The 65,000-nt window shown below is 27.3% G+C and overlaps 4 protein-coding genes and 2 long non-coding RNA genes across 8 annotated transcripts in view; all 6 read right to left on the bottom strand.

Annotated features, from left to right (window-relative positions):
* Positions 1-4,502, bottom strand: part of LOC136081855 (procathepsin L-like) — a 9,222-nt gene extending 4,720 nt beyond the window's left edge. Inside the window, exons 1-3 of the mRNA XM_065800144.1 lie at positions 4,052-4,502; positions 3,741-3,932; positions 3,334-3,605 (exon numbers count right to left, since the gene is read on the bottom strand). Of these exons, the coding sequence (XP_065656216.1) occupies positions 3,334-3,605; positions 3,741-3,932; positions 4,052-4,465 (878 nt within the window). The 5' untranslated portion in view covers positions 4,466-4,502. The remainder of the gene's footprint in view (positions 1-3,333; positions 3,606-3,740; positions 3,933-4,051) is intronic.
* Positions 4,503-24,893: 20,391 nt separating this feature from the next.
* On the bottom strand, positions 24,894-28,358 carry LOC136081854 (uncharacterized). 3 transcript variants are annotated; one of them, XR_010639192.1, is made up of 6 exons: positions 28,162-28,358; positions 27,370-27,427; positions 26,458-27,284; positions 25,662-25,806; positions 25,306-25,359; positions 24,894-25,220 (listed from the first exon to the last, which is right to left on the bottom strand). It is a non-coding gene; the product is annotated as an uncharacterized LOC136081854 (long non-coding RNA). The 3 variants fall into 3 exon arrangements; XR_010639191.1 differs by lacking the exon at positions 28,162-28,358 and having other exon boundaries at positions 26,458-26,556; positions 27,155-27,284; positions 27,370-28,138; XR_010639190.1 differs by lacking the exon at positions 28,162-28,358 and having other exon boundaries at positions 27,370-28,145.
* Positions 28,359-31,603: 3,245 nt separating this feature from the next.
* LOC100211381 (beta-1,3-galactosyltransferase 5) lies at positions 31,604-33,302 on the bottom strand. The gene is made up of 2 exons (XM_065800143.1): positions 32,318-33,302; positions 31,604-32,153 (listed from the first exon to the last, which is right to left on the bottom strand). The coding sequence occupies exons 1-2, from the start codon at positions 33,223-33,225 to the stop codon at positions 31,826-31,828; spliced, it is 1,236 nt and encodes a 411-aa protein (XP_065656215.1). The 5' UTR covers positions 33,226-33,302; the 3' UTR covers positions 31,604-31,825.
* Positions 33,303-35,119: 1,817 nt separating this feature from the next.
* LOC100214962 (myotubularin-related protein 10-B) lies at positions 35,120-53,633 on the bottom strand. Its single transcript, XM_065800142.1, has 3 exons — positions 52,789-53,633; positions 41,711-41,959; positions 35,120-36,110 (listed from the first exon to the last, which is right to left on the bottom strand). Exons 1-3 carry the CDS (start codon positions 53,583-53,585, stop codon positions 35,216-35,218), a joined length of 1,941 nt encoding a protein of 646 aa, XP_065656214.1. The 5' UTR covers positions 53,586-53,633; the 3' UTR covers positions 35,120-35,215.
* Positions 53,634-62,407: 8,774 nt separating this feature from the next.
* Positions 62,408-65,000, bottom strand: part of LOC136081853 (uncharacterized) — a 5,600-nt gene continuing 3,007 nt past the window's right edge. Inside the window, exon 2 of the long non-coding RNA XR_010639188.1 lies at positions 62,408-62,603. This is a non-coding gene — a long non-coding RNA (uncharacterized LOC136081853). The remainder of the gene's footprint in view (positions 62,604-65,000) is intronic.
* LOC100206997 (uncharacterized) lies at positions 63,676-64,742 on the bottom strand. Its single transcript, XM_065800141.1, has 2 exons — positions 64,138-64,742; positions 63,676-64,067 (listed from the first exon to the last, which is right to left on the bottom strand). The coding sequence occupies exons 1-2, from the start codon at positions 64,740-64,742 to the stop codon at positions 63,932-63,934; spliced, it is 741 nt and encodes a 246-aa protein (XP_065656213.1). The 3' UTR covers positions 63,676-63,931.

The raw sequence follows: 65,000 nt of genomic DNA, 5'->3' as shown, positions 1-65,000 counted from the left end.
AAATTTTTTGTGATTTTTATTAGCCCACAACACAACAATTATTTTGATAATAACTTGCATGCATATCAGTTGACAATACATAGAAAAAAATTAAGATAAAGAGAAAAAAATTGATGCGTCTAAACGAATATGCCTCAGTGTATATATATATGTGTATATATATATATATATATATATATATATATATATATATATATATATATATATATATATATATATATATATATATATATATATATATATATATATATATATATATATATATGTATATATGTATATATATATACACTGCAGGCCAAAAGTTTCCGGACACTTGGATTTTGTTTAATTTTTTAATTAAAACTCCCATAATTATTTCAAAAAAATTCAAATATCATATTTATTTTATAAAAGATACATATAGTTACTATTTAAGAAAAAAAAGGAAAGAAAAAAAAATGATATTAAAAAAATACTAACAACACTATTATTATTAAACTCTCGTTTTGTCATAAAATAACCCACAAGTTTTTATCCATTTTTTTGCGATCCGTGGCATCCTATTTATTAATTTATTTATTATTTCGGGTGTAATTGATAACCAGGATTCTTCTAATATCTGCCACAGGTGCTCCTGGGATGTTGGGCATTTTTGTCTGACCTTTCTGACCAATTCTTCCCACAGTAACTCTATTGGGTTCAAATCTGGTGATTGGGCCGGCCAGGTCATGTTTTTAAGGAGATCTTGTTCTTTTATATAATTCTTACATAATTTTGAGGTGTGTTTAGGGTCATTGTCCTGCATAAAAACAAAACCACGACCAATAGTTCTTAGGCCAGAAGGTATAGCATTGTTTTCTAGAATTGTTTTATGTTGTTCTATTGTTTACACCAGCTGAAGAAAAACATCCCCATACCATAACTGACCCACCACCACGCTTGATTGTAGGCACTAAACACTCTGGGATCATTTTTCTTTAGTTAATATAAATTCTACGTCTTTGCCCAAACAGTTCAAATTTGGACTCGTCGGTCCATAGTACTTTTCCCCAGTCTTCTTCTGTCCAATTTCCGTGGTCTATAACCCATTGTAACCTTTTCTTTTTATTTCCGATCCATAGCAACGGTTTCCTGACCGCTATACGACCAGAAAGTCTGCTTGAAAAGCTGCTTGTCTAAGACTTCATTTCGTAGTGTTTAATGAAATAGATTTTGAATGACTCTTATTATAGGAGTCATTCAAAATCTATTTCATAGAATTTGGGTCCATAAGTCTTTGATTTCTTTTACTCATCAATATTATACTATTATCTTCTGCTTTGTTGTCTTCCGTGGTCTACCAGATCTTTTTTTGTCTTCAAAAGTGCCTGTTTCGTTCCATCATTTGATGGTATCTTGTACAGTACTTCTGGCAACTTTTAGTTTTTTGCAAATTTTACGAACTGAATAACTTTCTTTATGTAATGTAATTATTTCAGAACATTTTGCAACCGTTAAAGAAGGTTTTTTACCCATATTTTTAATTAAATAGTCGAATTATAGAATTTTAAAATTTTTTTAAGATTTTTTAATGCAACCATTATTAATACCAAATGAAAACTAAACAAAATTAAATATTCTTAATCATTTTAGTCGGCTATCATTAAATTATAAATATTTACTTCATGTTTCAACAAATAAATAACTTAAACAAGATTTATCAAGTTAAAATAAACAATTAAAAAAACAAACTTATTTATGTAAGTTTATGTAAGAGATCAGTAATACCCAATTACTGACCTCAAACTTACATAAACACTTAAAATTAGTAAGTTAAAATTAGTAAGTATAAAATTAGTTAAAATTAGTAAGTATTATAATTAAACTTAGTAATTTAAAATTAGTTATTTTTAAAATTAGTACTTAAAATTAGTAAGTATTATAAATTAATATTATTGATTAATTTAATAATACAGGGTAGATTTTAGCTTTTTATATAAAAATATCAAGTGTCCCGAAACGTTTGACCTGCAGTGTATATACATATATAAATTTAAAAGAGCAGAAAAAACTTTTTAAAAGTTTTTTTATTTAATCAATAGATTGTCTGCCCAAACCAAAAACCTCACTTAATGTAGCACCACTTCTCACATGTTAACCTATTTATTTATCAAAAATATGCATTTTTACAAAAAAAACTAAAAAAATTAAAAAAATTTTTGCAAAAATAATCATCATTTTATAAAAAAATTATTATTTTAAATTTCATATTTGTTATTTTTACTCTAAAATAACAAATATGCGGAAAAAAAAAAAAAAAAAGCCTTTTGGCCTCATATAGATATTTGCTTGACAGTTAAAGAAAAATTCAAAATGATGGTAAATAAGTTGCCTTATTTTTCTGCTCAACAGAAAAATAAGGCAACTAATTCAAAGACATTTTAATGATAAGAGTTTTACTGCTACACCACTTAAGTTGAAGCAATAATTGAGAAGTAGATTTGCAAAACCAGATAATTCACTTTTTTTTCATTCTGAGATAATGGCAAAAACTATTTTCCAGTAAATCGAATAGCTTAAAATTAAAAAAAGTAAAAGCTAAACAATAGATATAATTAAAAGAATGTTTAAGAGAAAATTTGAAAATCGTGATCTTTTGACTTTAATTTTATCACAAAATAAAAAAACGTTTTATCTGGTTTTGCATGCCAATTATTTTTTTTATCTGGTTTTGATCAGAAATTTATTTCTAAATGGTTTTCAAAAAAGCTTTATGAAGTCAACTTGACTAGTGACGATTTTAAAAATCAAAATAATTGTGAACAATGCCTCTCTGCCTTATAAAAAAGTAATTTTAATGTTTGATACTTTTATAGAATTCATGAAGTTAAAATTCAATTGTAACTGTTTAAATATGGCTTTTGTGATTTAGTGAATTTTTTTGGATATGATTTTTTTCATAAATAACATTTTTATAAAACGTTTTAAAAACAGAATGTTGATTAGATAAAATTTTTGTATTATTTTTCATCTTAATTTGTTTTTCATTTTAATTTGTTTTTGCACTGACAGAAAAATTTAAGACAGGTAAAATGTTTTTAAAATTTTGCTTTTAAATTTATTTTTTATTTGTAAAGATGTAGAAATATTAGTACTACAAAAAAAATTTGCCAAGTCTTTTTAAAAAAAAACTGAATTATCTGGTTTTGCCCACCCCTCACTTGTAATTACAATTGAATCTGCAACTTATTTCAATATACCAGTAGATCAAAAGAGTAATGATTTGAGTGCCATCAATATTTTATATAAGTCTCATTCCCTTTATTTGTTCTCAACGATAAAAAACTATATTATCAAAATATAATGATAAAATACCTATTTTTTACAAGCCAGTAGTCTTTACCATTATCAGTACCATAACCAACAACCAAAACACCATGGTCTAGAGCAGAAGGACTGCATTGAGGTTCGTCATAAACTCCGCTGTGATAGAATTGAAAAGACACGTGGCTTGCATCAATTGCAACTGAAACAGGACCCACAGTGGCAACGGCTTGCTTTAGTGCATCTTCATCTCCTTCTGGGATGTCAACAAAACCAGTATCATCAGCTCCAACAGATGCTTTTGAGAATCTACAAGCCCCATCCTAATTTGTAAAAACAATGTTAACATTATTAACTTCTTTTAGTGATTTTAATGCTTAGTATATAATAATAATAATAAGTAAACGTATAAATTACTAAAATTCAACAAACATTACCAAATCTTTTTTTCATATTACCTGTCCTTCATATGGGTAACCAGTCTCAGTATCTATACCACCATTAGCTTTAATGTAACTGAAAGCATTATCCATTAATCCTCCATTGCAACCATTATTTCCATAATCACTAGAGCAATCTACAAGATTTTGCTCACTCAGGCTGACTAATCTACCAGTTTTTTTAAAGTGCTGTCCTTCTAGTGCTCCAGTCTAAAAAGTTAAATTCATAAAAATTAATTGTAAAACAAGTTTTAGCTTTAGCTTTTTTTTTAGTTTTATTGTACAAAATGTTTCCCTGTTTTAAACTTAATATTCATTATTATACATACAGAACTAAAAGCCCAGCATGAACCACATTGACCTTGATTCTTAACTGGAGTAACATAACCTTCAGATCTCCAGTCAACTGCATCTGGAGCTGAAGTATGACTAGGTACTAAGAATGTTGAGCCATTTTGGTGTTTGTGGAGAAGTAGACCATTCATTATTGCTCGGAACTCTGTGTTTGTCATATCACCAAAATGATTCATTCTTAAAATAACATTTTTACTTTTTGAGTTATATTCAGTAATACGATTCATATTATCTTTCCAAATTGCGTATCGAACATTTTCTTCACTCTCATGACTGTAAGCTTTATTATGAGCCATTTTCCATACATACCAAGATGATTCTCTAATTGGTTTGTCAATTATGTAACCAAAGCACAATGTTACAAGTGATACAAAAATTAAAGCCTTCATTTTATTTTATTTCCTGAAAATGTTAAACAAAGAATATACTGCAATATTCTTTAACATATATTTTATCTATGAATATGAATATTTTAAATAATATAAACAAAACAATCATTTAAACATAGCAAATAAATAATAACATAACAATATAACAAAATCGGCATTAAAACTTTCGTAGGACATTTATTATATACCTATAATAATAGTCGTTTATAAAGATGGTTTGTTTTATTTCTAAAGCTAAAAGCTATAGCAAAATCCTCACCCGAAATTTAAAATGCAATCGGAAAGTAATCGACGAATATATACGCGGCAAGAAGTCATAAGAAAATCATGTGATGAACGTTATATGAATAGAAAAGATTAATTATGCTTTTGTTTTTTTAATTTACGAAATTTAACGTAACATCATTCTATATATGTTACTATACTATTTATAAAGTCCTTGTTCCGCCGTTTCATTTCAGAAACAATTTCTTCCTGTGGTAGAACTTTTTCAGCAATCATGTTATCTCTCGCAAGGACAAGATGAGAAAATTCGTCTTTTAGTTGATGATAATCTCCTTGATCACCAAATCTAAGATTGATGGAGTTGACATTAAAAGCACTGAAGATGGTCGAGAATGAGTACGCTCATATCAATAGGAACCTCCTGCCATTCATGTACACGACGCATGACTCTATTAAAACCTTCCGACATGTTTTGTGTTATACCCAAGTTGCTGTCATACTCATTTAGCCTTTCCAATACAGCGCGACTAATCTTAGTACTTACATGCTTATGGATTGTATTGTTATAATATATTCGAAATGGTTGACTCCAGAGCGTCATTATCTTATCTCTTCTTGGATAATGCACTAAAAACAGTACAATTTTATAATACAGACTCTCTAAAGAATTATTTTAACTAACAACTTCCCTTTACATAATATGTAAAAGGAAGTATTTATTAAAATTAATTCTAAAAACCAAAAATTTACAGATTTTTAAATATTATTTGAGATTTTGTCAATCTTTAATCAATAAAAAGGTAAACAAATGTATTTGTAAAAAAAAAACATTTTGCAAACTTTTGCAAACTTTTGCACACAAAAAAAACATTTAGTAAAATAAAGAAAATCCGGCTTTAAGTTTGGGCCGGGTTTTAGACATAACCAAAAAAATCGTTTTTATAAATAAAAACTTGGAAAACTTGACGAACGCGATAATCTTTTTTTCCAAATAAAAAATACGTTTTTTCGATAAAATAAAACTTCAGATAGTCGTTTGATCTCAATTTAAGATTTTTTTCACGCTGTAGTGCTTTAAAGTTTTAATTTTTTAGCGACTTTTTTGTTTTTGTATAGATTTTACATTAATTAAATTTAATTTTAAGATTCAAATAAAAAGAAAGTATTAATTAAAAATCTTTAAAGAAAGACAAGGTACAGGTTAGGTTACAGTATAGTGTACAAGGTACAAGTTAAAGGTTAGACAAGGTGCCTTGGTGAACTTGACTTAACGGTAATAAGCTTATTTTGTGCAAATTTCAATGTAACGGAGAGTTCACTTGACGATAACTCTATGAAATTATGAAGACTTCAAACACGTCCACCACTAACGTTTCGAATTTTAGTCTTTCTTTTTAGAATTTAAAAAGGAAATTTAAATCGAAGTTTTACTACGTTTACATTTTTATACAGAATACTATAAAAAATAACTGACATAAAAAGTACTATAAAAAATAACTGTTAAAAAAGTAACGCACTTTTTTAACATATGTTGTTAGTAACTTTTACTCTGAGTAATTTTTTCCTTTAGAAAAAAAGTTGGGGGGCACAATCCCACCCACCCACCCCCCTCCTTCCACGGTGTTGTCGGCCCTGCATTTTAAACATTATTTACTACTATTATTTTCTATTTACTTTATTATTTTTTTAAATTACAGATTTTTGTCAATTACTTTTAAAAAATGATTAATTAATTTCCATTAATTAAGAAATAATTAAAGTTAAAAAACTGAAAAAAAAAATTTTTGAAAAACTTACAGCATGGATAAGTTTATCATTCGAACTAAGAAGAATGATTCTCACAATACCAATGTGCCCATATCATCTGTCGTACAAGTATCATCGTTTTCCGATGATAAGTTACAGTTACAAACATACAGTTCAGATCTTGTTAATGATAATAGTGGGGATCAACAAAAAAGGTACAAGCCAACCTCCTTAATAATTCATAAAAAATTTTTAATAGCAACCTATAATAAGAGATTTTTCTTTACAGAATTCCCTATTCATCGTCATCCAAATCTATTTCAACAAATTGTTCAAATGGAAAAAAGTCGGAAAAAAACATTCGTCAATATCTGTCCAGCTGGGAAGACGAGTACAAGTTTATTAAGTATAACGCTGTTAAAGAAAAAGCCTTTTGTTCCTAGTGTGACAAAACTACTGATATGAACCTTCTGCTGCCTACTAAATCAAGAGAAAGAAAATCCGCTCGAAGATTTGTTATTAGGAAAAAAAAGGACAAATATCCTAATTCTCAAAGACTGCAACTTTACCGGAACCTTTTCATTGACGAAGCTAAGATTAAAAAAGTTCAATTAGAAGATTTTCATTCAGCTCTAGATTTCATCCGCGTTAATGAACAAACTGGATTGATAAGCATTGCCTCGGAAAATTTCCGTTTTTATTAAAAAAATTATGGTTCAGTCAGTGTCACTGGACAGTAGACATACATTGTTCAAAAAAATCAAACCTTCAACTTTTTGCCCCCCTTGAAAATTTGAGTAATCTACGCCCAAGTATATATATATATATATATTTTATATATATATATATATATATATATATAAATTTTTTTCGAGTTTTTGGGAACCTAAAAACAGGTATTAGAGGTCTCCGACTCACTAGCCACACCACTGTGTGTGTATATATACATATATATATATATATATATATATACATATATATATATATATATATATATATATATATATATATATATATATATATATATATATATATATATATATATATGTAAGACTTTTCTTGAGTAATAAGTTTTCAATTGTTTTTCTGAATATTAATGAACTTTTTCTTGTTGTTATTATTGTTGGAGTACGTTACTATTAGTAGACATTTCAGTTAGGGGAACATGGGGTAAGATAACGAATGGGGCAAGATGACGACCTACAGTTATCTCTTAAGCAAAACTATATATAAAAGTTGACTTTAGCTGAAAGGGAAGTAGATTAATTTTACTAGATTTATCAATGGTTTCTTTTTAAATATTGTTTTTGTGACGAAAGTTAAGTTTTAAAAAAGTTTTTCCGACATTGAGAAAAAAACAATTTATCCTCGTTTTACTTGATTTATTACGTCGCTACATCACCAGCTAAATGTAAGCGAGAAATTTTTATTTAATTTGATTAAACTGGAAGCCATACAAAAAGTATTAGGCTATGATAATTTGATTATGTACTGATTCTGATTCATTTTAAAGATTGTATTAGCCTGGGGCAAGATGACCGTAATCTATATTAAACGGAAGTTTACTTGTACTGTTTGCTATTCTTGTATTGTTTAGTCATTATTTTATTACGAAATACAATATTTGTTTGACCATAGTTTTATTTTGTTGCGTTGGAGTTTGCTACAAACTGGTTACTAGGTTGTTACTCTTTTTTTTTTGCATTGACCGATATAAATGTATAATTTATTAGTTTTAAAAGTTACACCTTTATTTGTATTACTTTTTTAATAAAAAAGAATTTGTGATGATGGTTTTTGAGGCGTTTATAGCTTCGTAGAGTTTTCTTTTCTTAAAGTTTTAAACTTTGTTAACTCAAATCGTCATCTTGCCCCGTATGCGGGCCAAAATGACGATTTGAGTTAACATCGTTTAATGAGTTTTTCCTTAGCTATTTTCTACTTTTAGAGTGATTTTTTGATACATCAGTGACGCGGAATGATTTTTTATCACTTTTAAATCAAGTTTTAATTTTTGGGACAGATATTGACTAAGATACAGACGTTTTTTGAAACGTTCGTCATCTTGCTCCATGTTCCCCTACATGACTTTTTCCGTGTGACAAATTTAGAATATTAATATTGGCAAATTTGTCTGCAACTTTTTTGGGAAGTATCTTAATGCCATCTAATTTTAAACCCAGTAGCGTATCGTTTTGGTGACGTCAAATTGTTTGTTTGTCCGAGTGTCAATCCCATAACCATTTGCGTTTTTAAGAAATTCTTTTGTTTCTGTGCAGTGTTTGTCCCAATCTCAACTCCAAAATACCGTACGTTACTGAAAAAAATCTTTTTTTAGAACACAAACTTTAAGCTATTTTTTAATTTTTTATTTAGGTTGCCCCAAGAAGTCCTAACGGTCTTGTCACAGAGCACCGCCGAAGTGCATTTAACCAGGAAGTTCACGCCTCCTTCCTTACCGTGACGCGAAAATTTGTCCTGAGCTCGTTTCGAACCTGGATCTCCTGCTTATAAAGCAAGCGCTCTAACCACTGCGCCACGGCCGCACTATTGCCCGGTGTATTTCACTGGCGATAATTAAATAAAAATATTGATCTCTGAAGGTTATTCTTTAAAGTTTATTAAAAAAGAAGCCAGATTTTTTAAGTCATTTTTTTCATAGTTTTTTTTTATTTTTCTTTTTTAAGAAGTAGATATATTGTTTTACGTTGTTTTTTCGGATTCTAGCACCTCAGAAAAAATTATGATGCATTTTAAACAACAATACTTGATACTTTTTATAAACATTTGTTTTTTATGTCTGGACTTTGCACTTTAAAAAGTACACTTTTTATCAATTTTTTTTTTTCTTGACGCTATTATGGTACTCCGTTAAACCCACATAGCTAGTTAGTATTTACGTTAGTGTTCTTTTAGATGATTCAAAGTAAGATTTTAAACTTTTAACAAAACGCAGAATCAAAAAGTCACAATAAAAAAAGTCATAATATTTTGACACTAATACAGAAACGGTCGTTTTATGTCGTTTGGAAAATAATATGAACAAAACAAAAGGAAAAATTTCGGTTTTTTCAATTGAAAATCCCACTTTTCGGAAGTCAACCAAAAGTGGTAGATTGTTATCAATTTGGACGATCAGAATTGGCTTCCGCTGATGCTGCATCTACTTTTAACAAATTTTGAAACTGAGACAGATAAACTTCTGAATTTATTTGAAAAATAGCTCTAAGTGATGGTCATGAAAACACATTTTGCAGTCTGCAAGACTGATACGTACTGCAGGTAAAGCATTTCAAAATGGTGAAGATGGTGTGGCTAAATATTTTGCTTCTTTTCTCATTGGAAAAAGTGAATACAAGTGCATGTTTGCTCCATTTTTATAGGCAATAAGTTCAACATCATCTTTAACAATGGGGCTCCATTGAGTTATCATTCTGAATCTTTTAAAGAATTTTTTTCTCAATGGCCAAATCCTAATAATTTATTGAAGGCAGTTAATGAAAATATATTAAATATATTATTTTTAGCAGAACCTTGTGCACTAGGTATTTTTGAAAAGCTTATTACTTGTCCATTTTGAAGACTTATTGAGGAAAGGAAAGACATTATTAGTTTGAATAAGTTTTTATTTATTTTAAAATTAAATTGTCAGATCTTTGCAAAGACTTTTCAATACTAAATCAAACACTTGTATTTGACGCAAAAGATGTAAAAATACATAAAGATGAACTGTTTATAAAAAACTTTTTGTGGAGACTAGCAATATAGAATTTGATGTCTTGGTGCAACAGTCATTAGAAATAATTTCCCATGCGTTTCTAATGAATCTTGAAAGACAAGCAATTGCTCAGCTCCCAGTCGGTGAATATTGAAACTCAAATGATCAAATTCAAAAAGCTGCTGAAAATGTACCAACAACTAATAAAGCTTCAAAAAGTGATTTTGCGATTCTGAATCTACTTATTCGTACAAAACTAAATGCTAAAATACAAACAATTTAATTATATACAATGCGGTACCGAAACAAACCATTAGATTGGTTGGATACAAAATTAGAAGAAGAGCGTTTTATGTTAATTGAAAAGCCTTCTCATAATATTGAAACAATGAAATTTAAGCATAAAGAATGCCAATTAGAGTTAATATCAAAGTAAACTTCAATGTCGAAAATAAAACAGCAACTCAAACCAGATACAGAAAAGAAGGCATCTCTGAAAAAAGCAAATATTGTAAACGAGTTTATTCAATTAAAATCACAAATTTGGCTAACAGCAGAAGAAGCAAAAAGATAAATTTTTTAATAAAAAAAGTTACTAGAGTCCAATTAGATTTTTACCGTTATTTAATTAATGCAAAATAATTATTGAAGTTGTTTTATAAAACCAAAGTTTCTGGAAATAAACGTGTTGTTTTAACTTTAAGTGTGTTGACGGAGAACCTGATGACTGTCATCTGCACATGCAGTTTGCCTCCACCAGAACAACAAGCAATACATTGTAAGAAAAAAACCAACGCAACAACTTGATTATGAAACAAAAAGAAGTGTTGTTTAAAAAAATAAAGGATTCTAGAATGTCAAATCTGGCAAAACAAAAAAAGACCAGTTTCTACCAGCTTTAATAAATGACTCAGTTTGTTTGATTGGACGAGTTGTTTTCCATGAAATAAAAGAAATTGACAAAGAAGAGCATTTTTGGTGCAAAGCAGATGTTTTTCAGGGCTCGAATTAACGCAAAAAGTTGTTTCTTTTGCACATTAGTTTTTGGTTGTTATCTTTAAACATGATATCTCATAATATTCTCGTTTGGCGGGTTTTAACAATAGTTTAATTTACTGTTATAATTTACAAGTTAAGTTCTAATTTAAAGCTTAAGTTGCAGTTATAGTGAGCAAGTAACGTATATAACACTCTTTCGATATTACTTTTAGTATTTGTTTTAACTTAACATAGTACATAAAAAAGTAAAAATAAAAACGCTAATATTACTATATTTAAACCATTTTAAACAGTTATAAAAAAACTATAATACACTGTTCATGCTGACGATAAAACAGGTTTTATTTTAAAAACGTATTTTAATATGTCATGTTTGTAAAAATGTAAGCAAACCCTTTATTGAACTAAAAAGCATCAGCATGGATACATTTTATGATATTGATATTGCTGAAGAAGATATCGTTGATTATAAAAAAATATTAGGCATATAATGCGTGATTGTCTGGATAACAAATATACGCTTATAATGCGTGATTGTCTACAGAAAATAACCAAAGTTTTTGCTTTTAAAAGCCTTGATGGAAAATCTAGATTTTGGTTGAAAGACTATTAGCAAAAATTTCTACTATCCTAGGATTATAAATGAGCTACTTAATTTTCATTTAGTTTAAAAATAAGTATCTTTTAAATATTAATCGATCATGTTGATTGTGTTACTGAAATTTAAATAAAGTTTACTTTTGTCAAATGAGAATCCAATTTTTTAAATATTTTTCAAATTATCTTTAGAAAAATCATTGCTCTTATCAGGTTGTCTGTGATAATTAAATGGTGATCTGTATAAAGTACAGTTCTGGATTCAAGAATCATTTTAAGTGGTTAGCTTTTCCTGAAGGCAGAGTTTTACAACTGAAGTCAATTGTAAAATTCTGCCACCATTTCCTCTAAAACAGCCTTTTTCTTCAAAACATAGACTTTAAGCGTTTCAAAATAAGAATTATAAAGGCTGAAAATGAACTTTAAGCAACAATGCACTTAAATAAAAGACTTATAAGAATATTTAAACCAACTTCAAACTTCAAACTTATGCCTCAAACTAATGGCGTTGATTGAATTTTTTGATGCTTCGAAAATAACACTTTCATGCTTTGTGCAAATTCGAAATTTAAGTATGTTCATGTATCCGTAAAATGAGAATGTTTAGCAAAAAATTGCAAAAAGTTTAAAACCTGTCAATAAATTGAAATATTTTATTAACTAATTGCTCTCAAATTTGGGGTTAGCCGGGTTGTTCCTTTTGGTACATTATTGTTCCCATGCTCCAAAAAGCGTTTCTCATGGGGCTCTGTGATAAGGCTAATTTATGCCTTCTTCTTGCTACAGTCGTTTATATACTTTTTTTATATTATTGTACATTGTTATTATCTTTTAACGGCGAAATAAACTAAACTAAATTATGCTCAAGTTTGGAGTTTGCATAATGCTTGAAAATGCCATTACTAAAGCATCAACAAATCTTTTCTACGCCGCTGACTTAAACAATGACATATCAAGTTAAAGAAAAATAATGTAATGAGTAATTTCGCTGTGTTTTTTTTAAATATACAATAAACTTAACTTTTTGTAATAGAGATATTTCAGCAATGCAAAATTACTCCCCAAGTTTTTTTTAAAAACGGTATTATGGATTAATCTTTTCCATTTCTCATAATAGCTGATTTTTAAACAATGTTTAAAATATTTTTTGACAGTTTGATGACTCATAAGTATTTTTGTAAACAATAACCCCTCAACTTTTTTAAAACACTAAAATTGCAATGTGATACTCTTTTCAAAAACGATAAGATATCTTGCGGGAACCTTTTATGTTTTGAGATAAATGTATTTAACTGGGCCCCAAATTAAAAAATGTGTGATTTCAGCTAAAATGAATCCCAAAAATGACTTTCCAAGGGTTAACAAATGTTAAAAAAAAAAAACATTTAAAGGGTCAAAAGAGTTTGACTGACCGTAACTCAGGAACTACAAATATAAAAAATAATTAAAAGCTTCTTTTTTACTCTCAACATTTCTATATAAAAAATTAAGCGTGATTGAAGGATATCACTTTTGTGCCAACAGTACTTTTGCGTGGTTTTCTTAAAAAATGGCTCTTAATTGCTATTGTAAAAAACTTAATTGTATTGTAAAAAAGAAGCTTTTAATTTTTTTTTAATACTTGTAGTTCCTGCACGGTGTCAAGTTAAATAAGTAGATGCGTTAGTTTACGGATTCTTATTTAACCTATTAAGTCATGTTAAATAAGATTGTTAAATAAGTAGACAAATTGAACAATCAAGGCAATTTTTATAAACCCAAACAAACAAGTTAAAAAAAAAACATGCGTTAACCGAACTAAAAGCATTTACTTTGTTATTGAATTGTTATTATTTTACGGCATTTTTATAGTGATAATTTACTACTTTTAATAATATTTAACTTGTATATTCTAGTCGTAATTTATATCTTTATAGTATAGTATGACAAGAAACATATTTTTAAGAAAAAGCTTTTTTTTACGCCATTCACCCGTATTAATGATATCAAATAAAATAGTCATCTCACTAGGAAGTTTAATGTATTCCTAAATAATTTAACTGTGCATTTTAGCAAAATGTTTCATGCTAAATTATTAATCTTTAACCCTTAAACCTTAAAATTACATAGCAATATTTTTAAATACTACTTTTGGTGTAGTTGTAATAGTAGCTATAGTTAACTGCAACTGCAACAAATGTATGTAAATGAAGAACTGACTTTAATAACTGTACCTATTAACTATATCTTATATCGATAACCCTAGTTGAATAACTAATGGCAGTAAGAAAAAAACAACCACAATGTGAGCAAAACAAATCATCATGCAAATAACAAAATAAAGAAAAAGCAATAGTTGACCTAAATTAGCCAATTGTATAACTTTAGACATCTATAAGACACTTACAAAAGTAAAATAAGTAATGAACTTTTTAAGTATTAACTAAAAGATAAAACATAAAAACATAAACAAACCAACATAAAAAAAACAAAAAAACATAATAATGTAATTGATTGAATTTAAATATTCAAATAAGTCATAAAAACAAAACAAAAACAGCAGAAATAACAGAAAACTTTCACAACAATGATAGTACTAAAGAAACACCTTTTATGGCAGTATAACACAGTAATAAAAGGAAACGTTTTTACAATTCTCAATACATTTCAGGTAATGTTACCTCATGTCGTTATCTTTTTTTATAATTAAACTTAGATTGATACCGCTACACAAAGCTGTTGTATTTCCTTTTAAGAAAAGATCACAACCATTTTCATGTGCAGTTCTATACACTAACAATGGCGCATCATCTTTACTTAAACTATTAACGAAAGAATCATAAAACTCAACACACTTCTATTGTGAAACAACATCAGGACACATTAGAAACACTCAATATGATTTTCTAACATTATTCATTTGCATAAAACTGTAACTTTCTGAAAAACCACCTGAATTAAAACAACTAAAATTGCACAAAACCCAGATATTTTAAACTTGGAACCCAAATAAAAGAAAACTGATATAAAAGCAAACTTTGTGCTATATCAATCAAGGTGTCATCAAGCCAGCCAGCCTTAAAATATCTAAAGCCTAGTCTTTAGACTGTATTGAAAAACTTTAAAGAAAACTTTAGAAAAAATTAAACTTCGATAGCCCCTTTTTACAATGATACTATCATTAACAAATAGCTTTTTTCAAAGCTTTACCATTACCAGTTTAAACTCTGAACCTTCTTCTCGTTGATTGGTTTGAGGAAAATAAGCAGACTTTATCAAATAATCTGAAATTTTAGAGTTTTTTGAAGAGTGCCAAAAATCTATAAAATAAAGTAGTTATATAAGTTGCTAATTTTTCAATATATTTACTGCAATGATCAGTAATTGTAATAATACTTTTTTTTCCAAGTTTTATTAAGGCAAGAGGTCCAATAAGGTCTAGCAGAAGTTTGTGTACTTATGGCCAGATTTTCAATTCCCAAATTCAAGGGCCCAGACTTGTCTAAAAATGGTGAAACTGATACGATCACATCTCTTTACTAATTACTTTGTATTAGTATAAGTAAATTGACTTATACTAATAAATTCAATCAAGTAGAAGGGTTTGAAAATTAGAGGCCCTAGGTACGATAAGCTTTTTTTGGGCTGTACCTAGGGTCACTTTCTGAAAATTAGGTTCAAATCTATAATAAATTTTTAGTTAATTTAATCTTAGATTGTTTTCAATACGTAAATCTAGTAATACTTAATTGCAACACTTAAATATATAGCAAAATTGACTAATAGTTCTGAGCAAAATCGACTATGCATAAAAATGGAAGTCCCAAAACAACTGTGGCTTTTGAAATGCTGAGACATAGTACAAAATTAACTTCAGAAACATACATCAAATATAAAACATACAATAATAATAAACTTAATCATAAATTATATAAAAGTTTAACTTAAATAGTGGGTTATAATACACATACCACAATGTTGACACTTTTTTATTATAATAATTTATTATTCCATTAGAGATATACTGCTAAACATCTTCAACAGAGTATTTATAGACTGGCATTTTAATTATATAATTTTAAAAAATTTAAAAATATGACTTTTTTTCTTTTTTGAGTTTATTTATTTATTTTTTTATTTTGAGTTTACCAAACGAAAACAAGGCTACTTATTTAACGATAGAGTCAACGGTAGCTTTACGCCATATCTGCGCATGCGTAACGCTTGCGCAGAACTGACTGCTTACTTATTTAACGATCACTTATTTAAGGCGACAACGGTCGGTCGTTCATACGCACTTAATAAACGACAAGTTACTGTACGCAAGCGCAGTTTGATTATAAAAATTTTAGACTTTCAACGGCTTCGGGCCTTCGCTACGAAGTTAATTTTTAGTTGACGGCCAATTTTTTATTACTCATAGCGTTTTTTATTATTTTCTACGAAGATAACCAGTTTTTAGGCTATCAGTAGTGTTTTGGTAACTTAATTTAGTTATATAGTAAGTAAAATAAAATAGAGAACTTAATTTTATGAATGATACAGATTTACTTGAAAAAATAACTTTCTTTGTATGGCTTTTTAATTTTTTTTTGAGCGGTAAAATTTAAAACTTTTTATAATTTTGTTTATATGAATCTTTTATCTTTTTATTACTTTTAACTGATCTTAGCTCTCAATTTTTTTTCTTGTTCAAAAATTACATCCCACCACTGCCATAAAGTGACGCCATTTTTAGTTCATGATTTATGTTATGTCTTTATGTAAAATAAATGTCTTTATGTAAATTTTTATTTCCACAGTAGATAATGGTATTCCAAGAATAGTTAAAGATACTGCATTCTATGCTCTTAAGTAAAAGATAGCTAAAGATGGTGAACAAGCAGTTGAGTGAAAAACTGGAGGATCTTGAGTAATAATGTTTTTTAATTCTAAATTTTAAATTTATTATAACTATAAATTAAATAGGTGTTATTTTTCATGGATCTTTTTTTTTAACCAGTTTTGTTTTTACTTACTCCAAAAGCTTATGTAAGCAGTTTTTTAGCAGTAACCAAGCATCAAATACAACTATAAAAGTCAGAAATGCTTTTATCAAAAGACACATAAAAGTTATGTCTGGTACATCCAACGATGCAATTTTCTGTCTATAATCAAGGCTGCTAAATTCATTTCAAGCAGAGACAAAAGGTTAATATTGGATATTCTAAATACTGGAAGAGTAGTAGTTTGTGCAACCAACATGGTAGCAATGAAAGCGAATCAGTGCATATTTTATTTGAATATCTAATATTTTATTCTGTTGAGAAAGAAATGTTGTATATGAACAGTACCGTGTCCCAACCCCTTCTTTTTGAAAATGACTTGTCATTAGAGCACTAAAATTTAAAAAAAAATTTTATTTGGTGTTATTAAAAAACTCCCTAAATTCACTCGTTGCCCTGCCCTCCGATTAAAGTGTGCGAAGTAGCCTAGTCACGGTCTTTATATGTATCGAGATGTATAAATACTCAAATAATTTAAAGAAAACAATTTTAAAAACTAAAACGATAAAAGTAAGAATATCTCACAATTTGAATATTAGCAAAAGCAAAAAGCAAATTACATCCTCGTTTGTGCTTATCCATTTGCAGGTAGAGCCTCCAAGTCTTTATATATTATATATATATACCCCACCCTTCAATTAGAAGTTTATTTTCTTATATATTTTCCAAATATACGTATCCGACTATTAGATACTTAAGAGCCATATTCGTAGCATATCGAGGGCTTGGAGCCAGAACGAAGTATGTGCACTTTTTAACATTTTGAGAAAAAGCGATTTGAAATCTTCAATCATACATCTAAAATCTAATTCTTCACAAAATTTTGTTTTTTTGACATAATATTATTATGTAATAATTAGAATTAGATTTTTGATTTCAAGTAACTTTTTCTCAAATTGTTGAAAAGTGAACATACGCCGTTCTGGCTCCAAGCATCCGATAAATTAAAAAACCACGGATTTTGCCAATATGAAATTTCGAGTTCGTAAATATTAAGTGAATAAAGAAATGTCATAATATTAAAATGCAGCTTTTTAAAGTTATTGCTAAATGCATATTGAGTAGATCATTTCATCGTTTTATTCAATAAATGCCTAACTAGAAACCCAGATTGATGTAGCAGAGGCGTAACTAAGGCGAGGTGTAAGTAGGGACACTCTCCTTCTTGAAGACATGGGCATGTTTTTGGGGAAGAAGTGGGCATTGATTTGAGCGTTTTTTATTAAGACTTTAATAGAAAATAAACTAAATATATAGTGGCTTTTCAGATTGATGTTATTTATCTTCTCGGCTTTGTCTGCTATCGGTAAGCTAAGCTTCCGCTTAGCAAACAAACGGCAGATAATTTAGTGCATTAGTTTAGGTCTTTTTTTTAATCTTAAATTAGATCACTTTTTATTCCTTATTTTTTTTGCTACAAAGAACATGCATGCTTATAGATAAATTTAGGACATGTTTATGTAATTTTTTAATCCTTTTGGCAACTGATGTAGTTAAAAATATGCTATTAACTATAATAGCCTTTTACATATTATATATATATATATATGTATATTTATATATTTATGTATGTATAACTTTATTCTTAAGATCCTTTAGAATAAAAGTCTCTGGCCTCCGGCGTTGTTGGACTTACTTAACTAGAATCCTGTATGTGTGCATATATAACTCCAAACTTGTCGGTCAATGCATGTATGTACAATTTTCTACAATAAAATTTACCAGTCAGTTGATGTATGTACAGAGAGATAAAAGTATAAAAAAAAATCTGTATAAAAAAAAAGCAAAAACTTTGAGTGAAAAACAGTTTAATGTAACCGTTTTAAAATGTTTCTTCACAATTGAACAAAATCTTTATTTTAATAACTCTGATATTTTTTCAATATAAAGAAGTTTAAAAAACTGAGAACTTGATAATCAAAAAGGGTTCAAGTTATGCTTTTGAATTTTAAAACAAATCTTGATATTGTAACAGACCAATATCACCATTGTTTATTTTGAATGTTATTTTGGATGAACATTTTGATGAGACTTACTTTATATGTTACATGAAGTAAAGCTGTAATAATTTGTGTCCAATCTTGTAATTGTTTTAAATTTTGAAAAAAGGTTGAGATATACATATATATACAAAGTGGCGGCGTTAGGGTAGGGCCTGGTTGGGCGATGGCTTAGGGCGCCGAATATAAAGGGGCGAAACTAAATGGTCATTTTTCCCTTTGCCTTTTTTTGAATGCGGTTAAATTGAGCTAGGGGCGCCGTAGAAATCTCGCCCAAGGCACTGGTAGTGCTAAAACCGGCACTGTATATACATATACTTACATATATACCCATATACCCATTTATACATATATGTATATATATATAATTAATATTATATTTGAATGAATACATTCATATGAACACATACATACATACATACCTCATATATAATATATGAGATATGTATGTATGTGATTATGTGTGTACATATGTATGTATATGTAATGATATTTGTGTGTGTGTATATATATATATATATATATATATATATATATATATATATATATATATATATATATATATATATATATATATATATATATATATATATATATATATATATATATATATATATATATATATATATATATATATATATAGAACTGCCATTGTCCTGATATTTTCGCTGGAGAACGCGATAAAAGTTTTAATTTTAGTTAGCTTAGCGCTTGGCTCTCCTCCGTAAAAACCGGGACAATGGTAGCCCTATATATATATATATATATATATATATATATATATATATATATATATATATATATATATATAAAAATATATATATATATATATACACACATATATAATATATGTGTGTGTATATATATATAAATATATATATTTATATATATATATATATATATATATATATATTTATATATATATACATATATATATATGTGTGTGTGTGCGTGTGTGTATCTGTGTGTGTACGTGTGTGTGTGTGTATATATGTACATATATATATATATATATATATATATATATATATATATATATATATATATATATATATATATATATATATATATATATATATATATATATATATATATATATATATTGGATAGAGAGTTTATATAAAAAGTGTGTATGTATATATAATTCATATATATAACATACATAAATACATATTTACATACATACATACATACACACATACATACATACACACATACATACATACATACATACATACATACATACATACATACATACATACATACATACATACATACATACATACATACATACATACATACATACATACATACATACATACATACATACATACATACATACATACATACATACATACATACATACATACATACATACATACATACATACATACATACATACATACATACATACATACATACATACATACATATTCATCATATATAATCATTACATATGATATCAAATATAAGAGAGTGTATATAAAAAAACTAGTGAAAAAAAATTGAGTGCTAATATCTGTAACAGGTATTAAATACAGATAAAAGTTATCTAAGTTTTTTGAAAAGATAAATAAACTTCTACGCTCAGATAATTAGATTATGTGTTTTCAAAAGTATAAGCAAATCACGCTCAGCCTTGAATGTTAAATTTCTTAGAAAAGCACAACTTTAAACTTTTAAATATATTTTTAACCTTTTTTGAGTTAATTCCTTATGCAACAAAGATAAGCCTATTATATTTTCAGCCATAAAAAGAGTTAAAAGTGGTGATTTATATGGAAATTTATATAAATAAACAGCCATTAAACTAAAAAAGTTCGTTTCTACGAGCCGTAGCCATATTTAAAAATTTTATTTTCTTAAATGTTTACTGCGCTAGCGTATAATAACTTGTCGACACTAAACGAACGTGCCTGAGTTACGGTGTCACAGGAAATTTTGCGGCTGCGGCATAATTTCCTAGGAAAATCTGCCGCTCAGCGGCATTATTTCTTAGGAAAAATTGCCGCTCACAGGAAAATTTGCTGCTGAATGCGTGAGAAACAGAAATTAATCATGAGTCCATATTTAAAATATGAACGACGAAGAATACAACAATCTTCTTGATCTAATTGTCAGAGGATTATACCCTCATGGCATGGATAAGATTAGAAAAGATGAATTAAGAAGAAAGTCTAGAAGATTTTTGGTAAAAGATGGCTTACTTTTTTACTACGATAAAAAAAGAAACATGGATCTGCTAGTAGTTCTAACAAGTCAAAAAACTATGATTCTCGAAGGCTGTCATTCTGCAATTCTTGGTGGTGGACACTTTGGTCGACATAAAACGTTAGAAAAACTCTACGAGAAGTATTACTGGAAAAGGGATGGTAGATGATGTGAAGAATTTTTGTAAATATTGTGATAGGTGTCAAAGAGCAAACAGGTTTATACACTAAAGTTTATTTTTTATTATTTATTTAAAACAATAATAACATTGATAATTTTAATTTATAATACTGCAGGTATTATTATCTAAGTTATAACAAAAATTAAACATAATTGTGTTATTTTCAAATTGTATAAAGTCTTTAAATATGCATAATTTATATTATTTCCTTCATAATATACTTTATAGAGCATTTGAAAAACACTCAGCTGAACTACATCCTATTAAAGTTAAAGATGAAGTATGGAGTACTGTTGGATTTGATTTAATTGGACCTCTTTCTTTAACAGAAAGGCAAAATAAATATATCATAACAGCCACCTGTTTATTCTCCAAGTGGCCTGAAGCTGCTTCCCTAGCTGATAAAACAGCTACAAGTGCAGCAGAATTCTTGTATGCATGTTTTACAAGACATGGTTGTTGTGAAGTTCAGATAAGTGACCAAAGAAGAGAGTTTGTAAATGAGGTACTGTGTTGGATTTTGTTTGTTTAAATGTTTTTGTTTATTTTTTTATTTTCATTACTTTTTTTAAAACTCTAATTTTTATATAACTTTCATAATTCTAAATTTTGAAAAGTTGATATATCAAAATTGGATGTAAAGGGTGAATGAAGACTTGGAATTTTAAAACTTTAGGACTTGTTCATTTAAAGTTGAAAAATGAAAGCTTAAAAAACATTGGCTAAACATCCTCATCTGCAATGCATATATAAAAATATTTTTTTCTTTGTTAATGTTTTGCATAACTAAAATGTTTTATGCAAAAACTTGCAAGAACTTTTTTTTTTTTAATTTACTAATTTTTATTTATTTGGTTATGATATACTTGTTTATTATTTAATATAAACCTTATACAAGCCTTTTTTACAGACCATTTTGTAATAGACCTATTTCCTTATATTTTTTCTACTCAGGTAAAGAGTTTTTATTTTTTTTGTTTGTTTAGGTAAACCATGAATTAAATAAAATGATGGGAACAAAGTGCAACGTAACAAGTGCCTACCACCCACAGAGCAACGGTCAAGACGAAAGGTTCAATCAAACTCTTCAGCGTCAACTTTTAAAATATGATGACAGTTTAAAAAATAGAGAAAGTCTATTAGAAAATGTAATAGAAATGCGAAAAAATGCACTGCAAAATATTCAGAAAGCCCAGGAACGCCAAAAAAAAACATATGATGCCAAGCATTGTTCTGAAAACCAGTTGTTTAAAGTTGGCATTCAAGTGTTAATAAGAAGTAGTAAAAAACTTTCCAGAAAAGGTTCAAAGATGGAGCCAAATTGGACTGACCCATACAAAATTTGTCAAATTTTGAAAAAGAATACTTTTCGTTTATGTAAATGATTGCAATAAGAAATTAAAACAAATATACAATATGACTCGTTTGAAGATTTATTATCCTATTTCTGAAAATATGGTTCTAAATAATATTGTTGAAAAAGTCCTAAATAATTCTGAAGAAAAGTCTAAACCTATACCTGAGGAACTTTCTATTTTTACACTGACAATGAAAAAAGTTTTACTAGATATCAAAGAATTGACTGACGAACATATAAATTTAGCTCAGTTGATAATAAAAAAACAGTTTCCAGATATTATTGGTTTGCAGGATACCTTGTTGTCACAGACTGATGCATTTAAGGCAGTAAGTACAGATAAAATTTCTGTTCAGATCCATTTTAATAATTCTCATTGGGTCATTTCCTGTTCAATAAATGGATCAATTTCACTTTATGACAGTATGTATAATAAACTAGATTCGCATCTAATAAATCAGTTAGCCAGATGTTACAAGAATTTTGCCGATTATAATTGTGAATTTCCACCAAGTATTGTTGTAAATATTAAAAGTGTCCAACAACAGACCGGAAGTTTGGATTGTGGATTATTTGCTATAGCTAATGCTGTGCATTTGGCTTTCGGTAAACAACCCGAAACTATATCATATAATCAAAAGTTTATGAGACAAAATCTTGAAAAAATGTTTCATGCTGGACAGTTTAAACCCTTCCCATTACTCAATAAGCGAAGTAAATTGAGTATTACACGTAACAATCCCTCAACTATAAATGTTCAACTGCATTGCACTTGCTTAATGCCTTGCACTTATGATTTTATGGTTGCTTGCAGCAAATGCCTAAAATGGTTCCATATTACATGTGTCCAATATATAGAAGACAATTCAGTGCAGGAGTGGAATTGCGAAATATGCATACGAAATATGCCATAAATATTTTTTCTATAAAATATTTCTGTTTTTTTTTAAATATATTATCAACTCTTGTCTTTGAGTTTTATTTTGTTATAATTATTCGATTCAGCTTAATATATAGTGTGGCAATGAATAAAATACTTTGAAAAAGTACATTGAAAGCTAGAAATATTAGCATAAATTAAATTTATAAAAATATTAGCAAAACCAACTATTTTATATTTAATGTTAATAAAAGTATAATTATCAATTAAAAAAATTTCCTGTGACAACGGTCGGTCAAACTCTAGATCTTTTAACCCTTAAAAATAAATAAAACAATAATGCAAAGTTGTTTTGTCAATAAAAAGAGCTTGTGTATAAAAAAACAGCTTCGCTATTTTGTTTAATTGCTGTTTTATACATTTTATAACATAAACGTAAAACGCGTTTATAAAGAAATGAAGCAAATAAATTGAGTCATTGAAAGTTAATTAGTTTAAACATTATCGTCATAAAACTTGAAGTTTAATATTTGTGCAAAAACACGCTGCATTATCTATGGACAAAACGAGTAAAGAGTCGTCCATAAATTACGTCATGCAATTTTCGACTGTTTTTGACCTCCCCCCTCTCCTCACCTTCTTTGTCACAAAATTGTAACACTTAAGAAGCAAGTTTTGTATGAGTCGTCACAAAACTACCAAACCCTCTCCTATAATAGCGTGATGTAATTTAATCAGAAAAGCAAAAAGTAAACTCAAAAAAAAACTAAACTTATTAGTTACTACGTTTTTGCTAATTTATGACTTTTTTTATTAATAGTTTAAAGTATAAATAATTTTTTCATTCAAAGGATTTTTAAGTTGATGTTTTCATTCAATTTTTTTATTCAAATTGATTTGCAATAAAGCGAAAGAAAAATTTGGTTGAAAAGTCGAATTATATTTCCATATGTATATGCTTAAATTTTGTATATGCTTTTAAATTTTGTATATGCTTAAATTTTGTATATGCTTTGTATATATTTCCAAATGTATATGCTTGAATTTTATTTTTGAAAAAAAAATTTTGATCAGAAGTAGAATAACTTATTTTTTTAAATTTAAATTTTCATAATTTTATTTTTATCACTCGTTTAAAGTTTGGTATGTTTTGAATGTTTCTACTTTTTAAACTATTTCCAAGAAACAAAAAATAATTACACCTTTACAAAAAGTATTTAACTAATTAAAATGTTTACGATTTAAATAAAACTATCTTCCTCAATTTTGACACGTGACATTTAAGTGACTTTTTGGTCCCCATGAAATGACCAATTCACGTGGTTTATGGACGTGTTTTTCACGTTACTTTTGGCACGTGATATTTAGGTAACTTTTTGGTCCCCATGAACTGTCTAAAAGACGTTAATTTTGGCACGTAATATTTAAGTAATAATTATGCTTTATAAAAACGAAGTGTTTGGATTCGTGTAAAGAAAAAAAACTCATCGTCGAGGAAATATTTAATACGTATTAAATTACATGGTTTCATTAGTCAGTATATAAGTTCTTGACATAAACATTTTGAATTTGTAATAAAAGCTGCATTTTTGTTAAAATATCCTCCTTATATCCGATAAGTAATAAGTACAAAGTCATAGATCTGCAACTTACGAAGAGCACGCTTCGATCCACAAAGAACGCACTTCAAACTTAATCTAACGAATCAGTCGATATATTCTCCCATAAAAGCACGCTTCAAACATAATCTAACGAATCAGTCGATATTTTCTCCTATAAGAGTACGCATCAAACTTTATCTAATGAATCAGATTTAGCTGAAAAGAAATGAATAAAATCTTAAATAATAATATGATTATTTAATAATTATCTTAAATCACAAACTTTTAAAACAAATCTTACTTGGTAAGTTGCCAACCATTTAGGCAACAAGATTTTCTAGTTGTTTTCTTTAATCTAAATCATTAAATAATTTTAAGAAAACAATACTACATACAATGTAGAAAAATAAAAAAAGTCATTTGCCTTCTAATTTTATACTCTTATTGCTAAAAAATAAATAAGGATTTAATAAAAAAAGACATAACAAAAAAGTCGACAGATAAATAAAAAAAAGAAGTACAAAATAATAAATACAAGTCTAAAAAAATATTGTTTATTTATATATATCTATATCTAATATCTGTCTATAGATAAATATATATCTATATATAAAGTTAATAACTGATGCGCGTGATCAGAAAAAGACCTGTACTCACCTTATGTGATAACATCTGATTAAATAATTTGTTTTCTTTGTTTTCCATCTTCTTATATTTGCACTTGTTTCTGCATTAACTTGTTCATACATTAACTCACTAGATGCAAAAGTGGCAGCACACAAAGTTGCTTTAAATGAGTAATCTACAAAGTTTTGAACATTAAATGCAATTTTAGAATGCACACAGAAAAATTATAACAATTTTTAAAAATGTAATAGTTACCACATAACCACACAACATTATAGTGGGGATTTTATATCATGATTTTCCTACCCATGGTGAGATTTTCACCTTGAGGCTCCTTTTGCTGTGGAAACATTCACCACGGCTAAGGAGCCTCATCTACCCCTAATTATATATAATATATTAAGTATAAAACTAAAAGTATGTATAATAAAGTATTGTCAAATTAGGTCACCAATAAATAATGAGTGCTGAAAATTCAACTCAGAATCAAGTTGCATTCTCCAACAAGATATGAACTAAATTAAATTCTTGCTACAGGGTGCGATCACAAAAAAAGACTAAGAGAGGGAAAAGTGAATTTTCTCAAACTTTAAAAGTTAAAAGGTTATTGTGTTATACTACAGAATGATATTCCTAGAAAATAACATAACAATACCATTGGATCTTCCTAGTCAATAATATTTTATACAGAACTTATCATTTGTAATGTAGTTTAATAAATTTAATATTGAATAAGTTATAATAACTTATTTATTATTAAATTAACTACATCAACAAATTTGATATTCTAAAATATTATATAATAAGGTAGAAAAAAAAAGTATACCTTGTATTAGGGTTTGATCTTTTGCATGTTGCAATATGAGAATTATCTACCATAACATTACACGATTTTGAACTAAGCTTTGTAATATATTTATTAAACCTAAATTGATAAAACTTAGATATAAAATAATATAATATGTTTAGATAAAATATTATATGTGACATTTAATTTTTGTCAAAAATGCATTGCGATGTTATAAGATATCTTATACCCTGACACTTTTTTTATTATTATAAAACTAAAATGCAAAATAATTATATTATTATAAAAGTATAATAAAAGGTAATTACAATAATGAATATATCAACTACATATTTCATATAATCATTATATTTAAAAAGTTTGGAAAATTGTTTGCGGAAAATATCCTGAAAAAATTCAGAATATTTTCCCCCTAATTTTTCCCTTAATTTTGCATTCAGCCAAGTTGATGACAATAATGTATACTTTAACTTGCATGTATGGAAAACTTTTCGGATATTTGGAAAAAGATAAATTTCAGAAAAATATCTGGTATTCCGGGAATATCCCAAAAAAAATTATCCCTGAAACTAAATTTTAAAAAAATAGTAAATAAAATAAAGAATATCTTTCCAAGTTTCTAATCATAAGTTTTTATTGAGAATAAAAAAAGTTCCAAAATACAAAATACATTGGCAACGTAACTTTCATGCTTCAAATCAAGTAAAATTGTAACCTGGACAAGGTCACCTAAAATATACATGACTGAAACGTGAAGAAGGAAACTGGGTAAGAGCATGCATCAAACTTTATCTAATGAATAAGTCGATATTTACTCCAATAATAGCTAGCGACACCAAATTTAGCTAAAAAGAAACAAATAAAAACTTAAATAATAATATGATTATTAAATAATTATCTTAAATCACATATCTTTAAAACAAGTCTTACATGGTGAGTCACCAACTGTTTTGGCAACAAGATTTTCTGGTGTTACTATTTCTTTGATCTAAATCATGAAACATTTTTAAAAAAGCAATGCTATATTTGAGAGAAACTTGCTTTACATATTGGAAGGTTGTCAACATTGAAAGATAAATATAATGCAGTTTCAAATACAATAGCATCATAATCATCTTTTTGTGGGGAAAACATTGAACAAATCCGCGTTAATAACCTGTTTTATATTGTATATAATAGCAATAGTAATAAAAGTCATATAATATATACAATAATAATTTCATAAATACAATTCAAATATATATATTAATCATATAATATTCAAATAATATAAAAAATTGAAATAAATAAGTATTAACCGTTTTTAACAAGTAAAGCACAAGATTAAGATGTCATATATTACAAAAAGATAAAGTATATAATAATAATATATACATATATCAATAATAAATAACATAACACATTTGTTTATTGATATTATCTTGGATAAATTCTTTGTTGATAAAAACCAAATAATAGAAGAAAATCTATTTTTGGTTTTTATCTAATCGACTCTTGAGCAATAATGTATGCAGAAGTTCTACAGACATTATTATTGCTCAAGAATCAAGAATAAGTTCTGCTAGAACTTATAATTTGTCCATGTAGCTTACTTAATTTGATATTAAATTCGTTATAACATAACTTATTTTGTAAACAAAATGGACAAATTCGCCAGTCTAAAGTAAGCAAAATGGACAAATTCGCCAGTCTAAAATATTATATCATAGAAAAAAAGCATACCTTGTATTTGAGTTTAATCTTATTTGTGTGGCAAATAGGAACGCTTGGTACTAATTTATTTAACTTAATTTGATGTAATTTGGATATTAGATATTACAACTTAAAATATATTGGACTACTTAGTTCTGTTTTAAATGCATTGCGTTATAAGATATTATATAGACCAATTTTATTTTTTAATTATGATTAAACTACAATAAAAATTAATTATATCATCATAACAGTAAAATAATTATAACTAATATAATGAATACAAAAACTATACTATAAAAAAATAAATAATATAATAAAAAATATTATTTCATTTTTCTTATCACAGGTTTTTATTAAGAATAAAAGTTCCGTTAGACGCGATATTTTGGCACGTAACTTTCACGTAACTTTTACGTAAAATAGTAACCTGGACGAAGTCACCTAAAATACACGTGATTGAAACGTGAATAAAACGTTGCGTGCCTACTGGAATGACATGCTGCCTTGTAGAATTCGCTATCGTATACAAAGGCTAAGAGAAGTTAACTCTGACTTAAAATATCCATGCCTTGGGGCTTTTGGTTAAGTAAAGCTTGGAAATGGTGTCTCAATAAAAGAGCTCATCTTTGGCTGATGTTAACGGCATCCGATTACTATCTTGTAGAAGGAATCGTAGCAAAGACTTTTGGGGTAAACAGAAATTTTTTGTTGACCAGTGTAACATTGATTTCTGCTTAGGATCATTAATACTAGATCTTCTTGACTTTAATCATGGGTTTTTGCTTTTGACTTTTTCTTTTAGTGGCTACGCAGCTCTTCCTATTATTTCCTTATTGTTCTAAAACTTAGTTTAATAGTTCTGAGGCCAGATGTTAAATTAGAGAGGCTGATTTCATCAACAGCTGTTAAATATCAGAATATTACCATGTTGCGTATGGATGGTGTACTTGTTAGTGCTTTTGGTGTGCATTATTCAGGCCACACAAGGAGCACTCTATTACGACTTTAGGTTATGTAGCGGTATTGAGACAACTGGTCATTGCTTTAAGTTCTACGCAAAATCTACGATCGAGTCAAGTTCTCTGCTAACTTAAAACATGACGAAAGGGCCTAAAAATATTAGAAGAAAAGAAAAAATGATAAATTTTTTTTTAAATAAGAAAATTGTTTACAACTAAGTCACTTGTTAAGAAACAATCATTCTTGTTTAGAAAGTTAACGCAATACTACGCTGATACTCGCAATAAAACGCATTTTATTTAAAACTGAAAATAAAACGTTTGATTGTGTAAATGAGATGTTTCTTTTTTAGTAGGAATGCGTCGCACTACTACTAAAAATGTTTTCTGTATTGAAAATTAGAGCATGTTTATTTATCATATCATTTTGTTTTTTATAATAATAAATAACAAGGATTTTAGAAGAGAAATTTGAGTCAGTTCTCAATGAAGTTCAGACCCGTAAAATGAATTGAAGTATCTTACAACAGAAGTAAGCAGTTTATTTTTTTACGTATGAAAAGTCTATTTGTTGCATAAAATTTATATCAAATAAAAAAATTGACGATCTCTAAAGTAACATGATTCAATCCATTAATATTTGGGGACTAAGTTAAACAAAAAAAAACTATTGTGCAAAAACATCTTTTTGAAAGTCTTAGTTTTTAATTATTTTAATATATCATAAAATTGAAAATAGAAAATTATAATGCATAAGTTTGATTTTCATCATAAGCAATTAAAAAATTTATCAAAAACGTGTTTTTTAACTCTGAAATTCTCCTTCTTACAAAAGCAAGTGAAAAAACTTTTAAATAATCATTTTTTAATGAGAGCTATTAATCTAATTCCGCAAAATGTTTGGTATTATAAAATACTATAAAAGTTAAAACTACAAAATCTTAAAGAAATTTAAGTAAAATCCTATTTCCGCTCAGTGACGCATACTGTGATGGATCTCTGGGAGCAGACCTCTTTTCTTTTTTTTTTTAATGGAATCTTTTCGGTTTTTTGTAGGCGAATTTAGAAGGACTAAGTTTGCGACTACTATTATAAATCAATAATCTGACAAATTATCAGTCAATATACGTAGTTTATTGAAACTAATTTGTTTGATATTTGACGTATTTAGTACATTTTTAGAAAAGAGTCAAAAATTAAAAAAAAAAAAAATGCAAACTCGCTTTTAATGGTTCATATCTCATTTCAATTTACTGGAATAAGTGGCTTGAAAAAACCCGAAAAACAATAGAAATAAAGTTTTTGAGAAAATTTATTATATTAAAATTTCAATTAAAACAAGTTTTTAGTGATTTTGAAAAGAACTTTTAAAGCAGTTAACTTTCATTAAAAATATTTTCAACTAATAACAACTTTTAAAAAAACATTTTTAAATTTTGTTTAAAAATTTTATACATTTAATTTCTAGAAAAAAATCATAAACTTTATGACGTATTTTTAAAATTTTTTTTTAATAAGGGGTCGTCCATAAAGTACGTACGCTTATCGGGGTACGCTTATCGGACCCCCCCCCCCCCAACGAGAGGGGTATAAACTTTGCATGATCATAACTTTTGTAATTTACAATATTTTTCTACAAAAATTAAAATCTGTCGATAAATTTAAATTTAGCTTTAGATAGCAAAGTTGAAAATTTTACTACATATTGCCCTCACGTATGTGCAGGGAAGGGGAGAGGCAAGCGTTTTAGGGCTTTTTGTTTCCAGACCTCCGCCATCCTAATTTTTTGCGAGGTCACCTTATTTGGCATATAAACATACTTAAATTTGGAGTTTGTACGATGTGTGAAAGTGTCCTATCTGAAACATCAAAATATCCTGTGTGCGCTAATGCACACATGCCACCCCTTATATACTGGCCCTGAGTAAGGCGTATTTCAGGCAACGTATTTTTTGAGTCGACAAAAAACAGGTTTTAGCAGGGCCGTGGTTGATGGGTCAAAGTGCCCCCCAAAAAACGTGTTATTAGAGTCTCAAAATCTTCCAAATTTTACCGCTAGGTTTTCAATATTACTGATCTCGCGTAAGACTCGTTTTTTACTTACTAAAGAGGGGTGCCTGAAAAAAACGTCCGCCTTTTTTTAAATTTGATTAAAAGAAAAAAAAAGTTCAATATGGATTTCTTCGGGATTCGAACTCGGTCTCCGTCGTCGATTTCCTACACATTAACCTCTCGGCCAAGCACAGACATTAATAGCATGTGATTTAACTTTATTAAAATAATATTTCAAAATTTATAATATATCATATACTATAAACTATATATATCATAAACTTTATGGTGATGTATTTTTGAAGTTCTTTTTTTAATTTAGAGGCTCGTTCGAATGTAACTTCTTTGAAACAATTTTTACAAGATTATTTTTAAAATTTAGTGTCATTTTAATTTATAAAACGCAGAGGTTGGAAGTTGAAAACAAGGGATTGAAACAATCGACAAAAAAAAAATTCTTTTAAAGTATAGCCTAATATTTATGAACAGCCAAACCCAGAAAAAATCAAAAACATAATATAAATAACTACTTACACGATAATATATGTAATATATAAATATACTATATAAAAAAGCTTACAAAACCTATAATGTAAATAATTATGTATATATGAATATATTAAAATATCAATATTTACTATTTACAACTATTTTTTTAAGTAACAGTTAAAGTAAGGGATCTATTCACAAGTACTTTGTGCCTTACGCCATCTTTGAATAAGTGCTAATTGATTGCTACCGAGAACTGGATGTGCCAAAAATAGATTATTCAAATCACAGTCGTTTTGACGATCCACATAGTTCAAATCAAAGTGAGATTTTTCGTCTCGTACAGGCACTTTAAGTTCGTATGCCATAAGCCCAACATACAAATCCTCCATTGGAAATAAGCTTCGACCATATGAAAAATTGATAATGGACTTTAACACATCTTCTGACATTAAGTACCCACCTCCAAGACAGTATGGAGGATAAGTAGGATTAGCATATTCTTCCATAGAAACATACCTTTAAAAAAATTAAAACATAAGCATAAATTAAAATCAAATGCTTTGAATGTAACGTTGTTTAAATGCATAGTGTTTAATTGTACGGTATTATAAAACATTTGTTTTATAATACCGTACACTTTAATGCACTATACATTTACCGTACAATGGTGTTAAACATACCATTTATTATTCTTATCGCGAACAACTGGAGAGTTAAAGTTGCACCAGCCTGTATATAAGTTATTTTGAGGAATGTCTTTAAGCCATTCAATTAGAATAACTGGATTAACAAAAACATCATCATCAGTTTTCAAGAAAAAAGAACTTTGACAGTTGTAATAGGACCATTTTAGTGCAAGTCTTGTTTTCATGACAAGCAGCTTGTAATCCTCCTCCATGGATCCAAAAACTATATCTTTCTTCAAAATTGCCTCTTTGTAAATTTCAGAGGTAGAGTGATCTTTTGGTACGCCTACAATAAAAACAACTTTAAGAACATTGCTTAATGAATATATTTTATTGTTGGGAAACAGTTTTTTTACTTTAAGTTTATCAAAGTCTTCTGAATAAGTATTTGCCCACGAGTTTCTAATTTGCTCGCGCCTTTCATAATTTGATGGTTGCGATACAACAGCGATGAGTAAAAATACTGGATCAGAACATGAAGCGGAATTAGGCAAAGGGTCGGTTAAATATTCAATTTTCTTTTGAACCTTTGACAACTTTGAAAGTAATATATTATCCACATTTTTGAAGTTGTACACTTTGCGAATATTATCGATGTCAGTTAAATTATTTGTTTTTAAAAGTCGATTTTGTTTCAAACCAATTTTTACACCTATTTTGTTGAGTTCACTAACTTCAATTTGCATAACTTTATTGATCTCGTGCACATCAGCCGACATTATTCGGTTATTAAAATCAACATTTTGGTGAGAATCTTGGGAAATATCTTTGTTGATAAGTGTAGGATAATATTTTGAATTTGTTCGATTATGTTCGAAAAAGACTAAAAAAGATAAATAACATACCCCTGCAACCATCACAAAGCATAAAGTCAGATATACAAACTTGCGTGGGTAAGACATTGTTAAAGAAGCTAATGACAAACTACTTTTGATTTTATTTTTCTATAACAAAAAATCTTTAAGTAAATCAAATAAACAATCGCTTTATAACAAAAAATAAAATAAGCAAGAAAATTGTTATTTCATTATTCTTCAAAAGAGTTCTTTTATAGATATTTCCATTTTAAGGCTTGCCTAATACAAGTTCATAATACAAAAAAAGTTGGAACAAATGTAAAAATATTTTAATTTAAAAAAAATCTGGTGAACTTGAAAAAAAATAATTATATAATTCCTTTAACTTTCTTTCGGAGTTTCTTTTCTAAGTTAAATCTATTTCTCTCTTACTCCCTCCATAAAACAAAACCAAAAATTCTTACTGAATTATTTTTAAAATAAAAAATTAAAACTTTAAATTCCACTGTCAAGCGTCAATCAAAATTACAATAAAAAAAAAAAAACAACAACAAAGTTTTAATTTAAGTATAATATTAAAATTTCTACACACAAAAAAAAAAACTTCTGAACAAATTTACAAAAGATGGATTTTTTTAAATAAAAATTAATACATAGTAATTTTTAAATAGATGTCTTATAATACAGTTGAATTATATATATGCAATATACATAAGCAAAAACTTCACACATTTTCTATTATTAATTCAGTGTTAAGCCAATTTTTCATTAAAAACACTAGAAAAAACGAGTGGAGCATTAGTGAAAGAAAGGTGAAGTGTTTATTGTCAGGTGATTGAAAAAATTTGTGATGTTTGAAGCATTAATTTTAGACTTTTATTTATTATATGATCATATTATTTACTGTTTGCAATCACCCATAAATCTAATTTAATGCAAATCTAATACAAATGTTAATATTTATTTTTTTATTTTCATATTTATTTATAACGCATGTAATAAATAATGCAAATTGTATAAAAATATTTTATCTAAATATGACATAAAACATTTAATATCTTATTACAATAAACATTCAATATCATAGTTTTTTTAATTCAAATGACATGTTATATTTTAACATTTATGTCATCAGACAGCAAAAATGAGACAGCCAAATCCGAACATGGTTTAAATGTTAAAAATAATAATTAAAATATAATAATAATTAAAACATAACAATAAAACATTAAATTTAAAAAAATGATATTCAGACTAGAGATTGAAAAAATCGAAAATCACTTCTCTAAAATTGAGAGGCCACAACAGTTAAGAAGAAATTCTGCAACACATTATATATATATATATATATATATATATATATATATATATATATATATATATATATATATATATATATATATATATATATATATACACTCTCAAATAAATAGCTCCAAATAATTATTTGAAGGTTGATGATCAACACTGGATATACAGAAATGATAAAAACTGAAAAGCAAATAATTTTCCGGAAGATCAAAATTTTGCGCTTTTTATTAATTACTGTTTTTATTGTGAACTAAAGATTGTTTTGGTCTTAAAACTGTTTAATTTAATTTTTTCAATTTAACAATCATAAGCATTTTTTAAATTTTAAAGATAATTTAGTAACTTTAAGATTCTTTTTAAAACTCCCAAAATTAATTATGGCGATCAAATTTGATCAGGCATAATTAATTTTGGGAGTTCAAAGTATCAATTTTTCCAAAAGTCAACGATCATTGATATATATATATATATATATATATATATATATATATATATATATATATATATATATATATATATGTATATATATATATATATATATATATATATATATATATGTATATATTTATATATATATATATATATATATATATATATATATATATATATATATATATATAGAGCTTAAAATTTACTATTAAGAAGTTGTATTAACCAAAAATTATAATAAATAAAAATCCTTTAAATAAAAAAACATTAAGTGAAATATGAAAGTTGAAAACTGTGAAAATATAAAAATATAAAATATTAAAAATACTTTATAACAAATTATGTAACATTAAAACTAAATTAATTTCAATAGATGAAAACCAAAAGTAGCGTTGATTAAATCTTTTTTAATGTTATTTGATTGAGCTTCATTTATCTTTTTTTTTTTTGATTGATTGATTGAACTTAAGGATTGATTACTTACTGAACTCTTTATACTGAATTGCAACTGCAGTTGCATAAGGCGATGCGTTAAATATTCAACTTCTTCATTGAACTGATTTTGCTGTAATTGCAATACAATACCAGAGAAACATACTAAATTTTTATTGATGATTGATAACCATCTTAAAAAATATTTAGACCAAAATATAATATTACTGACTTTACATGAAGGATAAATGTACTCTTTGCTGCATGATTTATTAAACTTAAATGCAAGATTAGTAAAAAGTGATTGAAATTTAGCTTCAGATATATTGCTTTCAAGAAAGTCCCATACTGATACCAATTTTACGTCTTTTGAATGTTTTTCACTTTCCATTTCTGAATTAAATATAAATGTTTCAAACAAAGATGAATAAGCACAATCCATTACTAGGACCAAATATAGATCTGTGTATTCAAAATATACTGGATACTGGTTTATAAGTTGGTGTAAACAATCAAAAAATAACAGAAAAACAGGACTTTGACCATTAAAATCAGTTTTATTAATTGAATGAAAAGATAATGTACCAAGTCTTGTAGAAAAAGGATGACCTTTTAAAACCCAGTCTTTCTGTATAAGAGCTTTTAGTCCTAAATGAGTACGATAATATGGATCTAGCATAATTTGGACTAAGGATGCAACAAGAATTGAAAAGTCGTGTCCAGTACTTTCTTCTATTAAAACATTTAAATGGTTTTTTTGAATTTTTTTTGCTAATGATTTTGCTATTTTTAAACAAGAAGAAACATAATGAAGCCACCTAAAAACAGAAGAAATAAAAAAGTCACTACGAAAGCTAAAATTATAGATAATGCTAATTACTAAATTAAAATAACAATAAAAAGTATTAAAAAAACAAAACAAAAAAACACCATGACAATAGTTAAAAACAATATGACAACACCTAGAAAACAAAAAGAACCTTTTAATAAAACCTAAAAAAATGAACAGATAAAAACAACAAAGAAACACCAAAGTGCAATAGAAAAATGCTATGAAAAAAACTTTGAAAAAAATAATGTAGCCACCTGATCTAGTACAAATCACAATAATGTCATCTACTTAAAAAATGTATAAATATTCAAATGCAAAAATGAATGAAAAATTAACATAACTTGTGAAAGCAATAATAAAGTTCAGAATAAATAAAGTTACTTAAAAAGAATTTGAAAAATCTTGTACCACAATAACAAATTGAATTTTTCAACCTTTTTCACTGCTTCTACACTATAACTTTGACTAATACTTTAATTACGCTGATACAAGAAAGTATTTTATAGTTTTTTGTGCTATAATGTCAACATCTTTATAAAATTTTTTCTTTTTTAAACTAAAATTTTTTACTTTGCCTGGCATGGTTTAAAATTAGAGATCGAATGTTTAATAAAAATATTTGGTGTTGTATATTAAAAACACTCAGTATTGTTCTTCAAATATATTCAGTGTTGTTCATTAATGATATTCAGCATTGTTATTTAAAGACCCAGTTAAAGACACTTAGTGTTTCTGAGAGCATTACTAAAAGATATTTCAGACAGTAAAAACTAACAAAGAAATTTTTTAACTGCTTACTCTCTTATTTCATTAAAAAAAATCAACAGCAATATGTTAGAAAACATAGAGAAAATCTAAACTTTACATATTAGGTTAGAAATTATGAGGGCATTAATTATGAGAAAAAAAGTTTTAGATTTAGTAGTAAATTTACATAAGTTGTAAATATCATCATTGTTATTTTACTATTTACTACTATTATACTACTCTGGAAACAAAAACAAAAAAAAAGCGTGTAGCTAGCAAAAACTTTAAAATTTTATTTTAACAAATAAAAGTCTATTTTGCTGTTTTTATTTATATTTTTTATATCTATATTTATGCTTTAAGTATATATGGACAGATTGGATTAATTAAAAATGTATTGTGCTGAGGAGTGGATTTGAACCCTTGCAAAACAACACCAATGACAGCACATCAAACTACTGAGCTATCAAAGTTATGCAAGTGAAAAACAAAATATTTTTAAAATCTTTTATAGGCTCTATGTATGCAGAAAAGGTGTGTGACAATTTTTTTTTGCACAATGGGTCCGGACAGCTATGATGTATATATAAGAAAGAAGTATAGAAAGGTCAGTGTGGGATAGTTGCGAAAAACCGTGCTTTTGCAGGGCCAGTCAACTAGAATATTCAAAACAAGCTAATTTTATAAAAACATTTATTTTATAATAATTTCTTAAGTAAAGACCTACAATACGCATCACAGACTCAGAGCAAGAAGGTTGTAACTGACAGTTTTATGAAACGGAAAAATTACAGTTTGAAAGTTGAGATTATCTTCAAGAATCTTTTATTCTCTCTGTATGATTTCAAGTCAAGCCTCACTCTTCTCCATGGTTTTCCTTTCATTGTGCTGCTGCAATTTCTAATCTTAATTATTACTTACTACCACCAAAACAATTCTCCAGAAAACAGACGTCTGTTCACTACTTTTACATTGTAAAAAGGTTTTGTCTAATGTCAAAGCCCACTATTCTCAGGTCACAAAATCTCGTATTTCATCTTTAAAATTAGGCTCTCGTGACTTCTGGAGAATCTTTAACAGTATTTATAACAAGGATAAATCTGTTATTCCACCTCTCGTGTATGGTTTAGATTTTGTCACTTCACCTACAGACAAAGCTGAATTGTTTGCAAAGAACTTCTCATCAACATCATCTTTTGATTCCATTAGTCACGTTCTACCTGATATAGCCGACAAACAAGTTAATCCATTACCTGACTTTTGTATCATTCCAGCTTCTGTTTCTAAAGTGATTTTCTGCTTAGACTCTTCTACAGCTTGTGATCAAGACAATATACCTGTAATAGTCTTGCAGAAGTGCTTATCAGAGTCTTGTTTTCCAGCCTGCTGGATAGTGGCTTCTGTTATCCTTATTTTCAATAATTCTGGAGATTGATCTGACTTGTCTTACTACTGTCCCATTAGTTTTTTTCCTATCATAAGCAAGTTTTTGAGTCTTTATTTAACAAACACTTTTTTTTTCTTTTATCTTGAACCTAATAACTTACTTTCTCATGATCAATATGGATTAAGATAAACTTATTAAAGATAAACTGTGACTGCTCCTAAGTGCTCCGAAAATTCTTTTTCATCTAGTTTTTTCCACATCAGTTCTTTAGAATTTGCTCCCTTCATGATGAGAAACAATCATCAGCAACGATTGATTTTATGTTATTTACTTATTCAAGCAACTTATTTATTCAAAGTTTTATAGAAAAATTGTTAATAAGAACATTGGATTTAACTTTTTTTAGTTTATGCTTTTAGTATATTAGCTCACTTTTTTATTAAAACTATTGATTATTTTACAAATATTATTTTATTTCACATTTTCTATTTTCATATATTAAGGTTCATTGCTCACTCTTTTCTATGTGATTTTTTTTTTTTTTGTTATTTGAAAAGTTAAAAAAATTGCACTGAATTTAACTCTAAGCTAGAGAGCGTGTAATTAAAAGAGCTTTTGTAATTAAAACTTAAATAAATTACTAAAATACTTTTAAAATTGTTTTGAGTTATGTAATTTAAGTTAAAATGAACAAATATCTAATTATAAATTTATAACTGTTTATGAAAAAAGATGAAGGCTCAAATTAAGTGATTGCGAATTGCGCTATTTGATAATGCTTGTGGTCTTTAAATTTTTAACTTTTAAAAAATGGAAAACTTTTTATCACTAAACTCTATAACTGTTATTCAATAAAAAATCTATTGATCTGAATTATGATAAAAAATCTTAAAAAATAAAACTATATTATTACTACTATTTTTATTAATATTATTTTTATCATTATTAAAACTTATGATTTAAACTTTAATACTTTAATTTTAAATGAATCATCAGATAAAAATAGAAAAATAAAAGATACATTACAATGTAATATTAAACAATCACAAATCACAACAGTCAAAAATTTAGTGGTGATCAAATATTTTAAAATAAATTGCGAAAAAAGATATAAAATTTATATCTTATTTAAATCTAAACATTTTCTTATAAGTTAAATGCTCATAACTCTTTAGCAGATATGTATATAAACTTAAATACAGAGGAGTTTTCACAGTAATTTTAAAATAAAACAAAAAAACTCTAATAAATTATCTTAAAATATATATTTTTTATAATTATTTTTATTATCAGTTAATTAATTTTTAATTTAAAACATTTAAATTTTTAAATATATAATTTCTCAAAGTTCTTAACAAATATTGATTTTCATGTTTCAAACGATGTGCAAATAGCTTTAGTATAATTTTGTTTGTGTTCACAGTTTTTAATAAAGAGAGTTTGATGACCAGAAATATTTCCAAATATCGCAATTTGTGATAACTAAATTCGAGCCTATTATTTTAGCTTTAAGTTGTATTTCACATACTAAGTTAAAATTGCAACTATAAAAATGTTGCGAATTAAAAAGTTATTTTGTTTTTAGAATAAATAGATTACACTTTATACTTTATTTTTAAGTTTTCAATTAAAAATATAAAACTAAAAACTTAAATAGCTTTTTAAAAGCTATTTAAATATAGAGCTTTACTCTATATTTCTGTGTTGTAGTTGCTTTTTTAAAATATTGTTTTTAATGAATTCTTACACTGGTCATATGAACTTATCAAGTCTTATCCTTTTACTGTGACTGTTTCTAAGTGCTTCCTAAATTCCTTTTTGTCAAGTTTTTTCCTCGAACATCAGTTCTTTGGAATTTGCTCCCTTCAACTTGTTTTCCTGATTTATATAATTTGCGATCTTTTAAGTTGTAATATTTAAAAATATTATGCCAAAACATTAAAAAAAAAATGTAATGAACAATTTTGTAGTACTTTATATATATATATATATATATATATATATATATATATATATATATATATATATATATATATATATATATATATATATATATATATATATGTATATATATATATATATATATATATATATATATATATATATTTATATATATATGTATATATATATATATATGTATATATATATATATATATGTATATATATATATATATTTATGTATATATATATATATATATATATATATATATATATATATATATATATATATATATACATATTACAATTATGGCTTGCAGTCTAATAGACGCATACTGAATTGGTCAAGGAAGAAGATTTAATTTCTATTCAGAACCAGATGGAAAGCCGAAAAATGGTAATAGGAGAACTTGATGGTCATTTTGAGCAGGCCAGTGTGAGAGCTAAATTAAGAGAAAGTCAGGAAACCTCTTCTGTACAAGCAGAAACAGAAATATCAGCAAGATTTTTAACTGAAAATAAAGTTAGTTTTGATGATTGGGAACTTGAGTGTACTGATCAAAGTTTTGATGATGGGGATTTTGAGATAACTTGACCCAAAAGGAAGAAAGCTGCTAAAGGTTAGGTACTCATATTTCCTAGAGATATTGTGTCAAAAACTGCTAGAACAGCAATTGGAATGGGAATTTCTAACAATCAAGCAAATGCACTTATAAGTTAAGTCCAGCGCTGGTGGAAATATTGATGGTATTATATTATCCCTCAGCTCCAATCACAGAATATCTGACAAAATCATATGGGAGGATGCAGCTATTCTGAGAGGTAATATAAGTAAAATGGTTACCAACACTGGTACACCAGTAATTTTACATTTTGATAGGAAAATGATTAAGGATTTTACAGGTGCAACAGATGAGACAAAAGGCCATCTGTGTGTCCTTATAAGATTGAACAATGAGACCCACCTACTTGGTGTGCCAGGATTGGACCATGGAACAGGAGAGGAACAATTTTTAGCTATACAGAACTATACTTGATTCGTTTCAAATTGGTCGGTTTTTTCATAGGCTATGCTTTGACACTACTGATCAGGCTACCATGTATAGCATTCACAAAACTGGAAACTGGAAAACAATTATTTTTAATGTTGACTTTTTAAAACAAATGAAATTGGATAAGGCTTTGCCTTATCCAATTTTGTTGCTGTAAAATAACAACCACTCTAAAGAAACAAAAATAAAACAGTACACAAATTATTTAAATTACTAATGTTTTTTATTTTTTTCTATTTAAATCTATTTTAATATCCTATTTTGTTAGTTTTGCTTTCTTTATTTTTGAAACTTAGTTTTTTCCGCAACACTTAATATAATAAAACTTGCAACCGGCTGTGACCAAGTTGTCTAAAATAAAATACTCATGCGTGGACATCAAGACAAAAATTTGCACGCGTTTCCTGGGAAGGCTCGAATATTTTTACCATAACTATTATTATTATCTTATTATTATATTACCCTGTCTCTTCAATGCTAGTCAACCAACTGGAATCAGAACTCCAAAATTCTTTACTTGAATGAAAGGTACAGTACTTGTGAATTTTTTGATAACTTATTTGCAACTGTTTTAGAGAAGGAAAATCAGAAATGTTATTTAAATCAATTGAAAAACTCTCTCCATTACCAACGATAGAAGAAGACTTCAAAGAATTCAATAGCTTTGACGGAATCATTTGATGAGACATGGGATCTTTACTCGAGGAATTTCTAAAGAAATAAAAAACACAATAAAATTTTTTTACTTTTAATAAAATTTTTAATTTTACATAGTAGAGAACTTTTAAACAGATCTTTGTAACTCCACAAACAAAACAATGAGTAAAATAATGTAGTGATGGAAAGCAGTGGTGGTAGGTAGAATTATATATACAGGCCTTAGTGGGAGTAAATGAGCAGGAGGGCAGAGAAAAGCTCTTTAAAAACGAACAAGGCAAGCTATGCAAGCTGCTCCTCTAAACAGCTTCTTACAAGAGCATTTGGTTTTAGCTTGAGCTATCTGTTGATTCATTAAAAATTGCTTATTAAATACAAAATTTGGTTTTATACTTCTTACAAGCATATGTTTGTATTGTTAATGTTACAAGAATATATAAATAACAAGCGTCATTTATTATGCTGTGAACTAATTTTATAGAAGAGCATTGTTTTTGGGTTTTCAAACTAGCTTTCCATTTATTTATTAAAAACATTAATTATTTGATAAAAAAATTTGACAAAGAGCTATAAAAGTTTTTACTGCTTATAAAAAATGTTTTATATTTTCTTGTTGTAATAGAATGCATAAAACATAATAATTCTTAATAATTTATTTCACAATAAAAATGAATATTATATTAAAGTAAAATAAATAATATATAAAATACATAACTCATTACATAAAATAAAAATTATTATGCAATAATTAAAAGTGTAATGATTTTATATTTTATCAGATAAATAATTTTATCAAAATAATTTAGAGTGTAATAATTTTATATTATTAGTTAGTCCAATCCAAAACATTTGCAATTCATTTGGCTCTCTTTTTTAATTTTTTTTTTAATTTTTTTTTTTTTTGCAACAACTGTGCCTTTTAAAAAGCATTGCAGTTTATTATGCGACCAATTTTTTTGCTAATAAAAATTATGCTTTTGAGAGAATATATATATACAGTAAACTCCCAGTTATTGGAACTGGCACTTATTCAAATTTCCCGCTTATTCGAAGAAATTTTAATTCCCCGCGAATTTTCATTAACAAACCCATGCATTGTTCGAATAACTGCGTGTTCAAATAACCCATCAGTTAATCGAACACGCAGTTATTTGAAACAATTTTTTACTCCCTTGACGAAAACCATGTCAGTTATTTGAAGTTTTTCTTTGTTTAAAGATACCATTCCATTGCATTTCAAAACGTAACGTTACTAAACATTATCAAAATAATATAAACGAAATAATGTAATTAAAATATAATTAAAAAATCGAAGACATTGCAAAGTAGTGCGGTAGAAGTTTCAACATGGCATCTAAACATAAGAAAACAGTTCTGACAATCAAAGAAAAATATCTTGCTCTTAAAGATTTAGAAAAAGGACTAACTAAAAAAAATGTTGCAAAAAAGTTCAGTGTTCCTCAAAACACTTTAACTTACTGGATTACGCATAAAAAAACATAATTAGCAAGTATGAGTCAGGTCAAATTGGAGCAAAGAGACAAAAGTTAAGTTTGGGAAAGCATGATTCCGTTGATAAAGCTGTATATAAATGGTTTAAGAGTGCACATGAACAAAATGTACCGATTGGTTGAGACATCATTAGAGAAAAAGCTTTAGGTTTTGCAAAAAAGCTCAACATTGCGAATTTTAAGGCTTCAGAAGGGTGACTTGATCGGTGGAAAAATAGACATAATGTTGTTTTTTGAACTATTTCTGGCGAGGAAAGGTCATGTACAGCGGAAAAGACATCAAGTTGGGAGCAAAGCCATCTGCCCATTATCCTTATAAGGTATGAATTGAGAGATGTTTACAACGCTGATGAGTTTGGTTTATTTTATCAACAGCCACCAATAAAAACCTTTCATCTAAAAGGTAAACGATGTGCAGGAGGAAAATTAAGCAAAGTTCATTTAACAGGCTTAGCAGCAGGAAATGGGGTTGGTAATGCTGCCTATGTTTATAATTGGAAAAGCAGAAAAACCACGATGTTTAAAAGGTGTCAAAAGTCTACCTTGTCAGTACAAGTCCCAAAATAATTCCTGGATGGACTCTAAAATCTTTACTCATTATGTAAGGAGACTTGACGCAAAGTTTAATGCTGAGGGTAGAAAAGTTGCACTAATCATAGATAACTGTCCAGCTCATCCTAATGTTGAAAATCTCAAAGCAATTGAATTAGTATTTTTACCACCAAAACGCAACCAATCGACAAAGAAGTCATAAGGGCATTGAAGACTTTTTATCGCACGAATATTGTGAGGCGTCAGATAAAATACATCGATGCTGGTAAAACGACCCCAAATATCATCATTCTTGAAGCTATGAGCATGTTGGTCAAGTCATGGGATGCTGTATTGACTAACATTGTAATAAATTGTTTTAGAAAGGCAGGCATCTCAAAGGAAATTCCGGTTGCAAGTATAAATGGTGAAGAAGATCCTTTTGAATTGCTATCACAGATCAAGTCAAAGAGCTTAGATCACGTGGCTTAGTAGAGAAAGATTTTGCTGTTGAAGATTACGTAAACATAAATTTTGATATTTGTACAAGCAAAGCAATTGCTATCACAGATCAAGAAATTCTGGATTCCATTTTAATCAACGATTGTGCTGAGATAGATGAGGAGATAGATGAAGATTCGAATGATTTGCCTCCCGTAAAGCCAAAACTATCAGAGGTTGCACGTGCAATAGAGTTAATTGAATGTTGGCCTCTTTTTGAAAATAACGGCGTCAAAATCCGACAATCGCTAAACCTAGTATCAAAGATGTTTGATAAACATTCTTTAGAGGCAAAAAAGCAATCGAAAATGGACAATTTTTTTTGAAAAATTGTAAATACTTTATTTCTTTATTTTAGATTTTTTTTTTTTAGAAGGTAAAGACTTAAACCGCATCTTATTCCAAAGTTTTTATTCTTTTTTACTTTCTACTACTGTTAAAATTTAATAGTAACTTAAAGTTGGTCACTTTAAAAAAGATTTTCAGTTTTTCGAACTTTTGGTTATTTGAAGTAAATTCTTGTTCACCTTGGAGGTTATATATATATATATATATATATATATATATATATATATATATATATATATATATATATATATATATATATATATATATATATATATATATATATATATATATATATATATATTAGGGTGTCCCATAAAACAGCATTTTTGAAAAATATATGCAGAGACCCCTTAATTTATTCTATCCAATACAAAAACACTAGATTTAAAATTTTTTTGAATAAAAAATATTTTAAGGGATCCCTCAAGACCCTCAAATATTTAATGGGTCCCTAATATTTTCAAAAAAAAAAGTTTTTTAAAAGTATGTCGATCTGGTACTCAAATGAAGCAAAATTATATAAAAATTTAAAAATAATATTTAATTTGAAAAAATTTTAACTTATTTATCAAAATTGTCATAAAAATACATAAAAAATGCATTTTTTTGTTTTTTGTTAAAAAACGTAATTTTTCATGTAATAAAACCAAAAATAACAATTCTATATTTGAAATCTATACTATTTTTGAAATTTTTATATATTTCGCTTCATTTGAGTACCAGGTTAACATATTTTTGAAAAATTTTTTTTTTGAAAATATTAGGGATCCATTAAATATTCAAGGGTCTTGAGGGACCTCTTAAAATATTTTTTATTCAAAAAAATTTTTAATCTTGTGTTTTTGTATTAGATAGAACACATTAAGGGGGTCTCTGCATATATTTTTCAAAAATGTTGTTTTTTGGGACACCCTAATATATATATAAATAAATATATATATATATATATATATATATATATATATATATATATATATATATATATATATATATATATATATATGTATATACATATATAAACATATCTATATATACATATATATATATATATATATATATATATATATATATAAATATAAATATATATATATGTATATACATATATATATATATATATATATATATATATATATACATATATATATGTATATATATATATATAAATATATATATATATATAAATACAAATATATATATATAAATAAATATATATATATATATGTATATACATATATATACATATCTATATATATATATATATATATATATATATATATATATATATATATATATATATATATATATATATATATATATATATATATATATATATATATATATACATATATATATATATATATATATATATATATATGTATATAAATATATATATATATTTATATATATATATTTTTATATGTATATATATATATATATATATATATTATATATATATATATATATATATATATATATATATATATATATGTATATATATATAGATCTATAGTTTGTTGTCTTTGGGAAGAGCGGAAGGAAAAAAGTGATTCTTACGCCAACACATACGTCACTTTTAATTACTTTTGACTTTCATCCAACATTTGCGTGTTGGACGAAAGTAAAAACCATTAATTTAATTACAAATAAATCGTTTTTTAAAAAAACGCAAATTTAATTGACCAGAATGTTTTAAAAACATTCTGAATGTTTTTAACAATATAAACAATGTTTTTATTTTTATTTTATTTAATAAAATGTTTTTATTTTTAATTTTTTTAATAAAATGTTTTTTTTATAATGTTTTTTTACTGTAAATCATGCGCGGAGTGTTGCTACATCGACTATCTTATAGCCTGACTCGCAAGGGAGTGCTGCTACATCGACTGACAAATAGCCTGACTTGCAAGGGTGTGCTGCTACATCAACTGACAAATAGCCTGACCCGCAAGGGAGTGCTGCTTCATCTACTATCTTTTAGCCTGACCTGCAAGGGAGTGTTGCTACATCGACTGAGGGTTTGGTTGGGGCAGGCAGTCTATCAATTATTAAAAAAAATAATTCCGGTCTTGCATTTTAATTTTTACTTTTTGTCAACAAAATATGGAAAAACTTTCGGACAACATCTAAGGGTTCTATATATATATATATATATATATATATATATATATATATATATATATATATATATATATATATATATTTATATATATATATATATATATATATATATGTATATATATATATATATATATATATATATATATATATATATATATATATATATATATACGTATATGTATATGTATATATATGTGTGTATATATATATATATGTGTGTGTATATATATATATACATACATATATATATATATATAAATATATATATATATATATATATATATATATATATATATATATATATATATATATATATATATATATAGAACCCTTAGATGTTGTCCGAAAGTTTTTTCTATATTTTGTTGACAAAAAGTAAAAATTAAAATGCAAGACCAGAATTTTTTTTCTTTAATAATGATAGACTGCCTGCCCCAACCAAACCCTCAGTCGATGTAGCAGCACTCCCTTGCGGGTCAGGCTATTTGTCAGTCGATGTAGCAGCACTCCCTTGCGAGTCAGGCTATTTGTCAGTCGATGTAGCAGCACTCCCTTGCGAGTCAGGCTATTTGTCAGTCGATGTAGCAGCACTCCCTTGCGAGTCAGGCTATAAGATAGTCGATGTAGCAACACTCCGCGCATGATTTACAGTAAAAAAAATAAAAATAAAAACATTTTATTAAAAAAAATAAAAATAAAAACATTTTATTAAAAAAAATTAAAATAAAAACATTATTTATATTGTTAAAAACATTCAAAATGTTTTAAAAACATTCAGAATGTTTTTAAAAACATTCTGGTCAATTAAATTTGCGTTTTTGTAGTTTTTTTAAAAAACGATTAATTTGTAATTAAATTAATGGTTTTTACTTTCGTCCAACACTGAAATGTTTGACGAAATTTAAAAGTAATTAAAAGTGACGTATATGTTGGCATAAGACTCACTTTTTTCCTTCCGCTCTTCACACAGCCAAAAAACTATAGATATATATATATATATATATATATATATATATATATATATATATATATATATTATATATATATATATATATATATATATATTGTTGTTTTGATTAATCAACTCTTTTTTGATTTGAGAGTGATCGATATAAAGTGAAATAATTACAAAATAGATCAATAAATAAGAGGTTAGAAGAAAAAAAATAACTTTTTGATTGTACTTAAAGTTTCGGCACTCATCAGCTATATATATTTATAACAAGAAAAGACTGTTTAAAAATACAATTAAAAACCATTACAAAATTAAAAAAAAAAACAATGGAATGAGTTCTGACATCATATAATAATAATGATAATAATAGTAATAACAATAATAATAACAATAATAACAATAATATTAATACTAATAATATGGAAAAACATTTTTTCTAATCGCTAGTGTCAAATTGGGAAAGAAGGAATCTGTTTGTAAAATGGAAGGAAAATGTCTGCACTTAGAAACAATCTCACTCCTTTCAATAGATTAGGATTTTTATAATTTAGGATTTTATATTTTTCAGTGAGACATAATTTACAAGATTTGGATGTTGGATTATATGCTTTACATCGCCTGAGAATTTTCCAATTAATTATAGAAACTAAATTAGCTTCTTTTAACTTCCATACCTGCTTTGAGAGATCAGTATCATTTTTGTATTTAGAAATGTTAAAAAATTTAACATGATTAGCATATCTTAATTTAAAAGGAGTTTCACTTATATCAATGTAGGATTTTTCATTAGGAGAGGAATCGTGATTAGCAGTGGTTACAGTTGCTTGATATACAATGTTGCTTGTTAAATATTTATTGAACAATGGACAGAGATTTTTATTAAAGCAATTACAGTTTTCTTGATTAGAGTTTGTATCATTGCATAAAATGTATCTGTTGTGCAAATTTATAATAGATTTTACACCTGGCATGCAACTATAACTAACTTCCAGATATCACTGGCGATCAGAAAAGATGTTTTTCCATATATTGTTATTATTATTACTATTACTATAATTATTATCATTATTTGACATCAGAACTCATTCCATTGTTGTTGTTTTTTTAATTTTGTAAAGATTTTTAAATTATATTTTTAAACAGTATTTCCTTGATTTAAATATATGGCTGATGAGTGCAGAAAATGGCATGAAACTTTAAGCACTATCACAAAGTTTTTTTTTTTCATCTAACCTTTTATATATATATATATATATATATATATATATATATATATATATATATATATATATATATATATATATATATATATATATATACATAAATATATATATATATATATATATATATATATATATATATATATATATATATTGAATATATATATATATATATATATATATATATATATATATATATATATATATATATATATATATATATATATATATATATATATGAATATATATACCAGGCCTTGTTTTAAATAAAAAATGCTTAATGCATTAGCTTAATGTAATATTTGAAATCTTAAAATTTTCTTAATTTTTTTATTTTTTAAAGACATTAACTTTTTAAAATTACTGCAATAATATTAATTACCGCAAAACGAGTTAAATGTTATTTAACTTCTTTTTTATTATTACTATAAGGGAATGTTTATTTTCTTTTCTTTTTTTAATATCAAATAATAAAATTTAATATTACATTTTTTTTAATGTTTGATATTAACAAAATTTTTTCTTTTTTCAACATTTGCATAAATGAAATAAAATGTTAAATTTTTATATTTTTAAATGATTGTTTCTTAAATTTCTAATTTTTGGCTTTGCAACTACAAATAATTTTTTATTTAAAAAAAATGAGTGAGTAACAAATGAAAAAATTACATTAATTTATTTACTTTATATATTAAAAGTTTATTAGTTTATTATTTAATTATTTACATGCATCAGTTACATGCATCAATAATATTAATAAAGTTATAAATAACTAATTTTAAGAGTTTTTAAAATGAGCAGAGATAAGAAAAAATTTTTTCTCTATTAATTAAAATCAGAGATATAAAATTATTATTAATTTTTGTATGTAGCATTCATAAAACGATTTCTTTAGTGATCGTCCATAAAGTACAAACACTCAGAGAGAGTCTGCAAATCAGGTATATGAGATGGGGGCAAGGATCAATTATAAATAAAAGGAAACACTAAATTAAAAAAAATTCACTAAATTAAAATTTAACCATAAAAGGTTGGGTAGGTAGGTTAAAAGCGTAGGTACTTTAAGAGAGGTGGAGGGTACTCAAAAAAGTGTATAGCAAATGCAGGGTGAGGGGTAGGGTCGAAGTAAAAGCATACATATGGACAACTCCTAACTATTGCTCAGATGAAACTTTTTTGACATCTTTGCTTCCAACTAGGCTGCAAACAACCACTATTAGAGTTGGAAGTTACTGGAAGAGAAAAGATGAAGATTGTAGAGCAGGATAACAATTGACAGATGACTTAAAAGATTGCAAATTATATAAATCAGGAAAGCAAGATGAAGGAAGTGAATTCCACAGAACTGATGTTTGAGGAAAAAAAACTAGACGTATAAGAGTTTTTAGAGCACTTAGGAACAGTCACAGAAAAAGGATAAGACTTAATTGAGTGACAAGTAGCATGAGAACAAATTTTAGTAGATGGCACAAAAGACGCTAGCACTTTTAGAGCAGCACCCATTATAATATTCGTAGAAAAGAGAAAGAGAAGCAACATTATGACAATGTGATAATGGTTGGAGGTTGGCTGCAAGAGCAGGTCCAACTATGTTTACAATGTATTTTTGCACCTTGTCTAAAAGAGAAAGGGCATTAGTTGATCATTAGTTGATCCGACCCAGATATGGCAACAGTAGTGATACAAAGCTGGATTTGAGATTTATAGAAAGAGAATAGAATCCAAAGAAAGAAAGTGTCGAGCTTGATAAAGAGATGAAATCTTAGCAGATGCTAATTTTGCAATGAACTTGATATATGGTTTCCAAGAAAGATTGAAAGTAAGAGTTAATCCTAGAAGATGAAGGGTAGATGACTCATCGAGTACATTACTGTTCATAAATATAGGAAGATCTATATTACTGCAATAATGATTGGCTGAAAAAATTGAGTTTTATCTGAATTAAAGTTCACCAGCCACTGTGAGAATAAATGAAGTATTATCAGGGAACAATGCCACCTTGGATGTAAGAATATCTGGAAGATTATTAATGTAAATTAAAAAGAGTGTAGGGCTAATGATTGAATCTTGAAGAACCCCTGAAGTTACAGGATATAAAGAAGAGTGCTGTCCATCGAGGACAACTTTTATACTACAATTGGAAAGGAATGATTCAATAATCGTAAAGACATTACCAGATATACTGTAAGAAGAAAACTTATGGAGAAGACCAGCATGCCAAACTTTATCAAAAGCTTTAGAAATGTCAAGAGCAATAGCCTTAACCTCTCCACCTTTATCTAATGCATGATAAAACCTATTCGTTATTACTGTCAGCAAATCAGCTGTAGAACGGGAAGAACAAAATCCATATTGATAATTGGAAAGTAAGTTATTAGATTCAAGATGAGAGATTGTTTGTCTAGACCACAAGCTGTAGAAGAGTCTAAGTAGGAAATCACTTTAGATACAGAAGATGGAGTGATACGAATGTTAAGCAATTGATCAACCTGTTTGACAGTTATAACAGGTAGAATGCAACTGGTGGAATCAAGAGATGATCTTGATGAAAAGTTCTTAGCAAACAATTTAGCTTTATCTTTAGGTGAGGTCACAAAGTCTGAACCATACAAGAGAGGTGGAATAACAGATTTGCCCTTATTATTGATACTATTAAAGATCCTCCAGAAGTCGCGAGAGCCTAATTTTTGTGATAAATTACAAGATTTCATGACCTGGGAATAGCGGGCTTTGGTGTTAGACAAAACCTTTTTACAATGATTTCTGGCAGTAATAAACAGACGCCTGTTTTCTGGAGAATTGTTTTGCTGACAGATATGGAAGTAACAGTTTTGATTAGAAATTGCAGCAACACAATGTGAGGAAAACCACGGAGAAGAGTTAGGCTTGACCTGGAATTGTCAAGAGGGAGTTAAAGATTCCATGCCAGCTTGAATCCAAGAAGTTAAGTAAGAAGCACATTTTTCAGCAGGAAGACGAAAGATTTCTACTCAAGGGCCATCACAAAGAAAAAACTTCAAGCGCATAAAAAAGTGCTTGCCAAACAAATAAAAGCGTTTTATTTTAAATTGCAGCAAAACTTTTCTGTTTATTTTTTATGAAATGGGGGCTTTTTTCACCAGTTTTTCAAAATTATTGTATCTAGCATTTATTCAATGCATTCTTTTCGCTATTTTTAATTCAATTTATTTGGCGAAAAAAAAAAAGAAGAAGATTATTTTAAGTAAGCTAACCTAATAATGACCATCCTGTATATATATGTGTGTATATATATATATACACACACATATATATACATATATAATATATATACATATATAATATATACACATATATAATATATACACATATATAATATATACACATATATAATATATATACATATATATATATATATATATATATATATATATATATATATATATATATATATATATGTATATATATAAATATATATATATATACACACACACACACACACACACACACACACACACACACACACATATATATATATTATATAAATAAAACAATTACAGTTTATTTACACAAATAAAAAAAAACAATTACAGGTTCAGACATTTTTTTTTGAATGTTGTTATTTGAAAACAACCTAATATATATAAGTGTATATATTAGATAGTTCAAAAAAAATTTATACACATTTATAATTTATTATAAAAAATACTTTTAAAATACCTCAGATGAGATGAGATCAAAAGAGAGCAACCTGAACTAGGATTGCTCCAAATCCATACTGGAAATCTTTTTTTAACATAGCTTTTAGCAATTTGTTCAATATCATTATCTTCTAGAGATGCAGGGCAAACAATAAACTTTGGCAGCGATTCATCAATAGCAAACTTTTCATTGATATCAGTTACACGCCAGTTTTGTGAAGCATGCAATCGGCTAATATTGAGCTCATAATCTTTTTTAGTTTTAAAAAAACAAAATGCACTACTATTGCTTGTAACATAACTGTTACCATAATCAAATGCAAATAAACGAAAAACTGTTGTTGGAAAAGCATAATGGGATATCATTTGAAAACAAGAACGCTTATTCTGACTTCCTGAGGATTTAAAATCATATTGAACAATTCTAAAGTCTTTTGTTTCTATTTCAAGTATATCGCACTGACTTGAGAGTTCTATCATAACATTCTTTAGTTTTTTACGTTTTTGTTTCATATTAGAAATACCATAAATATTACTGATGACAGTTAGTGGTATTAAATCATTGTGATCAATTGGTTCTTCTAAATATTTTTCACTAAACCCAGATGTCTGTTTAGAAACACTTTTGAGTGAACAGATAAATGCTAATTTAAAGTTTGTTATATACAAAGTTCCAGTTAAACTATTTAAACGATTTGATGTATCATAATATCGAACCACACTGGCTTGAGATAAAATCATTTCACCCATAAACATCTGAAACACTGGTCTTTCAAAAGTGACAAGTGGTGATGCAATAATATTTTTAGCAGCCATGCCATGAATATTCTAATTAAGATATCAAGGTAACTATATATGTTGATATATAACAATAAATAAAAATTATGTATATACAAATTGAGTGTAATCTACATTGTTGGTAACTATTTTTGTTAAGATTCATGTCATATATATAGATTTTTGAATGCGATTTATAATTTTAGATTTGAAGAATTGTAAAAACACACACACACAGATATATATATACATCATACACCATACTGAAATAGCCTGCTGCCAGGGGCTTCAGTACATACAGCAACTACCTTATAGCCTGCTACCGCAAAGGAGCACCACTGTAACTAAGGGTTCAGGCTAGGGCAGCAACCTTTTTTTTTTTATTATTCTTCCTTATATTATTGTTTTTTATTTTTCTTAAAATTGTATGTTATAAAGATATGCAAAACTAGTTAGCAATTGCTGATCTATAGACTATAGTAGATATAACGTGAAATTTGTATACAAATCATTTTAATTTATTGTTATAAACCCATTACCAAACTAAATTACCGCTAAAAAACCTATGGGTTTAATAATTATAAATGGTTTTATTGATGTTTAAATTAGTTAAATGATGGCTTTTGCTATATGAGCTAAAATAACACTTTTATTAATATCAATTAATCCATATATATATATATATATATATATATATATATATATATATATATATATATATATATATATATATATATATATATATATATATATATATATATATATATAATATATATATATTTATATATATATATATATTATATATATATATATATATATATATATATTATATATATATATTATATATATATATTATATATATTTATTTATATATATATATATATATATATATATATATATATATATATATATATATATATATATATATATATATATATATATATATACGATAGTGATGAACATTTACAAACAGTTATAAAACTGACACATAAAGACCTACGATGGTATAAAGCAATTGTTGTAAAGTAATAATAATTAGTATTATAAATTAATAAAACATTACTTTTTTATGAATAATATGAAAGGAAATGTAATAGGTGTTAATACCTGAATTGTATACTTTTAAGATGCAAATAACTGTATTTACCCCGCAAAAATGTGCAATAATAGTTTAAACTTATTGGAATAAAGTAAATAATAGTTTAAACTTAGTTTCTGTAAACTAAATCATTAATTATTTATGATTCAATTTTCCAAAACTTTTCAAAAAATTTATTCTTAAACATTCAAATAACATATAATTAATGAAAGTTAATAGAATTGAGTTCAAATAACTCATAAAAAGTCATTAGACAAATTCAAATATCATTTTATCATACGATTTCAATGTTTCTAATGTTTGAAAACAGGTAAGCTGAGGAAAATTAATTTTTAAACCTATTTATAGAAGTTTTCAAATCGTCGCTTACTATATTCGGATAATTTAAAGTAATACCACTTAATATAATAAAAAAATTACAAAAATAATTGAGTTAAACCGGGTCAAACCGAACACCATATCATTCCGCACACTGATCGAAATTATCTAATAAAAACTGAACGGATATGGATTGGAAAAAATAAAAATAGATTCAAATACAGAACTATTTCCTCTATTCGAATAGATAAAATTATATGAGTCAATTTCTCATAAGACGGTTTTGTCGCAACTAATGTTGCATGAAAATAAAGTTTGGACTATCTATAAAATTTTAACAAGTATGTTAAATTTCATCATAAGGGATGTACAAAATAGATTTGGTTTTGCACGAATCTGCTTTTTAAATGTTTTTGGATGTCATCAAGTAATGAGGCCCAATAATTTTTTTCCACTCCGTTACCGTAACGTAAATGTAACTACATCTGTGAATTATTATTATTTTTGTAACAAATTCTATTTTTGTAATGAAATATACTGGGTACTATAACTACAGCCTACATGTTAAGTATAATAGCCAAATTTAATGACATAAAAAATTTAATTTACGTGACAATGTCTGCTCCGTTACTGACGTTTGCTAATTATTTATTATTTAAAAGCAAAACAGTGTAAGTTACATTTTAAATTAAAGGGAAAATCTTAGTATACAAATAAATTCAGTACATTGTCTTTTTAAAAAAGGAAAAGCGTCTTTAAAAAAAGAAACTAACTCGATAAAAATCTTTTTCGGATTTAAATTGTACAAATACTTTCCGCTCCGTTATTAGATCATTACCATACATCATTAATGTGAAGAAAGTCGTGGTCGCTCACAACATCATTTGCTTTAGTCAACAAGATATTCAAATTTTCATCGAAATTAACCAGATCAATGATATTGTTGCTTAAATGTTGAAATTGGTAATCATTGACGTCCATTGCATTGGCCGAAGTAATACTTTCATCACTGTTAGAATTCTTATATTAAAATATTAAAAAGAAATTCACGAAAGTACTTAAAATAATTTTAATTATTATAGAAACAAATAAATAGGCGAAATAATAAAATACACAAATATTTTTTTACCGTACTAGTGTTTTTGGAAAACATATATCGCCTTAAATTGTAGCATGTGCAAACTGTAGCCCTCCTACAGAAGCAACTTAAATCTTGATACAAAACATTAAATTTTCTGTCTGTGTGCAGCTGATGCAATTTCATAGTGCCTGTAATAGCCATTAATGTTTTGGAACATTTTGAGTCTAAAGAAGTAATTTTTGATCCCTCAAAAACTTTATAATTGAATGTCCATTGATAAGAAAATTATATAAACTTTCTGCATCTGGAAGGTCACAACCCATATTAAGCAATTGATCTGCCTGACGTTTCACAGATCCTCCTATCGCATCTGGTGCTCCCTTGCCATGCCCACTTTCAAAAAAATTCCATCTGGCTAAATTAAATTTTAATTTGTTCACATTTACTGTTTCTTTTAATTGTTTGTACATTCTGAACTGGTGTCTTATTATAAAAACATGCTTGCATAGCTCGTTTCGAATTGATTCACAGAATTTTTATTTAAGATCTTTAAGTGTTCCACTCTTCATACTTTTCCTGATAACATTTGTTGTTTTCTTTTCTCCCATCTTTTTGTATTCCTTTTTTTACTTTTTCCCACTGGAACCAAACTATAATACTTTCATCTTTTAGCAATCCTTTTGCTTGAAATTGAACACGAGACTTGAAACAAATGTTACATTCTCTGAACATGCATTCTCTTCTATCAGTACTACAACAAACTTGTTTCACTACTTTTTCAATATTTTTTTTATTCAAAACACGCAGGTTAATAAGTTTATCACAAAGTAATTGTATGTTCTCGTATTTTTTGCACAGACATGTATCTCTATCTTTAGCCGACGGTTTGCGGACAAAAAATGGGCGATAACGAGTAAACGTTGAACATGAAATGTTGTTTCTCGTTTATTCCGCGCTAAATTTTTCATAAAGGTTTATTAATGAATCGAGTAGTAGTAGCTTTTGTTTTTTATCTTTATTTTTTGTTACAGTCTGTTTCTTTCCGGTTGTTATTCTAGAATTGTCATCACATGTAAGAAACTCTCTGATCAAATCCTGTGTTTCAGCATAAAGCGATGCATTACCACAATGGCATTCGCTGTTTGGAGTTGTACTTTTTGATGATAAAGAAGAGTTTGGGGTTTTATTACCTGCTAATAAATTTGACATCCTGCATGTTTCATTTGTAAGAAAACCGTTTTCTACAGAAGAAGTAGATGATCTATCAGTGGTTGTAAGTGAATTTCCGTTTCCAACTCGTCCGTTAATGTCTGTATTTTTCTATAATCCTTTGTTTTTCGGTAAGGAACCTTTGGTCTACCTCTTTATTTGCGTTCGTTATTCCTTTTCAACTCGCGTTCCGGTGACTCTGATAACGATGTTTCAATCTTTCTTTTTGCAGCTCTAAATTTTGCTTTCTGGACGCGCCAACAACGACGAACAATTCGTTTTTTTCTTTCTGATAATTCTGATATCACTTTAACCTTCTTCTGCTCACGCCGCATATGCCAACGTTTGCGTTCTTTTTCACGAAATATGTCTGCATTTTTTTCTAATTGTCTGTCCCGAAACGCTTTCTGAATTTCAGCACGAGATTTCTTTGAAGTTTTCATGTTATATGCCTAGTTGTATTTCTGTTGGAAAAATAGTATAATAACTGTAATTGTTAATACACCAAAAGTTTATTTATTATTTATTTATTATTATTAAAATATATTTCAAGATTTACATTTATTTCAAAAGCCAAACGTATTAGAGTCAAATGTAAATAAAAACCAAACAATAAATGAAATCCTAATACTAAAATACTTACAAATTACTCTTACAATAACTTGAAAGTAAAAGAACGCAGCGTACATAAGGTAATCATATTTTATCGCTGCAGTAAGTCCCTAATGGTTGACGTGCGTTCGAATAAGAATATCATTTTTAAAATAAGGTAATTAGGTTCTCATTTTTATATAAATAACGCTTGCAGCACGATATAACTTTAAATATTAATAAATTCCATAGAACTGGACTTTTTTTCATTATTTTAATTAGTAAATAAGTAAAAACTACAAACCTGTGACTATTTTAGAATGTAATAACGGAGTGGACAAAAAATGTGGGGACAGCAAGTTTTTGACAAGAGCTACAACAGGATAAGGTGTAAATTAATACATGTATTAAAATACCATATATTAGCATGTCTAAAGCACCAAATTATGTCCCCGATTAGCTTTAATACAAAAGAAAAAAAATTATTGAGTACAACAATATAGTCCTAGATGCAGGACATCTACGGAGTGGACATTTTTGATTAACAATTGTGCACACAAAATTTTAAATTTTAGTTGGAAATATTTGATAAAATGCTAGTTTATATTAACGATAAGTATTACTACCCACGGTGCTGTTTTTATGTTACTTGTACAAGAATTGCGTTTTTATAACTGTCGGACAAAATTTCAGTAACGGAGTTGACGGAATGAGAAAATGACTCAAATGCCGATTAAACTCCATTTTTTTCTTTTTTTATATAACTTTAACGGGGAGTCAAAATTTTTTATATATTTTTTATCGCTGCAAACAAAATAGTGCTTGAACAGAAACTGATATAAAAAATAATTTTAGCAATTTCTTTTTGGAAATTTAATTATATTTCTGATAGGATACTTTTTATTTAGTTAGAACAAAAAGTTAAATAAAAAATCAAAAAAGTAAAGAAAACTCTTTTTTCTGATTAAACCGCCCACTTGATTAATTACTTAGTTTAGTTTTTCGCAAGTGACTAAGCGCCTAACTTTATCTAATTAACTTAAGGTTAATTCCGGTTTAATTATGAATGAAATATAATATAATAATTTGTTAATATAGTAAACTATGATAATAATAATTTGTTAATATAATAAACTATAAATATAATAATTTGTTAATATAATAATGTTAATATAATAATGTTAATATAATGTATAATATAATGTTAATAATGTTTATAAAAATATAATGTTAATAGCGTTAATATAATAATGTTAACATAATAAACTATAAATATAATAATTTGTTAATATAATAAACTCTTACTCATTAAAAACCAATTATTATATTATTTCTCAATATATTCATCACTCACTCAATTCAATTTAACTCACTCGCTTTAACATGTCAACTAAAAAAACAAGAGCATACAAAGAAGACGATATACTAGCCGGATTAACTGATATGATAGAAAATAAAACATCACTGAGAAAAGCTGCATTTAAAAATGGCGTTTCAGTGTCAACGCTCAAAGATCGCTAAAGTAACAACAACAAAGGCTTCCTGGTAAAACAATGGTTCTCTCAAATGAAACAGAAAGATTGATGGTGCATGCGTTCCAATTACTTGTTGACTGGGGTTATGGTTTAATCCGAAATGAAACCCAAGAATTATAACGTGGCTACCTTAAACGCAAAGATCAATTGCACTTATTCAAAAATGGCAAGCCTGGTAAAGACTGGTTTTATGTTTTTATGAAAAGATGGTCAAAAGAAATTTCAATAAGAAAAGCGGATAACTTAGCATCTAAAAGAGCCGCTTCTTGTACGCCAAAAATAACTAATAATTATTTTGAATGCGTTGCCAAGCAATAACAACAGACTAGTATAACTTCTGGGTCGCATATTTGGACTAGTGATAAAACAGGTTTTTTGGGTGATGAAGGCAAAGCAACCGTAGTGTGTCAAAAAGGGACAAGACGTGCATTTAAACTTACTGGCAACAATGAAAAAATTCATTATACTGTAAACAATTGCTGCAACGCTGATGGGCACATTGTACCAACATTTGTGATATACAAAGCCAAAATAAACTTTCGTCCTGACTGGACAAAAGGTGGTCCAGCTGGCACCAAATGTTCAATTTCAAAATCAGGTTGGATGGAGCACGATACGTTTATTGAATAGCTGAAAGAAGTATTTATACCCAAAACTGAGCAAGTTGGTGTTATTCATATTTTATTATTAGATAGGCATACGACTTGCATAACTTTGGAAGCGGTATTGCTGTGCAAAAAACACAATATAATCTTGATTTGACTACTAGAGCATTCTTCACATTTTATACAACCATTGGATAGAGGTGTCTGCTGTCATATCAAACAAGTTTGGAAAGAAATTCTTACAAAGTATTCCTCAAAATGAAAAAATCAACTCAAAATGTAAGAATTTAGATATACAAAATTTCTCAGTGTTCCTCAAACTGCTGTACGAGATTGGTAAATATTTTACACGCTTGCATGCAATAGCTGGTTTCCAGTACACTGGCTTATTTCCACTTAATAAAAACAACATAAATCATAAGGTATTAGGAATCACACAAACGTTTAATCCACCTTCATCAACTTTAGCAGTTTCCGCAGTACCTACACCATCTTGCTCAGACACAGCTTTATTATCTTCAACAGCAGCCGCAGCACATACTCCAACTACACACCAATTAACATATTTCTCAACTACACCAACTTCAATTTTGGTAGGTATTAAGCATGTGTTGAGCGTTGCAAAAACAGTATCGAGATAGAGTTGAAGCAGTTTTTTCAAACCAAAAATCAATCGCATATTAAGAAACCGAAGCAGTGCAACATGTCAAAACTTGGCGGAGAATGTATTACCGAAGAAAATGTGATCGAGTTCCTCAAACAAAAAGATGAAGAAAAAGCAACAAAGGAAGCCGTGAGAGTTGCTAAACTTAACGCAAAGCGTAGACTCTCTATGCCAACTACTTAAATGCCTGAGCATAACAATGCTGAGCAACCCCAGCAAAACAAAAATAAAGAACAAGTACCAGCAGCCAACAATTAAAAGTTGCAAAATTCAAAAAGTGTTTTGATTGTAACACAGATCTCTTGTTAATCAGCTATTTTTGTTCCTGTAAATTTATCGGTAAGTTATAATAATTTACCGGTTATTTGCTACAAAACATAAAATATCTCAATTAAGTTTTAAATAAAGTATACTTAAAATATCGAAATTGAAAGTTAAGTAAGGTGGGAATAAAATACTTTCATTAAGTTTTGAGTAGGGTGGGCATGAATTACTGGATATATTGAAAATAATTTAAATAAAAGTTAAATAAAGTTATTAGAACTTTTTGTTGTTGTTTTTTTTTTTCCCTTTATTTTGTGTTGTCTTTGTGTGTGGAGTTGACAAAGCAAAGGTTTTTAGGGTTTTATTGCGCTTTTTTTCAAAAAAACAAACATGATTCAGGTTATGTTAATTTTAGAAGAAAAGAATACAAAAAATCTTAAAGAAGTAATAAAAAGGTAGTTTTGAGTACTTTCGACAAAAAAAATATACATTGAAATTACATTCAAATGGTCTTTGATTATTTCTGTTGAACATGAAAGAGAATTTTCAGGAGCTGGGCTAGTGTGCAATAAAATTAAATCTCGAGAAGAAAGTATAACATTACATAATCTAAGTTTTAAAAAAAATAAATTTACAAATCCTAGTATGAAAGACCAGCTAGAATCCTTCAAAATGTAGTGTATGACATTTTGTTAAAGCGTAAACAACTTAAAATTTCAGTCACATAAAAAACTTTTACTTAACTAAGGAAGTTTGCTGGATTACATTAATGTTTTAGACCTAATTTGAGACCTAATTTTAGTACTTAGGAGTTTCATCCCAAGTGACTATTCCCAGCCGGCACAACTCCGAAAAAATTTAAGTATGTTTTCTATTGCGTGTTTAAAACCTTTTAAAACAAAAACAATCCCAGTAAACATTGAACAGTTGGTAAGTAGTTGGCCCGATCCTAATAACCAACTATTAGCTACAGTTGGGCCAACAGTCGGCTATTTAGTTGGTACCGTGAAAAAAACGTAACGCTTTTACCAACACTTAGCCAACTGTTTTATAAACTGTTGGTACCATTAACGGCCCAACAGTAATAAAAAAGTTGGCTAACAGTTGTTACCATTACCGACACAAGTATATGATTTTTTTTGCGATTTTTTAAATTCGCTTTTGCACTTTAATTGAAAGTGCAAATGTTATAAATGTTTACAACGATCTTTACAACTTGACGTGATAGTGAAAAATGAGTTGCATATTTGAAATCAAAAGAGAAATGCAACACACAAAAATTGTTTGCTCGGCACCAGAAAAAATTTTTTTTTTCTGTTGACCTGTGTAATAATACAGTAATAATCATTGTAATAATAACAGTAGTAATAACAATAACAACTACAATTATAATAATAACAGCAGTAATTTACAACAGTAACAATAATAAAAAACTAGCAGTAAGCAACCCCTAATACGGGTTATGGGTAATTAAATCATTAATAACGAAAACACATTAATAACTTGATATATTATCTAAAAAATTAAATACAAATTTATCTATAAATAATATTTTAACTTTGACTCTCTATCAGCATGTCATTGTTTATAGTTAACGACATAAAGACCGCATTAACATCAGTTAAGTTCTTTTTAAAATCTGTCAAATCACAAGTACCAGAAAAAGAAAGTCAAGTAAAGCCTGCAAATACCTAAAAAAAAGAAATGAAAAAAAAATTACAATTTTTAATTAAAAAAGTATTATTTGCATTTTATTGTTAGTAGAATTAGGATAATAATATTACAGAAAATATAAAGAATAAAAAATAGCTAACAGCCTAAGTCTATCAACACAAAACACAGTAACAATAGCGCATAGCATAAAATATTTGTAAGCACACATTACTGTGTCTCCAAAGTAATTAAAAAAGAAAAGATTATAAAAAGGCTAGGCAACACAATGTAGTACTACTGGCATATAACACCACGGCTTATTAAGATATTTTATCAAATAAAATACTTGGACTAAAAAGCTTTTATTTATTATAATATTTGAACAATCGAGGGACAATTATAGTTAAACAATTTGAACAATTATACCATAAAATAGCAAGCTCGTAAAAAATTTCTTATAAATCGTCATTATCAATTGAGGTATTAAGAAATACGTAAGAGCTCAGTAATTATATGTTTTATTAATTCTCCCTCTGATCTAAGAGCGAGTGGGAGAGAGAGTGTTTCCAAAGCAGCTTGTTAAAAAAAGTAAAAAAACACGCAATAAATAGTAGCAACTGGTTTTATTATGTTAGAGAACATAATTATGTTTGAAATTATAAAAAAATATAAAACCATTTAAATTTAAAACTGTTGTTAATTGTTACTATAAATAGTAAAATTCATACTTTGCTTTGTTCTAAATTGTCTAAAGTAAAATTAAATTAACAGACATTAACACTGCTTGACACTGAATTCTGGCAAGTAAGTTTTCTGTTCGCTGCATTTCTTAGATTTCAACAACGATTAATTTCATCTTGCCCAGATCTATCTCTTTCACTTGATAACAACTATTTTCAAGTTGCTTATTAGCATTTACATTAATAACTTCTTTGAGCCTAATATTATCCATTTCAATTTTACTATTACACAGGTCAACTAAAAAAATTTTTTTTTCTGGTGCCGAGCAAACAATTTGTTTTTTGTATAGCATTTCTCATTTTGATTTCAAATATGCAACTCTTTTTTTACCATCAGGTCAAGTTGTAAAGCAGTGCCGTGGCTTGTGGATTTGGGCCCCCCCCCCCCAAAACTAGCCATTACGGCCCTAATTTTTTTTTTCTAAAGAAGTGGATAAACTTTACAGATTACTTTAAAACAGCTGGGTACCTGACATATTTTAACGTCGCCGTTCATGAGACTAAATGCAATCAAATTAACGCTTAAACTCAATTAGATATATTTTATAATTGTTAAATTGATATAGAGTTGCTAGTGTAAATACAGTAAATGCATTACGCAGATAATAGAAGAATGTCGTAAACCATCAAAAAAAGGGTTTGCGACGTGTTTTCATGCTAGCAAACTCATTTATTATGCCTTCATAACTTAATGTTCTTGCAACCTCGTTCTCAATAGACAGCATTGCTAAGGAAGACAAACGTTCATCAACCATTGTTGACCTATTTAAAAATACAAAGAAATAAAGCTATACGTATTTATGTATAATGAAGCAAGATTATTTATACTAACCTATGAAATGTTTTAATTAGTTTTAACTTGCTGAAGCTACGTTCTGCACTTGCAACAGTAACTGGTAAAGTAAGAATGATTCGTAACGCAATAACTAGATTGGGATAAGTTTCTTGCAGCTCTTCTTTGTAGATGTAGTTTAGGAAGTCATATGCAGATTTTAGGAGAGCATTTTTTTCCTCCTTTATAACTATGACAAAACGTTTTAACTCCGATTCTAAATCCTCAGAATCTATATCAGCAAGCTTTATTTGCAAATTTTTGCAATAAGCAGACAGAGAATTTTCATTACAAGCTTTGATAATACTCTCAGATCGGTAAAGAAAGTCATAAAGCTTTGTGACAATGCTGATCTGTTCAAAACGCTCTTTTACTGATGTAATTGACATATTAATTAGTGGCAAAAAGAAATCTGCTTTATACTGATGTTCAGGTTGCCAAGTGTGATTAGCACACTCGTATGAATAAATCGATATTTTTTTTCGTGAACGCACCATCGAAAAAACCTTTTCAATGCCCAATACTTCTGCGATTTCTGATGCCTTAACACATGCGCCAGAAAATCCATTTTCGCGATACTCATAAAAAAAACGCTTTTGTTGCATTTATTTCACTAGCTAATATGTCGAGAGAGGTTGCAGAAGACTGAAGCAGCTTACTTGATTCGTTAATTTGAAATAAAACGTCATACCAAATAATGATTGATAATAAGAAAGGCCATGTTCTAATATATTCTGTCAGCGATCATACTTCTGTGGAAGTTGCCCCATCTCTTTTTTCTAAGGCATGTTCTTCCAATTTTTCAAGTGCCTCTAAGATTTCTTTTAAATAGAAGCGAAGTGGTTTAACACAGTTTATTCTAC

This window comes from Hydra vulgaris, chromosome 06 (genome assembly GCF_038396675.1).
Source record: "Hydra vulgaris chromosome 06, alternate assembly HydraT2T_AEP".
NCBI classification, from domain to species: domain Eukaryota; kingdom Metazoa; phylum Cnidaria; class Hydrozoa; order Anthoathecata; family Hydridae; genus Hydra; species Hydra vulgaris.
The sequence above is the reverse complement of the archived record's forward strand: the minus strand, read 5'-3'. Positions and strand labels throughout refer to the sequence as shown.

Excerpts from the sequence above, each read along its gene's own strand:
- LOC100211381 (XM_065800143.1), bottom strand. The coding sequence starts at position 33,225 with ATGTCTTACCCACGCAAGTTTGTATATCTGACTTTATGCTTTGTGATG. Across the intron at positions 32,154-32,317 it reads CGCGATAAGAATAATAAATG|GTATGTTTCTATGGAAGAAT; the intron begins GTATGTTTAACA and ends ATTTTTTTAAAG.
- LOC100214962 (XM_065800142.1), bottom strand. The coding sequence starts at position 53,585 with ATGGCTGCTAAAAATATTATTGCATCACCACTTGTCACTTTTGAAAGA. Across the intron at positions 41,960-52,788 it reads TTGATCTCATCTCATCTGAG|AAATTCCTCGAGTAAAGATC; the intron begins GTATTTTAAAAG and ends TTATTTCTTTAG. Across the intron at positions 36,111-41,710 it reads ACTAGCATTGAAGAGACAGG|GTGGCTTCATTATGTTTCTT; the intron begins GTAATATAATAA and ends TTCTGTTTTTAG.
- LOC100206997 (XM_065800141.1), bottom strand. The coding sequence starts at position 64,742 with ATGCAACAAAAGCGTTTTTTTTATGAGTATCGCGAAAATGGATTTTCT. Across the intron at positions 64,068-64,137 it reads CTAATTAAAACATTTCATAG|GTCAACAATGGTTGATGAAC; the intron begins GTTAGTATAAAT and ends ATTTTTAAATAG.